Source organism: Pogonomyrmex barbatus, unplaced genomic scaffold, assembly GCF_055798465.1.
Source record: "Pogonomyrmex barbatus isolate J1 unplaced genomic scaffold, ASM5579846v1 scaffold16, whole genome shotgun sequence".
In the NCBI taxonomy this organism is placed as follows: Eukaryota; Metazoa; Arthropoda; class Insecta; order Hymenoptera; family Formicidae; genus Pogonomyrmex; species Pogonomyrmex barbatus.
This window is the reverse complement of record NW_028297112.1, coordinates 6,520,854-6,592,942: the sequence shown is the minus strand read 5'-3', so window position 1 is coordinate 6,592,942 and position 72,089 is coordinate 6,520,854. Positions and strand designations below refer to the sequence as shown.

The 72,089-nt window shown below is 39.8% G+C and overlaps 2 protein-coding genes across 2 annotated transcripts; both read right to left on the bottom strand.

Moving 5' to 3' along the window:
• Positions 1–48,730: 48,730 nt before the first annotated feature.
• Positions 48,731–50,217, bottom strand: LOC148937166 (uncharacterized). Its single transcript, XM_089073916.1, has one exon. It carries the CDS (start codon positions 49,886–49,888, stop codon positions 48,878–48,880), a length of 1,011 nt encoding a protein of 336 aa, XP_088930042.1. The 5' UTR covers positions 49,889–50,217; the 3' UTR covers positions 48,731–48,877.
• Positions 50,218–70,154: 19,937 nt separating this feature from the next.
• On the bottom strand, positions 70,155–70,625 carry LOC148937165 (uncharacterized). The gene has a single exon (XM_089074144.1). The coding sequence runs from the start codon at positions 70,623–70,625 to the stop codon at positions 70,155–70,157; it is 471 nt and encodes a 156-aa protein (XP_088930270.1).
• Positions 70,626–72,089: the final 1,464 nt, after the last annotated feature.

The window sequence follows — 72,089 nt, the reverse complement described above, 5'->3', positions numbered from 1 at the left end:
ATGTTTCGCTAGGGGTCATACAAGACACAGATGTCCTAGTGAATCGGACAGAACTGGCTACTGTTTTAACTGTGGAGATGCTTCGCACAAGCTTAACTCATGCAAAAATCGTCCAAGCTGTCCAGTCTGTAAAGAGAAAGGACTACCGTATAACCACAAGGCCGGAAATGAGATGTGTCCTCCAGTAGCTCCGAGTCCGCTTGTGAATCTAAAAGACAGATCACCCAGCGGAGCAGCTTCCCCTGAAAAAAGTAGCGCAAAAAGGTAATAGCTCTCAAGGAGACTCCATGAGCATGGAGATAGTACCTGCGGAAGAGCAATTATGAAGCTGATTCAAGTTAACCTCAATAATTGTTCGGTCGCGCAGGATTTATTTATTCACATGATGAAGGAGCACGGGGCTCATACGGCTATAATTTCGGAACCATTTTATACTTACCGTGACAACATTAGATGGCTTTTATCTAAGGACAATCCTCCTACGGCGGCCTTTTTTATAAATGACAGATTCCTGCATAATTGGAAATTACTTTATTCGGCTCCAGGTATAAGTCGCTATTAAGGCAAATAAAATAAGCGTCATCTGCATATATTTCTCACCCAACAGACCTATCAGAGAGTTTGAAAAATTCCTAGAGGAACTTTCTTGCCTTATATCTTCCTTTTCCGGATCTCAATTCTTATTGGCTGGTAACTTCAATGCCCGTTTTGAAGTCTGGGATAGAGTATCCAATCCTAGGGGAAAGATACTGCACGAATGGGCTTGCAGCCATAACTTGTGTTTAATCAACAGCCCAGGAGTGTTTACATGCAGAGGCCACAGGGGGACTCGGTGGTAGACTTAACTTGGTGTTCGCGAAACATGTTGGACACAGTTATGAATTGGAGAATCCTGGAAGAATACAATGCGTCAGATCACTTTACGATTGCCTTTGAGCTGCGTAGCGCTAGACAGAATTGCCACCTTACTTCTAGAGTCCTCTTTCCTACATGGAATCTTGGCAAGTTAAACAAAGAGGATTTTCTCGCGGCTCTACACGCGTGTTTCTGGCCTCTGTCGGATGAGAATAGGTTAAACCTAGATTGTACCATCAAGAAACTACACAGGATTGTCAAGGATGCCTGTGATTTTTCGATGCCGAGAATTGTTAATAAGGCAGATAAGAAAAAAGTATTGGTGGAACGAGGTTATTGCGGAACTTCGAACAAGATGCAAGACTCTGAGAAGGAGATATACAAGAGCCAGAGCACGCAAGAATGCGTTGGTGTGGCATCCGCTGTGGATGGACCTTAAGGCTGCGCGGAAGGAACTAAGGTCGGCCATAGCGAGGGCAAAGGATCGCGCTTGGAGCGAGTTATTACAATCAATAGACGATGATCTATGGGGGCGTCCATACAAGATGGTGATGGGTAAGCTGAGGCCGCCCTCGGCCCCAATCTGCGAATCCATGGAGCCTGAATTTGTGTCACGGGTAGTTCGTCACTTGTTCCCAACCGGTAGCCGGGCGCTGGCGCCGTGGGGGTCGTGCCCTAGGATGCCCATTATGGATACGCCTGAAGTTACGATCGCGGAGCTGGATGCAGCTATTGGAAGATTGAGGAACAATGGAAATACGATAAAGAGACATTTGTAAATTTATTCACTAGGTGTTTTCGGGAATCTTACTTCTCTGAGGATTGGAAGACTGCCAGATTAGTTTTGTTACCAAAACTGAACAAACCTCTGGACTCATTTTCATCGTGCCGTCTGTCTGTTGAATACCATTGGTAAATTAATGGAAAAGATCGTTTCTAATAGGCTCGCTTCCTTCCTTGAAAACGGAAACCTCTTGTCGGATTCTCAATTTGGATTTAGAACGGGCAGATCCACAATGGATATAATTAAGAAATTACTGGATATCATTGACGAATCCAACTCGTTAAATCAATTCACGCTGGTAATCGGTCTTGATATTAAAAATGCGTTCAACTCAATATTATGGAGCGAAATAATCCTTGCTCTGGAACACAAGAAAGTCCCTGGATATTTATGTATGTTAATCAGAGCATACTTAAGCGATCGCTCGGCAATCTATTACGATAAATATGGACTGTTAAGCAAATTTAGTGTGATGAGAGGCGTTCCGCAGGGCTCCGTGCTTGGTCCAGTATTGTGGATCGTCGCGTACGATCAGGTTTTACGGGAACATGACGTCATTGGATGCGAGACTTTATGTTACGCGGACGACACGCTACTAGTTATAACAGATAACAATTTTAATGATGCGATGCGCAGGACAGAGGCCTTCTCCGAGATCATTATAGAGAGAATTGAAAAATTAGGCCTTGAAATCTCAGCGGACAAAACAGTAGCGTGCGTTTTCTGCAGAAAAGGTTTAGATCCTCCTCTGCCTTTACCGAGTGTCAAAATTCGCGACAAATCAATAGACATTTCTACGAAAATTAAATATTTAGGTCTATTTATAGATATGCGTCTCTCGTTTAGAGACCATCTAATGTATGTGATCCCACGCGCTAGGAAAATGACGAGCCTTAGGATCATGCCTAATCTGGGGGGTCCTGGTCAGAAGAGGAGGAGGTTGTGTGCAAGCGTAGTGCAGTCGATGCTATATTACGGGGCTCCTGTTTGGGCTAGCCGACTAGCACGGAGTACAAGTACGGAGTACAAGTCCGGTGCGGTAAGGGAGGCCGAAGACCTCTTGAGGATATTCCACTAGGGCCACTAGGGTGATTCGGGGCTATCGATCGGTCTCGTATGTAGCTTCCACTCTCCTGGCTGGGATCTTCCCCTTCAGGATTAGAGCCGAGAGACTGGCGACCCTGTATTTCAGGGAAAGAGAGGATAGAGTCGGCGCTACCCCCCCTCTCGATTAGACGTAAGAAAGAGTTGAGGAAAGAGGCTGATCGCCGTCAGGGCGATCGAAGCCTGGGGATTATGCTGCGGGATCACAAACTTCCCAGTACAAGAATAAGGGAGGCACTAACCTCTCTTCTGGAGGCTTGGTTGAATCGAGAACATGGCTCTTTATCCTTTCGAATAACTTAACTTTTCACTGGCCATGGTTATTTCAATGACTTCTTGGCCCGAATAGATAGGGCCTCATCGCCTTCGTGTGCACACTGCACGGCAACGGTACATGATGACGCGGATCACACACTTCTCTCGTGTCGGGCGTGGTTCTGGCAGAGATACAGGTTATTCGATTCTCTTGGCTTCGAGCTGGGGGACATCGATCCACTCAACCTGCAAAGAATTTTGAAGGCCATACTCAGCAGTGAGGACCGGTGGACAGCTCTACATCGGTTCGCGGAAGAGGTAATGTCTGCCAAAGAAATGGCGGAGAGAAACAGGCAAGGAATTGGTTAGGAATTGGTGGCTCATCGTATTGGGTACTGCGACCGTTAAATCCGATCCATTATTAGCATTGGGGTACGCCTTCTTCCTTCTTTAAATTCTTAATGCTTGTTCCTATGCCCTGGGGAATTTATTCCCCTGTATCCTGGTCTGTTCGAATCTCACGCGTTAGTCTTGCATTATACGAACTGACCTGATTTGAGTGTGTTCGATTGTTACACCCGATCATGACTCTGGGCTCATTCACATGAACCTTATTCTACCCTCCTGATTGGATGGTTTATTTGGGGCGTGCAATCGACTGAAGGGACGAATGAATGAACGAGCGAAATGAATGAATGAATTTAAAGAGAACGTACAGCGAATGTATCGCTCCACCTTAATTTTAATTTTTACCTGTAACGTAATGTAGATTTAATTTATGGCATATTTCTTTGTTGAGAATTAAATCGCCCACTCACCTACCTGTATAATTATTTATTATGTATATTCTATCCACTCATTTTATTTATTTAATTTATTTATTTATTTATTTAGTTATTTACCCACGTATTTATGTATCTATCTACTATCTCGAAATTAATATGGTACGTTCTGCTAATGCATCTGTTGCCCACTATTGGGCCATGACTAAGGGGGAGGGTTCGTGATGAGTTGTTTCGTCAACGTTCCAGGATCCTCCCCTATTTACGGTCGTGATGGATATAGAGGAGGTTTAGCGGGTAAGCGAGACTGAGTGGTCTTTCGTTCGACGCGCCGCTCACTCGAATCCCACACTCCCCAGCTGTCTTCCGTTGGAGGTCTTTCGAAGATTCCTCCTCTCTAAAAAAAAAAAAGGTTAGGTTAGAGTTATAGGATTTTGCATTATTTTTCGGAAAAACTTTTATCGAAGTTAACGTTCATCTTCCGAGTGGTGATAGGGGGAGGTCCGAGGGTGACGACTGCCATATTGGTTTGGAGGGGAGGGGAGAAGTTTCGGTCCTCCTCCAAACGAGGTGGGGGAGCGGGGGTGGGAGATGCAGCTGGGTTCCCCTCGGCGAGATCTTAAATCCCCCACCCTCACCTCTCCACTCCTCCCCCTTTGTTTGCTACAGATTGGAGGGTTTCTCGTCGAAACATTGAGATGTCATATTTCCGGTGTTTATGAATTCTTAACGATGGGCGACGGTGAAAGGGCTCCTCCAGCGCTACAAATAAATCTTATAACTTTTTTCGATCCAACTAATAGTTTTTGAGATACGGATCCCCACTCCGGGGAGCTTTGACCCGTCGTAAGTCGGAAGGGGGTGGGTAATAGGAGGTCAGGTCACTGGACCAAAGTGGCAGGTCTCGTCGAACTCTACGAGATGGCACCACCCCCCGTCTCGGGGCGTGAAATTTTTTTTTACTTTTTTTACTGTAACTCGCCAACCAGCGGCTATTAAGACTCCTGTAGGGTCTCGTAGCGATCGACGGACCGCGTCGAACGAGCTCATCATTAAGAATTAATAAACAAAAAAATTATGGCCGGAAAAGTGGGGACTCTACTTTGAGGAACGGTAACTGGGAAGGGGGGAAGATAGGGGAGTGGGTCAGAGGACCAAAATGGTAGCTTCTGTCGAAATCTATCGCCCATCGTGAACCAAGTTTCGATTTTTTTGAAAATTTTTCAATCTCGTGGATATTTTTAGAGGGGCAGTTTAGAAAAATGGACCCAAATTCGTCTACACCAATCGACAGAGGAGATCGAGCGACATGTTTTGAACCGACAAGTTTAGGACCGATTTTTCTTTTTTTCAAAAATTTTTCCAAGTTCTTGATGTATTTCTTTGAAAAGTTTGAAAAAAGGATCTTGGATGGACTATATCAATCGATAGGGAATTTTCTGAAACGCGTTTTGGAACTGCAAATTTGGGAGATTTTTTTTAGCTTTTGGATCGCCGGCATTAGCGTTACCCGAGGTGTACCACGTGGAGGTTGCCGGTCGGATTTACATCTCTGTGTTAATAAGTGCGTGCGTGCGTGCGTGTGTGTGTGTGTGTGTGTGTGTGTGTGTGTGTGTGTGTGTGTGTGTGTGTGTGTGTGCGCACGCGTGCGTGCGTGTGTGTTACAACGCACAAAGTTCAAGCTCTGACAAAGTTTCAGTTTCGACAAAGTTTCAGTTAGCGTATCCTATAGATCTAGATCAATTTTTTGATGACAACTTATTCTCTTCGTAAAGAAAAGCTGTATGAAATATTGAGCCGTTTTTTTTTTAAACAATTTTTATTTAAAAGTTATAATTTGTAATTTGTAATTTAAATTTTTCATTTTATTAAAAAATTTTTATATATTTAGTGATAATTTTTGAATAAAATTAAGAAAAAAATGGCTTGATGTTTCATACAGCTTCTCTTTATGAAGAGAATAAGCTGTCACATCACAAGTGATCTGACACGGTCAGAACTGTGTATGCGTCAACCGTCGAAAAAGCCAAAATTTTGTCACAGTTTATTCGTACACATCACGCCTATGTTTACACAAAAAAGTATAATTCTTAAAAATACTTCTTAAAAAAGTATATTTCTTTGATATAGTATATGTACTAAGCGTCATTGATGTCATCGCACTTTAATTTTTTCCTCTAAAACGGTCTCGCTTTCCCGCGCGGAGAGCGGTCAGTCGGTTACCAGGAGGGGAAGCGAGGACGTCGGAGACAGAAAGTTGGTTATCGAGTTGTTAGGCGATAATTATAAGAAATAACAGTGCTTTATTCAACTAACAGTGGTGCGATGGAATGCACCGAATCTTCGCGTCAATGTTTGTGGCCGTAGACGGGCGAGACGGCGATCGGCGCGCGGATAGTGCTTGGATACAAAATGAGGTATCGCTCTGGCGGTCGGCGCAATACTGGTCGCGGCGCGCAGTTCGGTGGCGCGGGGCGCGCGCGGCGGCGGCGGTGTCGCACGTGTTCGTCGCGGACCTTTAAATCAGCGATGATTTAAAACGCGTGTCGCGGATGTTGTCGCGAGGGTAGATATTCGTGAGGTCGTCGGATCGTTTAGATCGGAAAACGGATGTGCCCATTCCCTGCCGAGAGGGCTCGGGATGCGCCCCTCGTCTATCTGAGTGAATGCCGAGTGAACTCGGCCAGCCGAGGAGGGCCCCAGTTGTGTGCGGAGAAGAAGGTGGCGGTACTCGGCCGACCATGGCGTACTTTGGTGCTCGGAGAGATGGTATCGGGGAGAACCCCAGCGGAGAAAGCTCGGAAACGGCGGAATCGGATCGAGCGAACTCGACGCGCTGGGAAGACCCCAGCAACTCTCGGCTTGCCGTGCGAGATACGGAGACGGCTTTCGGCCAGGCCAAGCGAACTTGGCGCGTTGGGAAGGTCCACAAAACTCAGGCTTGCTACCGGTTTCGGATGCTCGCTTCCTTGAGACGGGCTCTCGGAAAACGAACTAGGAACAGGAGTCAACGAGGAGTGATTTCCTGTGGAGAGCGATGCCTTTTTATACCCGAGATCGACCTCGGTATTTTCGGGCGGATCGGTCGGATTGATCGATCTCGGGGTTAGCATCCCTCTCCCCAGGAGCGGAAAAAAGGATCGTATAAACTATATTCTCACGAGATTTTAAGTAGTTAAGTAGTTAAGTTAGTAGTTAATTCAATGTAAGTTCATGTACCATAAGTTATTTAGCTGCTATATAGTGTCAATTAAATAACTTTTAATAAGATTACATTTATACATGGTGATACATAATTATTTCAGTATAGATAAAATTAAAGATAAATTTTAATATTACTTTGTATTAACAGAGACAAAGGGCAGCTATATGTCTGCAAATAGGAGCTCAAATTGTACATATTGTACATATTGGTTGTATTTCTGCTGAAAGTATACATTCATTAGAAAAACCGTTTACTTGTGATAATACGAAAAAACATAATAAAGAATGCAAACATAATGAATCATTAATGAGGTAAAATGCTGAAAAAATTTCTCTAAATTTTATAATATATATATAGTTATTTATAGAAGTTTCCAAATTTCCAAATATAGATTTTATAATAAAATAATGTTTAAAATAATGTAATCTTTATTAGCTATTAAAATATATACTACTGTGTAAGATCTTAATAAGATAAAGTTTTCTGAAATATTTTAATGAGACAATATATTCTATTTCCAAGAATTTGACATAGATTTTACATTTGGTATTAATGAATTCCTGCAATCATGTTTTCTACTTAAAAATATAGGGGAAAAGATAAATAGATTCTTAGATTTAGTTTATTATTATGAAAAAATGCAACTTTCCTAAAATAAAGTAATAACATTTAATAAGTCTTAGTAACTCAGATTAGTATTCTTGGTATGCTCAATAAAACAATGTAATTTCTTTTTCTCATTATATATAAATTAATACATTAAATGGAGAAAGAAAAATATATATGTATTTATAAAAAGAACAAATACACAGTACAATATAGCATTACATTTATATATATATATATATATATATATATATATATATATATCAGGAGACACGTGTCTCGGGTGTCAAGTCAAGATCAACCGAGAACACTGCCGTGTGACTTTACGCGAGTCGTCGAGGTTCGAACATCTGAAATTATCGGATCTCAATAACGGCTAAACCGATCAAGTTCTAAGTAGGCTTGATCGATAGCTTGAGTCCGACTTGCATAATAAAAGTATTTTTATTTTTCTGCTACGTGCCCTACAAACAGAGATATTGCTATGCAAAGTCCGATTTGGAAATTTTTACTTTAAGAAACGTCATCATCGTTGCCTTTGTACGGCTGCAACGTCTATCACTATTAATCTTATCCCCAGCGGAAGAGAATTGGGATACGTGTCTCTCGATACCTTCGAAAATCGTAAAAGTTATTAGGATAACATAATAAGATAGGAGATTATAAGAAAAAAAAATTGAAAAAAAAATTGCTATCTATTTTATTGATTGCCGCCGATAATATAATAACATTTTATTATCTGCATGGCGCCAAATTTAAGTTGTACCACTTCTTGTAACCTCCTACCTCATCATGTTATCCTCACGTGTCTCTCGAAAATCGTAAAAGTTATTAGGATAACATAAGATAGGAGATTATAAGGAAAAAAAAATTAAATAATTGAATAAAAAAATTGCTATTTATTTTATCGATTGTCGCCGGTAATATAATACTTCAAAATGTCTGATATTACTATAAAATTATCTTTTTTTTAAAAAAGGTAAAAAAAGGGTGTCAAGTATAGTGAAATACTTCAAAATATCTGATATCACTATAAAATTACCTTTTTTTAAAAAAAGGTAAAAAAGGGTGTCAAGTATATTGCCAACTCAAATGATTGTGTAAAATTTATATAAAAGATTTGATATCAATAATTGACGCCAAATTATAGTCTTACAAACATGGAGCTACAAGTCCATTTTAGTCAAATTATATATTTCAATCGTATAAAAGATTTGATAAATCACTTAAAAAAATAAAACTCAAGTAGTAGTTTCTTTAATTTAAAAATAATAAAAACCAAATTATATGTATATCTTTCTATCCATTAAAAACTTCTTTTTCTAATCCAAGTGGTAGTAATTATTTAGCTTTAAAATATTTTTATATCACAAAATTGCTTTACTCAATTTACGTTTTTATCACAAAGAATTATAAAGTAACAGTATAAAATAAATGATATAATTTTATTTAAATAAAAAAAATTTTTATGTAAAAACGCTTGGCGATTTTTTTCACGGATAATATAGTATTTAAAAATACATATATTTTACAACTTATACAAATTTTTTAATATAATATTAAAAAACACACGAATAACTGTCAGTTTAATATATTTTATCTGTATCAAAACAACTAGCGCCATCTATCATGCCACTTTGCTAACTCATGTTCTAAGCCAATAAAAATTATTCATTACAACGTCACGATATGTTTATTAGAAGTTATGGACTTCTCCCGATTTTGAGTGAAAATCAGTGTTAATAGTAAAGACTTTTGACTAAAAATGAGTGTTAACTACGTGCAGAATGTGCCTAAGGGCAGAGAAAATTATGATGAATGATGTTTTGCGGCAGAAAATCTGTTGGTGCTTGAAGGATTGTTGCACTACGTGAAATCGATAACCGGCATTGAGCTGAAACCAACAGAAGACGCTGAAAGATATCTATTAGATTCGGAAAAAATTAACGGAGACCGACTGGATTTGAACTCGGGATCCCTCGTCTACCAATCCGACACTTAGTCTGCACGACCACGACGGCTCCTCTCTGTTAGCTGTTTATATTCCGAATCTCTTTCATGACCGCTTACGGTCGTCTAATTCTTACAGTTCGGCCATTCTGCTATTACATTCGTCCCGAATGTACCGAGTCTTCCTCTATCGGATTTTTATCCGAAACTTGGAGCTTCTGCTCCCGACTTTCGATCACTTTCTTGAACGACCGACACGACTCCTTTGGAGTACTACTCCACGACTTTTTTCCCGTTCATTTCTCTTGAACGACCGACAACGACTTTGGAGTACTACCCCCGACTTTTTCCGTTCACTCCTGAACGATCGACTTGTCAGGTAACATAGGCTGAATCTTCTCTGAGGTAACATAGGCTGAATCCCACTTCTGAGATTGAAAGATATCTATTAGATTCGGAAAAAATTAACGGAGACCGACTGGATTTGAACTCGGGATCCCTCGTCTACCAATCTGACACTTAGTCTGCACGACCACGACGGCTCCTCTCTGTTAGTGTTTATATTCCGAATCTCTTTCATGACCGCTTACGGTCGTCTAATTCTTACAACGCACAAACAAAGGCAAAGCTAAATCTAACAATCGATCCATCGTTATATACGCATATTAAAACAACGAAAACAGCTGCAAAGTTGTGGCAGAAATTGAAAAATCTGTTTGATGACTCTGGTTTTTCAAGGAAGATAACTCTACTTCATTTAATTTCGATACTATAAGAGAGTTGCGATTCCATGACTACATACGTTACGCACAATCGATACGGCTCAAAAATTAAATGGCATAGGATTTGAAATTAGTGATGAATGGATCGGATCTTTACTTTTAGCAGGTTTGCTAGAAAAATTCTTCCCAATGATAATGGCGATCGAACATTATGGAATCAATATTTCAGCTGACGTCATAAAGGCAAAGTTGCTTGACATGGAAGAATCAATTGCCGACACTGAATCCGGTGGCGTTGCGTTCGCTGCTAAAAATCTACATCGGAAGAAAAATGGCGACAACACTCACAAGTATGGCAGCATTACAATGTCTGGAAAAAAGATAACCTTATAAATGCAAGCAGAACGGGCATTATAAAAACCAATGTCCAATGTTTAGTATAAAATAAGCAATCAAATGCATTTAGTGCGGTATTTCTAAACGGAAAAATACAATAAGAATGAGTGGTATTTAGATTCAGGAGCGAGTGCTCATATGACAGCAAATAAACACTGGGTGATAAACGCTAATTATTCACTAAGTTTGCCAGAAATAATAGTAGCTAATGAATCGAAAGTGCCTGTGCTATGTTTCGGAGACAGTGTTTGAGATTACAACAAACTATGAATACGACATAACAATGAAAAATGTGCTTTGTGTGATCAGTTTAACCACAAACTTGTTGTCAGTCAGTGAACTTATAAAAAATGGTAACAATGTGGTGTTTGAAGCAGAATGTTGTTACATCCGAAACCAGAGAAATGAGTTGGTTGCAACAGCAGATTTAACCGACGGGATTTATAAGTTAGACATTCAAGTTAGAGTTTGTTTACTTGCAGCTTCGGCAGTAACAAGTGAGTTGTGGCAGAGGCGACTTGCACACCTAAATATCAATGACATGAATAAAATGAGGAACGTGCTGGTTGAAGGATTGTCTTATTCTACAGATTTCGACATGAAAAAAGAATTGTGCGACCTGTTGTGAAGCTAAACAGGCCAGATTGCAATTTCCGCATGCGAGCAATAGGAATACAGATACACTACAGATTATACATGCAAATATATGTGGTGCTATAGAGACAAAGTCTATTGGAAGTGCTCGATATTTCCTTTTATTCATTGATGATCACAGTCGTATGACATTCATTTACTTCTTAAAACAAAAGAGTGAAGTCTTTAGTAAGTTTAAAGAGTTTAAAGCAATGGTTGAGAATCAAAAAGAAAAGAAACTTCATACTGATAACTGGCACAGAGTTCTGTAGCGATGACTTCGAGAATTATTTGAAAAGAGAAGGAATAATACATCAGAAAACTGCGACATATACCCCTGAACAGTTTGTGAAAGAGCCAATTTTTGATGCGAAGCTCGATAAGAAATTCTAGGCTGAAGCAGCAAACACAACGGTATACATCAAGAATAGATGTTACTTCAGCATTAGATAATAAAACCCCATACGAAGTGTGGCACGGAATAAAACCAGATTTAAGTCACATACGCCTGTTTGGTAGTCTAGTGATGACATATTCCCAAACAAAAGCGACTGAAATGGGACAAAAAGGCCAAGCAGTTAATTCTAGTTAGATTCTCAGAAACCGTTAAAGGCTATAGGGTTTATGACCCAAGTACAAATGCAATTACTATAAGCAGAGATGTCATTGTGATGGAAGATGAGAAAGGTATGAAAAATACAGACACAGAAAGTGTTATCTGGTTTCAGAGTGACATAACTGAAGCAAGCCAAGATTCAATGGAGGAATCTTCTGAGAATATCCCAATATCCGTGAACTTTGAAGACAAGGATTCGGTGGAGAAAATAACCAGTAAAAAATACTCCAGTTTCCCTAGACCCTGAATGCAGAGATTCAGTGGGGGAGTTGTCGGAGAATATTCCAGAATCTCTGAATTCATCCACACAGTCATCAGGTTCATCCACACAGTCAGTCAAGTTATGTAGATGAAGAAGAATTCTTAGAACAAGAATCTCCAGACAGAACTATCAAAGAAATAGAAGAAAGTGAATCAGATTCAAGTCCAAACATAAAAAGACTGAAACGATTGAGAAAACCTCCACAAAGATATGGAATCAACAACATGTGTTTCCAGTGCAATCCCGGAAACAGGTAACATCACACTCAAATACGCTATGAGTGGACTCGAAACTGAGCTGTGGAAGCAGGCAATGAAGGAAGAGTTGCAGGGATTCAAGGAGAATGATACGAAGATCGTCGATGTTTCTAATAGCGCTACATAGTGAAGTGTAAGTGGGTTTTTAATAAAAAGGTTGACATGAACAATAAAGTGAGATGAACAATATCGTGCACGGCTTGTGGCAAATGGCTTTACTCAAAGGCCCGGAATAGACTATGAGGATACTTTTTCATCAATTGTGAGACATTCAATATTAAGGTTATTGTTTGCAATAAGTGTACAAATAGATATGGATATTACACACTTAGATGTTACTACTGCTTTTCTTAATGGACACTTAAAAGAAAATATTTATATGTCAATATCTGAAGGTTATCAGAATGAATGTGTTGGAAAAGTGTTAAAACTCAACAGAGCCATTTATATTTTAAAACAATCATCATTAATATGGTATGAAGAAATAAAAGATTGTTTGTGTAATTTGGGATTTAAAAATAGCAAATATGAATCATGTTTGTTTGTTAAAATGAATAGTAAAGTTAAAATGATTATTACATTGTATGTTGATGATTTTTTGATATTTTCAGACAATATTCATGAGATAGAAAAATTAAAGCAAATTTTAAGTACAAAATTTAAAATAAAGGATTTAGGGCCTGTAAGATGTTATCTAGATATGAGAATTAATGTAAACAGAGAATGTAATTTTATCACAGTTGATCAAGAACAATATATAGAACAATTGTTATTAAAGTTTGATATGTTTGACTGTAGATACTCCCATTGAGTGTAAGTTAAACATTAAAAAATCTGTTAGTTGTATACCCAACATTCCTTATCAAAAACTAATAGGCTTGATGTACTTCTCTGTTTTGACTGATATTTCATATGCTATAAGTTATTTAAGCCAATTTAACAGTTGTTATAATGAACAACATTGGCATTATGCCAAGAGAGTATTAAAATATTTAAAGAAAACTAAAAATTACTGTTTAAAATATAGTAAAGAAAATATTAATTTAAAATTGGAAGGTTTTGTTGATGCCGACTGAGCAAGTAATTGTTTAGATAGAAAATCTTATACAGGTGTTTGTTTTATAATGTCTGGATCTGTAATTTCATGGCAAAATAGAAAACAGAAAACAGTTTCATTATCTAACATAGAGGCAGAGTATGTAGCCCTTTCTAAGGCGACAAGAGTTGTATACTTAAGAAAATTGATTGATGAGATTACAGGTATACTATGTATAGTTACTTTGCATTGTGATAACCAAAATGCATTAAAATTAGCAACAAGTCATCAGTCATATAATCGATCCAAAGATGTTCGTTTTCATTTTGTTCGAGATGTTGTTAAAAATAATATCATTGAAATAAAATATATATCAACCACGGATATGCCTGCTGACTTGTTAACTAAAGGTTTGTATCGTGTAAAACATTTTGAGTTTATGAGTAAGTTAGGAATTAATGATAAGTAGATTGTTATTTTGATAAATGGGGGTGTCAGTTTAGTATATTTTATCTGTATCAAAACAACTAGCATCATGCCACTTTGCTAACTCATGTTCTAATAAAAGTTATTCATTGACAACGTCACGGTGTGTTTTAGAATAACAGGCATTCTTGCGAAAGGTATTTTTTTAAAAAGTGCTTTGCGGTAAGTACAATTTCTCAAAACTGGATCATATGAAATCATTTTTCCACATCCTTTCGCAATATTATCGCACCTTTTCCGTAACCATTTCACATATTTTTGTGAGCACTCTGCAATTCTTTCGAAATTTTTCCGCACATCTCCGTAATCATTTCACAACTCTCCCATAATCTTTCCGTAACTCTTCCGCCACCTTTCCGCGTATCTTTGCATCTCTTCCGCAAATCAAGATTGTTGAATTTTTCTAAGGATTCATGATATAAAGTGATTTAACTATATAACTATGTAACTAATCAGAAATATACAATTAAAACGTAATTATTAATATTTAAAAAATATAAAATATCTCTAAAATTATTATAAAAATAAGAGGAATCTGTAAAGCATTCGAATGAACCAATTTCCGGATAATATATTAATAATACTACGTATTAATAATGTGCAATCTTTCGGCAATCATTTCGCTTCTTCCACAATTCTTGTGCATATCTTTGCACCTCGTCCGCAACATTTCGCAACTCTTCCGCAATCTTTCCGTAACCATTCCACAACCACTTCGAAATTTTTCCGCAATCTTTCCGTGTATCTTTTTATCTCTTCTACAATCATTCTATAACCATTCCGCAACTTTTCCGCAATCATTCGCAATCTTTCCGCATATCTTTACAGCTATTCCGCAACTCTCGCAACCTTTCCGCAACTTTTCCGCAACCATTCTGCAACTCTTCCACAATCTCTCCGCATATCATTGCACTCCTTCCGCAACTTTTTCGTAAGAATTCTGCAATTATTTTGCAATCATTCAGCAATTATTCCGCAACTCTTCCAAAATTTTTTTGCATTTCTTGCATCTTTTCCGCAACCATTCTGCAATTATTCCGCAATCATTCTGCAACTATTCTGCAACTCTCACAATCTTTCCGTACATTTTTGCATCTTTTCCGCACATCTCCACAACCATTCTGCACTTTCTTAGCAACTTTTCTGCAATTCTCACGCAACTTTTTCGCATATCTGCAACTAATTTGCAGTTTCTCATACAATATACAAAATATTTATATATACATATATGTATATATTTTATTAAATTTTAATTTTAAAATATATTTTAAATAATAGATCACAATTATCAATTTAAATTAAATGTTTTAAAAACGTTTTATTATTATAAGAATTTAATTAAAAATTGTATATGAGAAATAAACGTTTAACGAAACGTAATAGACGAAGCTAGCAAACCTAGTCCTGATTCTTTCGCTCTTTCTCATAAAGAGAATAAAGAGCGAACTGCTCGTTCGGCGATTCTGACTTTTGACCATCGAAACAATCGCGCTTTACGATATAAGCTACGTTCGCTTTAGCGCTTACAGATGTAAGCATTATATCAATAATATTGACATACAATGTTTGTTATATTAAAAAAAAAATGGAAGTTATATTTGTTATTAGAAAGAATTGTAATTAGAAAATAATGTCTGTAATTAGAAAATAATAAAGAATAGATATAATAGAAGAGAGAAAAATTAGAAAAATAAAAAATTTTGTTATTTTTTTATATTTTTGTATTTTTTTGTACTTTTTGTATTTTTTATATTTTTTAATTTTATTTTTTATTATATTTTTTACACATTTATCTTTGTAACAAGTGTAATATGTGCACATTAAAACAAGATAAAGTCTTGTGCAAATGCGATGTTCTTTATAAATATTGTATATTATTTATTTAACTTAATGTTTTAATACATTTGATGAAACACAAGCAATGTTATCCTTTTTGCATATTATTATTGCATATTAGACAAAGATGGACCAGCAATACCGTCTGCAGCATGTAGCTGAAAATTTTCTATTGCTTTAACGTAGAAGTAACATATAATTTATCTGTCGACATAAAAGATAAATGCTTTCCAGCTTTCGAGCTTCATGTTCAAAGCAATTTCGTTTCTTGCTTTTAATGCTGACTTCAATACACAAATGGCATTTACAATAGTCGATGATAATTTGTTTCGTTTTTCGTTTTAACATCTGTTAAGAGGGAAAATATTCTTTCTGGAGCTGCATTTGAATTTGGGAGTGCTCTAATAGAATTCAAGAGGGATCTTAAATTAGGATATTTGGTTTCATTATTTAAATATTGTCTTTGTAAAATCTCCTTCCACATATTAACAAAATTTAATTTTAACAAATCTTGTTTCTCTGTTACTGAAAAATCTGAATTTAAAGCAAACCATTCTTTCTTTAAATCGTTTTCGTCAAAATCACCCATTCTTGCAGCAATAAAAGAAAGATCATGAAATGATGTTTCACTATCAGTATTCAATAAAGCTGTATGTGATAAAAGAACTTGTAATTTTGATAAAAATGTATCACTTACTGGTAATCTTTTGAAAATTTCTTCGGCTGCAGTTATATAAAATCGCAAACAGTTCTCTCGAACCATGTTTGCGTGTCCATCCTCTATCAATTGATGAAGATATTCTTCGCATTCCGATCCTAAAAAAATATCATTTAAAGATTTATGATTTTCTGTCTTACAAAATGTTATATTTGGCAAATGTTTCAAAATTTCTGATTTTATAAAACTTGTACAAATTTCTTTTAAAAAATCAATTGATTTTGACTGTAACGGATGTATCTTCGCTTCCTCAGCTTGGAAAAATGCATTGAATACATTAAAAAAATGTAATGTATATTTTAAGAATAGCAAATATGCTTTTGTATCTACATTCTGCATGACACGCAACAAAATTTCTGCAGATGTACCTTTCTCGCTCACGATCATTTCATTCAAAAAATGTATCGTATTCCAAGATTGAAGAAATCTTGGATCGATACACGTATGGTGAGAAAACCATCGTGTATTACATAACTTTACAATTTTGTGAGTCCTTTCTTCAAAACATTTACTTAATTCGGTGAAAATAGACCATCGCTTGGGACTACAAGTTATATAGCTTGTAATTTTTTTCAAGAATTCCTCACAGCTTGGTTCGGTATCTTAGCACACGCGGCATGCAAAGCTAATGAAGCAGAATGGCATGGATATGATAATGTTACGTCCAACGAGGTAAATATATTTTTATATATTTTTTTTTTTTTTTTAATGGATGGGGCTTGGAAGGACGCTCCAAATACCCTCTCGCAGGTGGCCGCGTTGAGGCGTCCCTACGAGTCGGACACAGCAGAGCCACGAGTGCGAGTCAACGTCTTGAAAAAGACGCTATGACTTCGACTGCGTGACGTGCGTCCGTCGGTCCGTAATTTAGGCAAGAGAATTTAATCTCTTTTGCCAGGGACAGGACCATGCGCGAATCTTGGGATAACGAGGAATGAAAGAGGGAGAGAATAACTAAACGATAAATAATTTAAATTTTACATATAATTAATAATTTTAAAACGATACAAGGTTAGTTACGTTTCAAGATCGTATACAAGATCGTACATTAGCTACAAGATCGTATCATTATATTGTATCATTATATTTTATTTTTACGTTGGAATATATTCATTGACGATATATTTACAAAAATATAAAATAAGAAGGGTGTTACATACAGAAATTCGGGTGTTCCTAAAATTGACGGATGTATTGTTTGGTTTAGTATTTTTAATTTGTTATTAATCTATTTTAAATTGTATGTTGTTGACTGTGTGTGTGTGATTGTTCTGAGAGGAGGTCGGGTTTTCGCTAGTGAGGTCTAGGGGAGGAGGGGAAGGAGTCCGTAGTTCACAGAACTCGTCTAAGGATTTCTGGGTACGGAAATCTGAGTATGTCTGGAGGTCATGGCGCTCTGGGAAGAGTACACTGAAATCTGGGGGTGATCCAGATTCAGCTGGTTTGATCGGGGAATAGGATGGAGGAGAAATGTGTAAATAATGGGGTCTCCTGCTGGAACAACTCGTGGTTTCTTGATGTATTAAAACCTCGGATGTCCCAGGCAAAGGATAGCTTCCCGTCTGGCGAGCTCGCTTGTTCCGACGGTAACGGAGCCTCTTCAGGGCTCGCCTCCGTCTTTGAGCGTCGGAGAGTGTGGATGATGCAGCTTTCACTAAAAGGAATGGATTTGGAATATGAAGGAAATGTCATTAATCGCGAACCTTAAGGCTATCTCTGAAATATTTCAGGAAACCGAAAGATCCGAGAGGAGAGAAATTAAAAAGGAAAAAGAAAATTGTAAGAGGAGAGAAAAGGCAAAAGAATAGATTTCCCGAATTACTCGACAGCCATGAACCTGCTGAGTGCTCCGCAACGCATAGAGAGCCCGAGAGGTTCGATGGCTGAAGCCAACAGGGAAGAAGCAGATTTTTGCCAAACTATTCGGCAGCCATGAACCTGCTGAGTGCTCCGCAACGCATAGGGAGCCCGAGAGGTTCGACAGCTGAAGCAAAGAAAGAAAGAGAAAAGAAAAAGAAAAAGGGAGTAGATGTGTAAGGAGAACGGCAGAGGATAGAAAGGATGTAAGGGAGGAATGAGAAAGTATAAGGAGAAGAGACCCGAAAATTATTATTAGGGAATTTTTTATGTATAATTAAATTTACTTTTATTCTGTAGAGTTGAGATCTGCGAGATGAGAGCGGTAATAGTGTCGTCAGGAAACTTGATCACTTGTTCTTGTTGATTGTTTTCAACTGACACCGACTGAACTATTGACAACCTGATAAACTGAAATGTTCCGACCGTGTAAAAAAATGGGACGTAGCAGAGAGAGTGAGTTCCGTGCCTTTAAGGGCACTATATGTATATGATTTCGTTGAAGAAAACATCTGTACACGTATTGTTTTTCCGTGATTAGGATAATAGGGATTATCCGCTTAGCCAAATTCTTAGTAATCGACTCTCGGAAGAGATTAGTTGCGTAGCCGTCGCGATCATAACACAACATGTCATTCGTGTCATTCGTTTATCTGCTTAACTAAATTCTAATAACTGATATCCGAAAGAGAAGAGTCGCGCAGTCATCAAGATGTAACGTCGGTGTACTTCAGCGATTAAGATAATAGGATTATCCGCTTAGCCGAATTCTAGAAACCGACCTCCGGAAGAGATCAGTTGTGTAACCGTCGCGATCTAACAGAGTAACAGAACATGCATCACTCGTTTATCTGCTTAATTAAATTCTAATAACAGATACCCGAAAGAGAAGAATCGTGCAGTCGTCACGACGTAACAATAATATCAATACATTATTGCACATCTCTTTCAATTTTTTCTTGAAAGATCAATGTTTTCCGATCATAACGGATGCATTGTCGCATGACAAGGCAACAATATTTCAAAAAGGTATTTGTAGTTTCCACATTTCATATTTAAATGCATTAAACAATTTTTCCGCACTGCAATCTGTTGCATCGATATCAATTAATTTTACTAGTTGCGAATGAACTTCTAATGTTTCAATATGAACATATCGAACGTGAAATGTCATCCATTTTTCACTAGAAATATCTGTTGATTGATCTTGTTGATCATCTATAAAAATAAAAAATTTTGTATTTTAAATATTTTATTTGAATATCACACGATCCGTCTCAACTGGACATAAAACGTTCGTAATTATATTCGTACATTTTTATCGACTCATAGTCATGCTTTTCAAAACATTAGGATCTTTGCCTACGTCTTTAAAAAAATCGAGTATTATTTTTGCATTTTCGTGTGAAATATTTTTTTCAGCGATTAAAGCAGCAAATCGAATCTCGGCGAATTTTTTCCATTCCTCAAAGGACGAAAAATTTTCGCTAATTTCTATGTTACAGTCTTCATTCGATTTGCTTGTTATTTCATCAAATTTTCGTAATTATTTTTATGTATTTTAGATTCGACGTGACGGTTTGCGATAAACCGCCAGCAATAGTTTTTTCACAAATCGTACATGATGCAAATGAATTTGCATCACATTGCACTTCGCGTAGCCAAACGCTGGCTTAAATTGCTCGATCTCTAACCATTGCTTAAATACATTCGGATGCAATGGTTTTTGTTCAAAAGTTACGTTATCATTATTAGATGATGATACATCTTTGTCAATATTTCTTTTATGTTGCGCAGATTCTGCATGTCTTATAATATTCGATATTGGACCACACGAAAAATTTTTAGCGCATACGATATAATGAAAAAGATTATCATCATTAGATAGTTTTCGTATCCAATATTTATCGCTCATCATTAAGCTAAACTTCTGAGAAGCTTCGTTTTATTTTCTTTTTCAATGCATCGCATGATTCCATATCAAAGTGGAAATACAGCAAAACCAAAAATGTAAAACTTACCGATTAAATAGAGATAGCCAATAAACAGAGATAGCCAATTGCACTGATTAACTACACTGACTAACTACACTGAACTATTCTAAAGCTAAACTTATTACAACTATTACTTTTATTGACAATCCATCTCTCACAATCCGTCTACTCACTACGTAGACGACTTTTTTTCTATTCCGTCCGCTCTAATCAACAGCGTAACTTGGAATAATGTTATAACACGAGTCTTCATTGTTAAATAATCCGTCATGAGGTGGCTTATGGGAGTGACCACCTGATGTTGAGGGAGGGAGGAGCAGGATGAGAAAAGTACAAAAAGTTTCGATACTCAGTATTAATAATTACTCCAGACTCTATTTTAATGAATACTGCGACTCTGATCTTGAATGTAAGATTGACTAGTCGCAAATGTGTAACGCGGTCACCTCGCTCGACGCTTGGCTCGGCTCGTCGGTGTCAGGGTTCGAGAGGAAGGGAGACTCAAGCGTACGCGAACACAAGTGGCGGCGTGAAAAGATAGTTTATTTAGCGAAAGAGAGATACAGCGTGCAGGGCCAGGAGATGTCGCAGTGTCGCTGGTAGCAAAGCGGAGACGCAACCGATTGGCGCAAGGCGATGAGATGCGCAGGACAGGTGCGGTGTGCGGTCGGCAACGGTCGATTTACACGGCGTGGTTACCACTAGGAATCTTAGGATTACTGACTTATAACTAGCGGCCTTAATCTCTATCGCATGCACTTACGAGCTAATGTCAGGCGGGACGGTTAGGTATTGCGGGCAGGGTCGAGTGCCACGTTGAGCCCTGCCTTCGCAACGGAAACCGGTGACACCCGGTGGAGCTGAGTGAAACCTCAGCCCGAGGAGCGGTGGCAGGAGTCGGAGAAACCCGACAGAGCTGAGTGAAACCTCAGCCCGTGGAGCGGTGACAGGAGTCGGTGAAACCCGACAGAGCTGAGTGAAACCTCAGCCCGTGGAGCGGTGACAGGAGTCGGTGAAACCCGACAGAGCTGAGTGAAACCTCAGCCCGTGGAGCGGTGACAGGAGTCGGTGAAACCCGACAGAGCTGAATGAAACCTCAGCCCGTAGGTAGAGAAAGCCGGTGAAACCCGGCAGAGCCAAGCGAAACCTTGGCCCCGAGAGGTAGTAGGTACTGGTTAGGTATCAGGAGACGGATCGCAGGATGGGATCTCGTCCCGATGTCTCGGCCGGCCGGGCTTATATACCCGGCCGACGTTCCCCACTACGCGCCGTCCGGTGGCGGGGAGTCGGTATCGCGTGGGGACATCGCGAGCGAGATAGCGTGAGCGAGACGGCGCGTGCGCCCTGCAGGCAAGCGAATGCGATAGCGCGAGTGGTGTACGTGCAAGCGGGATGGATAGTGCAGGATAGTAAGCCAAGCGTTTCTCTGTATGTATATATGTATGTGTATATTTACGTATGTGTATGTGTATATATATATATATATGTACATTCGTAACGGCCCTGCCATTACAAATGTAAGAAATAAAAGTAAATATATGTGAAAAGTCTGTTGCGTAAAATATATTTTTGTTTGCTAGCATATTTGACATGTAATATATTAGGTGCACAAAAAAGTTCTGAGCTTTAGATTTCATACAACCGAAATAACAATTTAAATTTTATATATCTTCCCGCCTTTTTGTGGTTTTAAAGCGTTGATATTTGGCCTTCTAAAATACCATAAGGTTTGCCGTTTGATGTACATAACTTCAAAAATCAGTAGTGTTCACGATGGCAATAACAAAAGAGCATATTCGATTTTCCATTCACTTCGCGTTTCATCTGAAGAAAAATGCTGCTGAAGCCACTGCAATGATTTGTGCTGCATATGGAGAGAACGCTGTAAGTCATACTACATGTAAAAGATGGTATCAAAAATTTCGCCAAGGAGATTTCAGTCTTGAAGATGAACCGCGTGCTGGACCCTCAAAAGATTGAAACGGACAAATTGCAAGCACTGCTTGATATAAACTCTGCGTAAATTGAAAAGAAGCTTGCAGAACAGCTTGGCGTTACGCAGCAAATCATTTCCGTACGTTTACATACGATGGGAAAGGTTCAGAAGGAAGGCAGATGGGTTCCGCATGAATTGTCCGAAGACAACAAAAATCGTCGGCGTGACACTGCACTCACTTTGCTTTCAAAGTTCCGGAAAAAAGATTTTCTGCACAAAATTATTACAGGCGATGAAAAGTGGATTCTTTATGATAACCCTAAACATAGAAAATCATGGGTTGACCCTGGTCAACCTTCGACATCGACGCTAAAGCCCAATATCCACGCCAAGAAGGTTTTGCTCTGTATCTGATGGGATTGGAAAGGTGTGTTGTATTACGAGTTGTTACAACCGGGTGAAACAATCATGGCAGACTGCTATCAACAACAATTGACTAATTTGAGCGATGCATTAGAAGAAAAGAGGCCATTTACTGGCCAAGGAAGGTAAAGTGATCTTGCTTCATGACAATGCTCGACCACATGTTGCGAAAGCGACTCAGGACCATATCTTTGCATTAGGCTGGGAACTTCTCCCGCACGCGACGTATAGCCCAGACATGACGCCTTCCGATTACTACCTATTCCGGTCGCTGCAGCATCATTTGGCTGATACACATTTCGTGAGATTTAAAGAGATACGAAAATGCATTGATGACTTTATCGCTTCGAAGCCGGTAGCCGAAGCTTCTATCATTAAGGAATTCGCAAGCTACGAAAGATGGCAAAAGATCGTTGATGCAAACGGGGAATATTTTGCTGATTAATATTTTTTTGTTTGTTTTTGAATAAAGATTGAATTTTACAAAAAAAAAGCTCAGAACTTTTTTGTACATCTAATAATAAATCATGATAAAGTACAATTGAATGTAAGGTACAATGAGAACTGGTACCGTGGTCAGAAAGGTTCCATATTTTTATATTTACATTTCATTATCATGATTTATTAAGAATGCAAACATTAAGAATGCAAATTATAAAATTTATTTATCATATAATCTTGTTTTATATTCTTATATATGCATGAGGAGGTACCGATATTTTCAAATATTAAATTTTCTTTTTCTGTTCTTTTAAGACACATTCAAAAATATATTTTACGCAATAGGCTTTTCACATATATTTACTTTTTTTTTATATTTGCGACAAGTATGACAATCTTACATTCAATCAGAATTGCAGTATTTATTAATATAGAGTCTGGAGTAATTATTAATATTGAGTATCGGAACCTTTTTGTACTTTTCTCACCCTCCTCCTCCTTCCCTTCTTCAGCATCAGGTGACGTGGTCACTCCCATAAGCCATGACGGATTATTTAACAATGAAGACTCGTGTTATAACATTATTCCAAATTACTCTGTTGATCAGAGCGAACGGAATGGAAAAAGAGTCGTCTACATAGTGAGTATGGATTGTCAATAAAAGGAATAGTTGTAATAACTTTAGCTTTAGAAAAATTCAGTGTAACTAGTCAGCATAGTTAATCAGTGCAATTGTACCTACCTCTGTTTATTGGCTACTTCTATTTAATCGGTAAGTTTTACATTTTTGGTTTTTTCTATATTTCCACTTTGATATGGAATCATGCAATGCATTGAAAGAGAAAATAAACGAAGCTTCTCAAAAGCTTAGCTTAATGATGAGCGATTTAAATTTTGAATATGAAAACTATCTTTTGATGATAATCTTTTTCATCGTATCGTATGCGCTAAAAATGTTTCGTGTGGTCCAATATCGAATATTATAAGACATGCAGAATCTGCGCAACATAAAAAAAATATTGACAAAGATGTATCATCATCTAATAATGATGTAACTTTTGAACAAAAACCATTGCATCCGAATGTATTTAAGCAATGGTTAGAGATCGAGCAATTTAAGCCAGCGTTTGGCTACGCGAAGTGCAATGTGATGCAAATTCATTTGCATCATGTACGATTTGTGAAAAAACTATTGCTGGCGGTTTATCGCAAACCGTCACGTCGAATCTAAAATACATAAAAATAATTACGAAAATTTGATGAAATAACAAGCAAATCGAATGAAGACTGTAACATAGAAATTAGCGAAAATTTTTCGTCCTTTGAGGAGTGGAAAAAATTCGCCGAGATTCGATTTGCTGCTTTAATCGCTGAAAAAAATATTTCACACGAAAATGCAAAAATAATACTCAATTTTTTTAAAGACGTAGGCAAAGATCCTAATGTTTTGAAAAGCATGACTATGAGTCGATAAAAATGTACGAATATAATTACGAACGTTTTATGTCCAGTTGAGACGGATCGTGTGATATTCAAATGAAATATTTAAAATACAAAATTTTTTATTTTTATAGATGATCAACAAGATCAATCAACAGATATTTCTAGTGAAAAATGGATGACATTTCACGTTCGATATGTTCATATTGAAACATTAGAAGTTCATTCGCAACTAGTAAAATTAATTGATATCGATGCAACAGATTGCAGTGCGGAAAAATTGTTTAATGCATTTAAATATGAAATGTGGAAACTACAAATACCTTTTTGAAATATTGTTGCCTTGTCATGCGACAATGCATCCGTTATGGTCGGAAAACATTGATCTTTCAAGAAAAAATTGAAAGAGATGTGCAATAATGTATTGATATTATCATGTCCATGCCATTCTGCTTCATTAGCTTTGCATGCCGCGTGTGCTAAGATACCGAACCAAGCTGTGAGGAATTCTTGAAAAAAATTACAAGCTATATAACTTGTAGTCCCAAGCGATGGTCTATTTTCACCGAATTAAGTAAATGTTTTGAAGAAAGGACTCACAAAATTGTAAAGTTATGTAATACACGATGGTTTTCTCACCATACGTGTATCGATCCAAGATTTCTTCAATCTTGGAATACGATACATTTTTTGAATGAAATGATCGTGAGCGAGAAAGGTACATCTGCAGAAATTTTGTTGCGTGTCATGCAGAATGTAGATACAAAAGCATATTTGCTATTCTTAAAATATACATTACATTTTTTTAATGTATTCAATGCATTTTTCCAAGCTGAGGAAGCGAAGATACATCCGTTACAGTCAAAATCAATTGATTTTTTAAAAGAAATTTGTACAAGTTTTATAAAATCAGAAATTTTGAAACATTTGCCAAATATAACATTTTGTAAGACAGAAAATCATAAATCTTTAAATGATATTTTTTTAGGATCGGAATGCGAAGAATATCTTCATCAATTGATAGAGGATGGACACGCAAACATGGTTCGAGAGAACTGTTTGCGATTTTATATAACTGCAGCCGAAGAAATTTTCAAAAGATTACCAGTAAGTGATACATTTTTATCAAAATTACAAGTTCTTTTATCACATACAGCTTTATTGAATACTGATAGTGAAACATCATTTCATGATCTTTCTTTTATTGCTGCAAGAATGGGTGATTTTGACGAAAACGATTTAAAGAAAGAATGGTTTGCTTTAAATTCAGATTTTTCAGTAACAGAGAAACAAGATTTGTTAAAATTAAATTTTGTTAATATGTGGAAGGAGATTTTACAAAGACAATATTTAAATAATGAAACCAAATATCCCAATTTAAGATCCCTCTTGAATTCTATTAGACTCCCAAATTCAAATGCAGCTCCGGAAAGAATATTTTTCCTCTTAACAGATGTTAAAACAAAAAAACGAAACAGATTATCGTCGATTATTGTAAATGCCGTTTGTGTATTGAAGTCAGCATTAAAAGCAAGAAACGAAACTGCTTTAAACATGAAGCTCGATGAAAAGCATTTATTTTTTATGTCGACAGATAAATTATATGTTATTTCTTCGGTAACGCAAAAGAAAAATCTTCAGCTACATGCTGCAGACGGTATTGCTGGTCCATCTTCATCTAATATGCAACAATAATATGTAAAAAGAATACTGCTTGTGTTTCATCAAATGCATTAAAGCATTAAGTTAAATATAATGTACAAAGTTAAATATAATATACAATATCTATAAAGAACATCTGCACAAGATTTTATCTTGTTTTAATGTGCACATATTACACTTGTCACAAAGATAAATGTGTAAAAAATATTATAAAAAATAATATTAAAAAATACAAAAAAGTACAAAAAAATACAAAAATACAAAAAAATATAATAAAATTTTTTATTTTTCTAATTTTTCTATCTTTTATTCTTTATTATTTTCTAATTACAGATATAACTCTTTCTAATAACAGATATAACTTCCATTTTTTTTTAATATAACGAACATTGTATGTCAATGTTATTGATATAATGCTTACACCTGTAAGCGCTAAAGCGAACGTAGTCTATATCGTAAAGCGCGATGATCGGAAGTCAGAATCGCCGAACGAGCAGGCAAGTTGTGAGAATAAAGAGCGAAAGAGTCAGGACTAAGTTCACTAGCCTCGTCTATTACCCGACGCTGGCCGAACTTCCAAACTCTAACGGACATGCTTTCTCCTTTGTGCGGCATCCTCACTCCCTAACTCTCTCGTGACTCTCGTCTTGAAATTTTACTTTATGAATCAACCAATCAAAAAATGTTTCTAAGTATTTGTAACATCAAATGAACCACATACACTATTATAATTGTAAAAGATTTTTTCTTAATAATATAACAAAACAAAAAAATAATCATTTAACAAATCTTTTAATAGCACAAAATTTTAGATTAAGTTAGATTAGATTGGATTTATTATTACATAAATGATTCCCTCATAATTATCAATAGATTTCTATTATAAGAAATGGAAAAATAAAAAAAATATTTATATTTAGTAGTAAAACGTCTCTATCTCCGCGTCGATCGGTTTTGTCAGGATTCGGTACGAGAAATAAAATATCGTGTCTTTTGGTATGTCTAGGTTTATATTTACAATGCCGACTGGCTGTTTTTATATGTACAGTATTTACAGGTATTTCGCCGTTGGTACGGCGAAAAGACGCGCGATTTCTACGTATTATGTACAATCGTTTGCTCGCGGTCGGTTCTCTGAATTTCGTCGCGTTCCTCGATAGGCGCGGCGCGGGCGCGACGGTGCGCGGGGATCTCGGCCGTTTTGTTTGGACGGATCAGCTGTGTGTGTTGATATGACGGATCAGCTGTGTGTAAGGCTATGACGGCTCGAATGCAGGAAGCTCCCTGCTTCTCGATCGTCAGAGGAATATGTGCACAAGGGCTTTCTTTGTGGAGCCCAGGTTGAGAAGCTCCTCAACCTGTGAATACTTGTGCGCTGGTGGATTTTAGAGGAGCGATCGGCCAGAAGCTCCTGGCACGATAGGTAGCACCCTAGATCGCTTTTTCTGGAGAGGATTCGGAATATCGAGAGCAGTGTCGGACTGGTTACTGTCTCGCCAGAGATAGGTCTCGTTTATCTCCCGGACTCGCTTAATATACCCGAGCCGGCCATCGGTCGGGAGTCGTCGGGAACGGGTCGGTCGGACTCGGGTCGGGGTAGTTCCGGGGGATGTCTTTGTCGGAATCCCCGCGATAATTCGCCGAACGCGCTCGGGAATTCCGCGAGGATGTTCGGTGGCGCGATCGGTAGCGGGGCCGGCGGTGGTGGCCTTACCGTGTGTCTATTGTTTCAAGCGGCGCGCACGTGAAGCCGCGTGATCACCGGTTTGCCGCGTTCGTTGTTCGACGGGCTTTTCGCGACGGTGAGATCGCGGAAGGATCGCCGTGTCGGCGCCCCGACGGTTGATCGGTCGAGGACATCTAACATTATTAATAATTGTTAGTAATTGAGGGGGGTGAGTCGGGTGTCGTTATATCAGTATGAAAAAGTTTGTTATTATATAAATCAATTACTTAGTCAATTACTACTATTATTAAATCTTGTTTAATTCCATAAATATAATTTTCCAAATATTAAACAAAAATAAATGATCGCTTCATCATATTACTTCTATTGTAGATGTCTTTTAAGACCGTTTTAAAATAAAAACTCACTGTGAATATCGGACTAAAAAGAATTAATAATCATATTTGAGCAATTTGGCTATTTATTCAATGCAAGAGTCAATTTTTTCTTTTTTTAAAATCTCGAAGTGATTTTCAGTATTATGGATGTAAGGCACTATAAATATCTCTTTGAGCAATATTTATCGTTTTCAGATTTTGTATAAATTTACTTAAGACAATTTTAAATATAAGAACAGATTATGAATATCGATCTTTATCTAATTTTTTCTGCACGACGTCATAAATTTATTCTTTTCAGTTGAACTGATTCAGTTTATCTGTCTTCTTTTCCTGTCTCTCTCTCTACATCGGAAAAAAAAGAGAAAAGATAAACTTCAGCAAGAAAATTCAGCTAAAAAAAAGATTTGATGTGTTACTCACAAAAAGAAAAAGTGCGATTTATCACTCAGAAATCTGAATAGCATCTTAAAAAATGATTGCTTATCATATAAGTTACTGGTTCAGAATACACAATGAATTGAGTGAATATTCAATAATTATTGTCTGCATCAACATTTATAATAGATTGACCATTAGACGAACGAGTGCCCGTTATAGACTGAAAAGAATAACAAGCATCTCATTGATGTAACTTACTGTTAAATGGACAAAATCATTAATGAGATGCTAGCAAAAGAGAGAAACACAGAGCCAATCAGAAACAGAGAGTCAATCCCTCTCATTGTATATCGAATATTATAAGGACCACTCAATCTAGTCAATCTAGTCTATTTGCAAATTAAAAAAATTTAATAAAACCTCCCATATGAATGTTTTATTAAATATATAGAGATATTAAATAGAAAAATTTTTAAAACACTTTTCTTTTATTAAATATCCTTGTATATTTAATAAAAAATGGTATTTTTTCATATTTAATAAAAAAAAGATTTAGAAGATTTTATCAAATTCTATATTTGCAAATTGTAAATTAGATTGAGTGATCCTTGTATATACAAAAATTAAAAAGGCCTTATAATATATTTTCCATATAATATTGGTCACTATAATGTACGATAAGCTATAAAAAAATTATGAGGACTGGTACAAAATATACGTTGCGTATAAATTATTATGAGGATTGTCCTCATAATAACGTTTGGTCTACATAATGTACAGTTATTCAATGAAAGTGTTCTCACAATATACGTTCCGCATATATATATATATATATATATATATATATATTGTATATTGTACGAGAAGCTGCAAGTTGGTTGTAGATATACGGAAAAGTTACGTGAGAATTGCAGAAAAGTTGTTAAAAAAATGCGGAATGATTGTGGAGATGTGCGGAAAAATTGCAGAATGGTTGTGGAAAAGTTACGAAAGGCTTGCGGAAAAGATGCAAGAAATGCAAAAAAATTTTGGAAGAGTTGCGGAATGGTTGCAAAATAATTGCAGAATTCTTACGAAAGAGTTGCGGAAGAAATGCGATAATATGTGGAAAGATTGTGGAAGAGTTGCGGAATAGTTGCGGAAAGGTTGCGGAAGCGTTGCGGAATGATTGCGGAAAGATTGCAGAAGAGTTGCAGAAGAGATGCAAAGATATACGGAAAGATTGTGGAAAAATTTCGGAGTGATTGTGGAATGGTTACGGACAGATTGCGGAAGAGTTGCGAAATGTTGCAGAAATGTTGCGAAAGAAATGCAAAGATACGCTGAAAGGTTGTGAAAAAGTTGCGGAATTGTTGCGGAAAGATTATGGAAGAATTGCGGAATGGTTGCAGAAAGATTGTGGAAGAGTTGCGGAATTGTAAAAGAGGTGCAGAGATATGCAGAAAAGTTGTGGAAGAGATGCAAAGATATGCACAAAGATAGTGGAAAAGGCGGAATGATTCCGAAATGGTTGCCAAAAGATTGTGGAAGATATGCAGAAGAGATGCAAAGATACGCGGAAAGGTTGCGGAAGAGTTACGGAAAGATTATGAGAGAGTTGTGAAATTGTTACGGAGATGTGCGGAAAAATGGCGAAAGAGGTTCGGATTGCAGAGTGCTCGCAAAAATATGTGAAATGGTTACGGAAGAATTACGAAAAAGGTACGATAATATGCGGAAAAATTGTGGAAGAATTGCGGAATGATTGCGAAGTGATTGCGGAAAGATTGCGAGAGTTACGAAAAAGGTGCTATAATATGCGAAAGGATTGTGGAAGAGTTGCGGAATAGTTGCGGAATAGCTGTAAAGATATACGAAAAGATTGCGAAAGAATTGCGAAATGGTTGCAGAGATATGCGGAAAGATTGCGGCGATATGCAAAAAAATTACGGGAGGGTTGCGGAATAACTGTATGCGGAAAAGTTGCGAATGCGAAGATATCCGGAGAGGTTGCAGAAAAAGAGATAATGAAATTATATAACATTCATATTTGGCGCTGAGGACTTCATCGCCACCGCCGCCGCGTAGTAACGAAAATTGCAACCATAGCCCATACGAGGGCGACGACAATAATAATGACGTTTTTTAAAGATAAATTTCTAGGTATCGAACTTTGGATCGTAATATCTCCGCTCATACGACACAGAGAAGAAAACTAAAAACACTGTCGCGAGCGCCGAGAATGCAATCACGCCCATCGCTGACAAAGCGGATTGCGGCAAGCGATACTTTATCCGACGAATTATTATTTTACCAAGCGATAACGATTACCAACGCTACCGTGCTAATCGCGCAAATATTGTGTAATCGTTCCACGTGAAGCAACTGTTAACCGGGTTGCGCGGCCCTTACGCGGAAAACCGCCGCGCGACCCAGAAATATACCGCGAACGCTGACGAACATGTTGATGACACGGCAAGGACCGGCCGCCTGGAACAGGATAAAAACGGAAGACCGATACTAGGAGAGGACTCGTCGAGATCCGCCGTGCCGTCACGTCTGTCGCGGTCCGAATTAAAAAGGACAATCTGTATCAAGTGTTAATAAAATTTATTGGTATTAAAACAAAGTGGTGAGTGCCTCCTCCCCGCCGACTCCTTGACTGATCCACCGAAACGACCCGCACAACATTTCTGGTGGCAGCGGTGGGATCGTTTCGCAGCTACACCCAGTCATCTAGAAGGAACAAACGATCGGAATTCAAGGAAAAGGCCGGAAAAGAAGTCGACATCCCTGCAGTGAGAAAGAGCCGGTAGAGCCACAACGCAGAGCATATCAGTGACACTGGAGAAGCCACGACCTACCGCAACAGCCAGTGCCACGTCACAAACATGCGAATTGCGAGCGTAATGTAAGTCATAGAAAATTAAGGCAAGCGCATTAGATAGCGAGAGAAGCGTGTAGGTAGATGTCGAACGAGGGAGTTAACCAAACTCCTGCCCAAAGAAACACGTCGTGGCTACATAGTGCGTCAGCCAGCCGAGCGCTCAGCCCGAGTTCTCCGAGCCTTGAGCAGACGGAAAATTCACGCGATCCGCGCGATAACGTACGCCGCGATTTAAGTAATTATTATTCCGACGATAGTCTGACGAGTCAACCGGAATTACATCCGAACATTGTAATTGAACGCGTGTTTTCGCTTAGTGACATAGATAATAGCCTACTACCGAGTAGTGAGAGACGCGACGACGCTCTATTACAACCAATAGACGCAAGATCTGACCATAGCGACGGCACGAACGCAAGTAACCCTAGCCGCGGAGAATTCTCATTGACATCTTACGATAGTAGCGTGTTCGATCCAACCGAATTTTACACCGCTTCACGAAACATAAATCCAGCGGAAATGGCAAATCAACCCTCGGGCACACCGTTAAAATCGATCGCGGAAGAACAACAAGTAGTAAACAAAGAATTGGATGACGAAGTAAAAAGGATGAGAGCCACTTTAAGCCAGGCACACTGGAAATCTGACCCGGCGGAATCTTCGCACGACGCGCGAGATGCAATGTTGGTCGAATTGATAGAAGGCATGCGAGCACTACAGGGCCGCATAAGCCAACTAGAAGTCGTTAATTACGATCGGAGTGCAAAAAATGACGAACCGATAGAAATGACATACGGGCGTACACGGGACGATGTCCGAAATTCGCGAGATCCCGCACATACGTTTATGAAACTGAAAGAAGCCCGCGATATGATTCCGGAAATGGACGGATCATCGCGGAACCAAGTTCAAAAATTTTTAAATGCAAGCACGTACGCGATGAGCGAAATAAATCCTGCCGACGAAAAATCATTATTAAAAGCGATCTTGTGCACGAAACTAACAGGGAAAGCCATGCACGATTTCCAAACAAGAGATATACGCACGTTCATGCAACTGAAGCGCGAGATCGAGATGTGCTATTTGGCAAAGCGTAGCACTACGCACATTCAGCGAGAGTTTAATATAACCCGTCAAAAACTCGGGGAAAGCGCGCGAGAATACGGACTCCGCGTTGACAAACTAGCAATGGAACTCTATCAATCTATGGTAGAAGGACGCGAGCACACCGCGGAGCAACGAAAGGCAATCCTAGATACGATACAAGAATTAGCCCTAGAAAATTTCCAACTAGGATTACGTGACGAGATACAAACAATAGTACGATCCAGGAACTATACGAATTTAACAGCCGCGATGCTAGGCGCGACAGCCGAAGAAAAATTAAAAGGTAGCCAACCTATAAAAATGTAAATAACGAGAAAGCTAGAAGCAACCAAGAACAGTATAAAAACCGCAATCAAAAACTGGAGTACCACAAATGCGGTAGGCTAGGACATTTGGCGCGCGACTGTCGTTCAAGCCGATACACAAATAAATATCCGCTACCGCGAGCCGAACGACCGGCGAACGTAAATAATATCGAGAAATACTGCTCGTACTGCAAAAAGGCAGGTCATAAGCGCGACGAATGCTGGTCACTGAACGGCCGCCCGAGAAAGGGGCAGCCGAGACGCACGAGACAGGATAATGAAAAAGGGCGACAAATAAATACCGCTGTAATAATGAGAAAGAATAAGCAGCAAAGGGGGAGCGATGACCTATCGTTCACAAGCAGTGGCGACGACGAAGAAGAAGAGAAACCGAGAACAAAGATAACGCGAACCGTACGCAAGCATCAAGTGACACAGGTGAATACGCCTCACACAAACGCCACGACTTGATTACCCTGCCGATGCGAGAGACAAAAAAGGGAAAAACAAGTTTCCTCCTCGATACAGGCGCCACTTTGACATTAATAAAAGTAGGAAATCTAAAGGGAAACACACTAATGCGCGAAGAGCGTTTAGCCCTTACCAGAGTTACGGGCCACAAGATACACACACTCGGAAAGATAAGAGCAACGATAACGCTAGGAGACCGAGAGATACGGCACACTATGTATGTGGTAAGAGATGACTTCCCAATAAATTATGAAGGGATACTGGGACTAGACTTTTTGAATAAACAGCAAGCGAAATGCGATCATGGGAAAAAACAAGTCCGTATTGGCAACACAACTTTCAAACTCTACCCGTATAAGAAAACCATGCTAACACCTCGCAGTGAAACCATAATTCAGGCAGTAACCGATCGGAATAGCATTGGAATAGTAAATGCAGTCGAAACCAAACCCGGAGTTTTCATAGGAAATTGTTTGGTCATACCAGAAGAAAACGTATGTCCAATAAGTGTGATAAATACCACGGGAGAATCTGTGGAGATAACAACGCCGCTAGTCACGGTGGACGAGATAAAGACAAAAGACGCCGCACACATGTATACCATGGAGGTGTCAAGTAACGAAACAAGCGACGAGCCCATTCAAGCTCGTAAAGAAAAATTGCACAGACAAATGCGAACCGAGCATTTAAATAAAGAGGAAAAGGAAACCTTGCACCAGATTTGCGAAGATTTCTGTGATATCTTCCACTTAGAAAACGACCGCCTATCGTACACTAACGCAGTACATGAAATAAATACGCGAGCAGATAACGCGCCGGTGAATGTCCGACCATATAGATTACCAGAGAAGCACAAGGCAGAAGTAAATAAATAGATAGCGAAAATGCTGGACGACGAGATAATCCGTCCCAGCACGAGTCAGTGGAACGCACCCTTACTAGTAGTACCAAAGAAATTAGACGCATCTGGAGAGCGAAAACTACGAATAGTTGTGGACTTTCGGAAATTGAATGACTTAACAATTGGCGATTCTTTCCCGCTCCCGAATATCACTGACATATTAGACCAACTAGGAAACGCGAAATACTTTACAACATTGGATTTAGCATCGGGATACCATCAAATCCCCATGCATGAGGAACACAAACAAAAAACAGCATTCTCCACACCTTACGGGCACTACGAATTTAATAGAATGCCTTTTGGACTAAAAAATGCGCCCGCAACATTCCAGAGACTTATGAATTCCGTATTAACCGGATTACAAGGCCTCAAATGCCTAGTCTATCTAGATGATATCGTAATATATGGACCAAATTTGAAAGAGCATAACAAAAGACTAATTGAAGTGTTCAAAAAACTGAGAAACTACAATCTGAAACTACAACCGAATAAATGTGAATTCTTAAGAAAGGAAGTGACATACTTAGGACACATTATCTCCGAAAACCGGATCCTGCGAAAATAACGGCCGTAGCAAACTTTCCAATACCAAAACGGGTAAAAGATGTGCAATCCTTCATAGGATTAGCCGGATATTATAGAAGATTCATCGAGAATTTTTCGAAGATAGCAAAACCACTGACAAAACTAACAAAAAAGAATGAGAAGTTCGCTTGGACAGCGGAACAACAGAACGCATTCGAAACATTAAAAGAAAAGTTAACGACCACACCAGTTCTAGCTTGCCCGGACTTTACTAAACAATTTATAGTAACGACAGACGCATCCGGATATGCCATCGGAGCAGTATTGTCGCAAGGGCCAGTAGGCCAAGATCGACCAATTGCATACGCAAGCAGAATTCTGAATAAAGCGGAACAAAAATATAATACAACGGAGAAAGAATTGCTAGCCATAGTATGGGCCGTCAAACATTTTCGACCATACCTCTATGGAACAAAATTTCAAATAATTACAGATCACAAACCATTGATCTGGCTATTTAGTATAACAGACCCTGGTTCACGATTAATCAGATGGAGGCTCAAATTAGAAGAGTACGACTATGAGGTGATACACAAGGCAGGTAAAGGCAATACAAATGCTGACGCGCTCAGCAGAAACCTGATCGCGCCTGACACACAGATAAACAGCATCGAGCGCGACAAGGAAGAACGCGAATATAACAAAGAAGACAAGGAGCAAATAATGTACGAATATCATAATGCCCCCCTCGGAGGACATCAAGGCGTAACACGTACCGTAAACCGAATACGACTAATGCACAATTGGCACGGACTAATACGAGATGTGGAAGAATACATCGCCAAATGTGAATACTGCCAGAAAAACAAACTAAGCAAGAAAACCAAAATGCCTCTAGTACTGACACGGCAGAAAGACCGTTTCAAAAATGCGCCCTGGACATCGTAGGACCACTCACGGTCACCATGAAAGGAAATAAATACCTACTAACATTTCAAGACGACTTAACAAAATTTAGTAAGGCAATACCGATATCAGACCAGGAAGCAAACACGATTGCCAAAGAGTTCACCACAAAAATAATATGCGAATTCGGAATACCGGAGACAGTACTGACAGATCAAGGAACGAACTTCGTCAGTGAAATGTTCAAGGATGTATGCACCCTCCTAAAAATAACGAAAATTCAAACAACCGCGTACCATCCTGAAAGCAACGGAGCCCTGGAGAGATCGCACAGGACTCTGATCGAATACTTAAGGCATTATATAAACGAGGATCAAACCAATTGGGATGAATGGATCCCATACGCGATGTTCATGTACAATACGACACCGCATACAGCAACGGGCTATACACCGTTCGAATTTATGTACGGGCACCAAGCAACATTACCTACGGCCCTGGCAGCGCCGCCGAAACCATATTATACATACGATAACTACGCGCAAGAACTAAGAGAACGACTCAGAGCCACACAGAAAGTAGCAAAAGAACATATTCGCGAAGCAAAACAAAAAGCAAAAAACTATGCAGATAAAAATACGAATACTAAAACCTTCAAAGTAGGAGATAAGGTCCTCCTGTATGACGAAGCAGTGCGCAGAGGACGATCGAAGAAATTGGAAGCACCATGGATAGGTCCATATCAAATAATCGAGAAAACCTCTGATGTTAATTACAAAATTAAACAGAAACGAAAAATTACGACGGTGCACGCGAACCGACTCAAACTATTCATCGAAGATTAGTAAACAACGCATACGAATAATTACCCGCAAAAAGCAAAAAGCAAAAGCAGTAAAATAAAGACATTAATAATGATGACAGCATAAATTAGAGTTAGTAAAAAGAAAAAAATACAGGACTCACCAGTCACGCAGGACAGCGACGAACCGCTGCCCGGTGGCAACGTAAACCCGCACCCGCAACGAGTCGCGGGGGTAGAGCTCCTCGCAGACGGGCGGAGGGGGCACAGGAGACCTCTCTACGCAGATCGCTTGAACACGGGGACGATACTCCCCCGTCCAGACGACCGTGGACGGCCACTTGGACGACATCCTTAAGGCTACCCGTTGGACCGCCAGGCGGTATGACCGCCGCACGCATTCACCACACATGATGGGAACATGTTCCCGACCACACCTAATGCACTGCATGATGGAAAATAAACTAAGAAATAAACAAAAATCTGTCCACGACGCGCGATAGACCACGGTCGACGGCAGACTGGACAAAATAATTTATAATGTTAAACGTAGCACACAAAATGCACGACGAGGATTCACGGAAAAGTAACCTGAACCCTAAACTTGCAGGATGCTCCTTATGTGGAGAAGAGCAGGACAAGCGACATCTAAATCTCGGCATAATCTTGACTGGGAATTGTTCTCACACCAGCCAGGAATCTACTACGAGGATATCGGTCAGCTGAGACAGGCTGAATCGGCATGGAAATTAGTGATAAAACTGAGCGCAAAAGAATTGGAGATCAGACATCAGCAATTGCAAGACTATATGGAGGAAACTGCAATACAGTGCCGAAAAGTAATAGGCAACGCCCAGTTAGGTTGCCGGAACATTATGAGGATAATAGAAAGAAAAAACACCAAACTGATCACGCTATTGACACAAGTAGAAACGCTATACAAAACGACTGACAAACGACGAGGACTGCTAGATGCGGTCGGGTCGGTCAGCAAAATATTATTCGGAACGATGCCGACGATCAGAAACTAATAGACGAGCAACTGCAAACGTTACGAACAAACGGCAAGGTACTGCAGCACGCAGTAGCAAATCAAATAAAAGTAATCAACGTCACAATAGCGCACTTGGACGAACTAGAAAATACTCTAAATTATAATGAAAATCTGATAATAAGTGCGACAAAACGACTAGAACAACGATTGACCGAGTCAACACTACAGGCAGACGAACACTTACTAATCCTGACAACGATAATGAACGATTTAACAAAGGACACGGAAACACGGAATGTAATAGACTACTTGACATACCGGAAAAACGGAATGATACCGACACGACTACTACCCATCAAACATATAATAACAGCCCTCAAAGAAGCGGCTACACAATTAACCATGGGATTACACTTTCCTTTTAAAATCCAGATTGAGTACTGGCAGACCATACACACATACATCACTTTTAGCGCATATTCAGATGGTCCATACATATACACAATCTTGCGATTTCCGGTAGTAGCATACCCTACATTTAAACTAGTTAAAGCAATACCGTTACCAGTACACGATCATGCAAATGTATTCGCCTACATAAAAATAAACCATCCCTTGCTAGCTATAGATAAAGAGAATCACCACTACAAATTACTAGAGAAAGTAGAGTTAGAACGCTGCATACGAAAAACAAACACATACACATGCGAACAGAACTTCGCGACATATTATGCGGAAACAACAGCACCATGCGAGGTGCAAATATATACACATACACCGGGACAGCTCAATTACTGCGAAAAGAATCATATGATATCTCAACACACCGTTGTGGATAGCATTGACGGAGGAGCAAGCGTGGCTCTACTCCACGGCACACAAGCAAGAAATTAGCATTAAGTGCGAAAAGCAAATAGAAGAGAAAATTATATTAGAAGAAACCGAAAAAATAAAACTAAAAGATAATTGCAAACTAAACACACCAAACGTAATATTAAAAGCACGAAAAATTGAGGGAATAAAATATATCCAAAACTACCTCCCCGAATACAATATAACACTAGAAATAAAAAATAAAGACATCGATAAGAATAAGCTAGCGAAAACCGACACGTTACGACAAATAATTAAGAACCCCGTAGATTTAACTAAGTTAAGCATAAGTCTAGAAGAAATAAGAGAAACTCTAGAAGATAGCGATTATAACTTACTCAAAAATAAATACACTGTATACTCTATGGGAACAGGCACCTGCGTAGTAAATTATTACTTATAGTTATTACTTATAGTTATTACTTATAGTTATTAAACTATAATAGGATTAATAACATGGCGCACAAACAAAAATAAAAATAAAAAGCAAAAGAAAAGCGAGACCGCACAGAGGCGCCGCGACGATGCTATGTTATATTAGTCATAAGCACACGATTATATTACAGTTACGCGACAACATATGTAAACTAACAAGTAAGATCACCTTCCATCGAAGGGAGGGAGGGATGCCGCGAGCGCCAAGTAAGGGACACATGGAAGTCGAACCCCCATGGTTCCCTTCCATCAAAGGGGGAGGGATGTCGCGAGCGCCGAGAATGCAATCACGCCCACCGCTGACAAAGCGGATTGCGGCAAGCGTTACTTTATCCGACGAATTATTATTTTACCAAGCGATAACGATTACCAACGCTACCGTGCTAATCGCGCAAATATTGTGTAATCGTTCCACGTGAAGCAACTGTTAACCGGGTTGCGCGGCCCTTACGCGGAAAACCGCCGCGCGACCCAGAAATATACCGCGAATGCTGACGAACATGTTGATGACACGGCAAGGACCGGCCGTCTGGAACAGGATAAAAATGGAAGATACTAGGAGAGGACTCGTCGAGATCCGCCGTGCCGTCACGTCTGTCGCGGTCCGAATTAAAAAGGACAATCTGTATCAAGTGTTAATAAAATTTATTGGTATTAAAACAAAGTGGTGAATGCCTCCTCCCCGCCGACTCTTTGACCGATCCACCGAAACGACCCGCACAACAACACTTTCGTTATATAATTCGAACCTAAGCTATCGATTGCGCCTATTCAGAAATTGATCGGTTCAGCCGTTACTAAGATCCGATAATTTTGATGATCAGCAACTCGTCGGCTCGCATAAAGATACACGACCGATCTCGCGCTCATGAAGCGCTGGCGCTCACACTTGGCGACGAACCACGACCGTGTCTCTCAATACTGAAAGATATTTATTAGATTCAAGAAAATAAACGGAGACCAATTGAATTTGAATTCGGGATCCTTCACTTACTACCAAGACACTTAATCTGCTCGACCGCGACGACTCCTCTATTGTTAGCTGTTTATAATCCCAATATCCTTTATGACGCTTACGGTCATCTATTTCTTATGATACAAGTTACAATATACAATATACAGAGCCAAGACACCGACGCGAGAATTAGGTATACAGCTTGCGCTGATCGAATGGTCGCAAATTTCATATGGTATTGCTTTCGCTATTCGTTCTATAACAGTGGTGGGAGGAGGGGCTTCGCGTCTCCCAGACCCCCTACCAGGAGAGCTTCGCCCCCTGGACCCCTCATCAAGTAGGGAGGAGGACTTCGCCCCCTGGATCCCCACCGTGCCTTTTATTGCTACTCGGGAGGCGAACCCCCTCCCCTTCAGGTGCCCTCAACGAAGGCGTATACATTCTCTGTGTAATGTCCATACTTCCGATTTTTTCATCACCCTCGCTTTGGAGCACTTTTTGGGAGATTTAAAAAAGTTTAACAAAAAAAATTTTTTTCTCAAGTTTGTGGGTCCAAAATGCGTTTCAGACAATTCTCTGTCGATTGATAGTCGATCCGAGACTCATTTTTGTCAATTTTTTAAAAAAATTTCCTTGGGACTTACAAAATAAAAAACAACGGTTCGAAATTTGTGAGTCTAAAATGCGTTTCAGATGATTCTTTCTCGATTGGTATGATAGACCCAAGACCCATTTTTCATTATTATCTTTACGGGTGGAATTTTTAATCCGAACCGATCACGTTTCGTTTAAATGGCTATTGTCCTTCAAGAATTTGGAGGGATAATTGACACGCACGCACGCACACACGTATGCACTACGTACGCATGCACGCGCGCAATCACAGTAGTTTTATCGCTTATATAAAATACGAATTAATAAATTATTAAAAAAATCTTAATAAACCTTTTATTTATGAAAGCCTTATATGAAAGCCTACCTTATATGAAAGCAATTTAAGTTTTTTATGTGAGAATACTCATTTACTCATTACGAATATAATTGTATTGTATTAGTCTGTATAGATTTTCAGTACTAGCAATTAGTAACGGAACACAGCTATAATATTCTCACAAGAAGCTGTTTAGTGCCATTAAATGTATATAATCTGTGTAGATTTTTTTATATTTTTCTCTTTTGAAGTTCTCTTATTTTTACTTTTAATGCAATCCTTTGAGATTAGATGTAGATCATATCTTACGCACGCTCTGTATATTTGCTGCATATATTAGCTACATATATCTCATATTTATCTTAGCTACACATATCGCATGAGTTCACTATTGTAAGTGATTGAAGTTAAATTACGTTAAGCAGTATTTACAAGATGAAGTGAAATTGTTGTTCGATTTATTATTAATTATTATAGGCTGTCTTTTTAATATTCAATACACACTAAAAATTTATATATATATATATATTATTCGAAAAATTTTTCAAAAAATCATTGATTCGCGAGATAATCGACCATATCACTTAAAATGAAACACCCTGTGTATGTGTATGTGTGTGGTGTGTGTGTGTGTGTGTGTGTGGTGTGTGTGTGTGGTGTGTGTGTGTGGTGTGTGTGTGTGGTGTGTGTGTGTGTGTGTGTGTGTGTGTGTGTGTGTGTGTGTGTGTGTGTGTGTGTGTGTTGATTTCATTTGTGAAATCGTTGATATTATTCTTGTGTTTAGTGAAGCTGGACGCAATTATTGTAGAGCAGAAAAATTGTATCGTAATAGAGATCCGTTTAGACGACATCCAAATGCAATGCAGATAAGAATTTTATTACGAGAGCGTAAAAGAGTCCGTAAGAGAAATCGCAAGTAAATAATGCTGAAGATGACGTTAATAATCCGTGTGTATTAGCAGTGACAGCTAGCAATGATAAACTTGAATTTTTATATTTCGACTAGAGAACTGCAATGTAATTTAGGAATTCCTTATGTCACTGTGCGGATGATTTTACAAAGACATAAATTCCATCCCTACCATATCACTTTAACCTAAGATGTAAGTGATCGGTCTTGCTTTAGTTGACCGGATCAGTGATCGATCTTACCATAGTTGGTCGGATCAGTGATCGGTTTTGTCTTATAATTTAACAAGTACTTAATGAAAAATAACTTTATTACAGTGTTTCGGAAAGCTCTCGAGATAAGCTACAAGAGTATATAATAAAAAATAGAAGTTTCCATTTAAAAAAACATTAATGACCTTGATCTGATTTTGACAAGGTCACTCAAGATCAGGTCCATATTTCCATCATGTGTCCTCCTTCAAGCCATGCAACTTTCATTCGAAAAATTTTTCAATAAAATCATCGATTCGCGAAATAATCGATCATATCACTTAAAATGAAACACCCTGTATATATAAAATGGACATATTTCATATATACTTATATATATTTATATATTTATCTAAATTTACATATATATTTATATGTCATTGCATAAAAAATTTTTTACCGGCTATTCAATTAAAATATAATAAAAGGAATAATTTTTTCTTATTAAAATTTGAGAAAATTCAAACGAATTTGGTATTAAAAAGAAAGAATAATTAAAGATATATAAAGAAGCATTATACAGCTTAGAGTTTATGAAATAGGAAATCCACTCTTGGCCAGAAACATGGACAAAATTTTAAAAATATTAAAATAAAATATTAAAATAAATTTTAAAAATATTAAATATTCTTATTCATTAATAATATTATTTTAAAAGAACATTATTATACATGTATGAAAAAAATAATAAATGTCTAAAAGTTGTAATATAGTATAATTTATAAAAATTTAATATTAAAAAATATTTAAACACAACAAACATGTCTATATTTCTGCTCGACGGAAATCGCGGGAAAGTGATTCCATTAGGAAGAAATGTAAAAAAAATTGTTGAATAAGTTATTTATGAATATAACTATTTGACAATTTTCTACATTTCCAAAGGAATAGAGGAATGAAAGGAGAAATGAAGAAATAAACATTTCACAAAAAACAATTTCATGATATATTAAAAAAAAGGGTGCAAACAAAAAATAAAATGCGATATATAAAATATTTAAATTAATATTCATGTATACGTGCACGAAAGAGTTAGAATTGCTATTATAGTACTATAGACTTACTATTATAGTATTACTATTATAGTATTATAGATTTAGCATGCAAAGCATAAGTCAACTAATATATACACATAATAAAAACTATATTTAATCACAATATTTACAATTGCAATAATGCATGCATTTGCAAATTGTCTTTATGAAAAGTTTTTTATACAATAGAAAGCGAGATTATTCATATAGATCTCTCTTCTCTGCCAAAATGACACGTACGTATGGGATGCGTAAATAATAAAGAAATCTAAAACTGTATATAAAATCGGAGCACAATTCTTTATAGACAAATTTCGGTAAGTACATATACAGGATATTTTAAAGAGTTTGTCGAGACGACGTTGTTCTACATCATTCAGTTCAGCTCTCTAATGCAACTTCTGCAATGCTAATGCTTATGTTTCGATGGAAAACATATCCTGCAATCGAAAGTTTCTTCAGAATATGTGCGGTTTCTCATTAAAACTGTGTACGTCCAACAATTAATATTTTTCATTTATGCAAAATTTGTTCATTTTTCAAAACCACGCCTCGCAATGCTGCAAAAAATATCACTCTTTCAAAAAAATCACCATTTGAAACCACTCTTTTGAAATTTCATATTGATTATATTTGAGCTGCGTTCCAATAATTACTGCCAGTACTGAAAGTCTATAATATATGTGACATGAACTATGTAACTTTTGCTCGGATGAAATATTATGTACCCAATCTATTATTATTATTATCATTTTATTTGAACGTAACTTCCAATTAATTTTTACTTTGATTATTTGTAAAATTAAATTATGTTATATTCTATTTGTTTAGTCTGTTTAATTAAAACTCAATGTTAAAATTAAAATTCGTATTCCTTATTTAAAATAAAACCTCCTAAAAAATAAGACCATTCCCGCGCTCTAAGGGTTGCACGAGGTCCTATCCCAGATTAAAGAGATTCGTTCTCTGACCAAAAAAAACGGACCACCGACCACGCTAGCGCAGGCGAGTTATAGCGTCATCGACCCGTTATTCTGTGTTCAAAGGGTGCGTTCGATTCGCAGATCGTTGCCTCAGCGACGATCTGAGAGAATAAAAGCAGTTCCGTGCATCTACCGAGCTCTCTCTCTTAAACAAATCGACCTTTCCTTTCCTCCGAAGCTCGGATGTAACACTCGCTTCGCATTGAAATGCTTGGAGACAGTATGTTTTATCTCCCCCCCTTCTACGGGGAGCTCCACTACTAAAAGATCTAATCTAATCCAATTCGTATTACAATGGTGGATTAAATATCATGTATCATATCATCATTATGAAAAATTATAAAGCCATGTAGAACTTCGCTTCGCATTGAAGTGTATGCTTGGAAACAGTATGTTCCGCCTCACCTCCCCCCTACGGGGATCTTCACTACCGAAAGATCTAATCTAACCCAACTCGTATCACAGTGGTGATTAAATATCATTATGTATTATATCATCATTATAAAAAACTATAAACCCACATAGAATCTCGCTTTACATTGAAATATATGCTTGAAGACAGTTTGTTCCGTCCTTCCTAAGAGGGGGGGGGCTTCACTACTAAAAGATCTAACCTAACCCAGTCCGTATCACAGATCAATTAAATAATTTAGCAATTTATCTTTATCATCGATAACGCTGAGAAGATTCGTGAAAACGCAAACGACGCACGACTAATACCTAATAAATAAACTGAAAGCTCATCAAAAATACTATTTTATATAAATACTACCTTATATAAATACCTTATATAATACTACTTTGAAATAACATATTGTCGCGTTCGCGGCGTTAATTCCCGTGATCGCGATACTCGGCGGAGCGCTCTCGGAAAGGAAGAACACTGTTTTAAGAAAGACTCGCTCTTTATTAAACCAACGGTACAGAAACGCGTCCGGCCACCGCAGAATCCGGCCGTCAAATCTGAAAAACAGTCGGAGAACGACGCGTTGCCAAGGGCCGATCCTCTATTCGAACTCTTATCGATTGATATTGATTATTTCTTAGCAGCGCCGAACGGAATACCGCACGGCCGCAACACTGCCCCCCTCTTCATAAAATTGTCGTCCCGACAATTCTTCCTCTTTCAAGAACTTCTTCTTAGGAAAAGACTTCTGGGCTCCTGCGACTTCCTGCCCTACCCTGGGCTGCTGCCTCAGGTTACCGGGCGCCGCTACTTCCAATCCCAATCTTCTCTACTCTTCAGAAGAATCTTGTTCTTGAAATTCTCGCGCGTTTCACTCTTGACTCTTCGTCTTGAGCTTTGCGCACTTCTCTCTTCTATTTTTCGGGCAAAGTGGGGGTAATCGTCGTGGACCCTTTCGTCTTTCTAAAAGACACACTAAGCCCCTGCCTCGGCATTCGCCCATCGTCCCCCGGAAAAACCACGACTCGGAAAACCGGGGGCGAAGCAGACTTCTTTTCAGTTTGAAGCACGAGCCTGAAGATCTTGCTTGGTGGTCAGGCTCGAGGATCTCCCCACGACGCTTCTCACGACGGAAGGAAGCTTAAAGAAAAATAAAACAGAACACAGTAACTCAAAACAATTAACAAGAAATAAAAGTAATGTCGAAATTGGAAAACCGGGCCCCGAAAATCTCTACTTAAAATTCTTCCCTTTCCCTATACGGAGCTAACCTGTCAGCATGCACAACCTTGCTTTTCCGACCACCTGAACGAGAAATACAGAAAACTACATCACTAATTTTCTTAATTATCTCAAAAGGCCCCTCCCAATCGTTCTGTAGTTTGGGAGACCTACCCTTCTTACGATGAGGATTAAATAACCAAACCTTCTGTCCTTCCTCAAAAACGGGATGCCTAGCCTTTCGATCATAGCGGCACTTGATCTTCAAAGACCTTGATTCTAATCTCTCTCTTACTCTCTGATGAATTTCATCCAGCTTCTGCCGCAAATTTCGAACGTACTCCTCCGCTGACTCGGAAAAACCATAACTGGGAGGAGTACCTCTTAGCAAATCCATCGGCAAGGTAAGATCTCTTCCGCAAAATAATTCTGAAGGAGTTACGCCTGTAGCCTCATGTTTAGAGGTCCTATAGGCAAGAAGAAACATGGGAATCCAACGATCCCAATCCTTTTGATTCTCTTCAATAAACTTTGACAAATACTGTAAAATCGTCTGATGTTGTCTTTCAACTTGACCATCAGACTGAGGATGAAGAGCGGTCGTCCTCGTTTTCCTAATTCCCAAAATTCTCATCAATTCTTGAAAGAGCTGTGATTCAAAATTCCTTCCCTGATCAGTATGAAGTTCCAACGGGACCCCATATCTAGAAACAACCTGATTAACAAAAATTTCTGCTACCGTAGTAGCTCTCATATTTTTCAAAGGAAAAGCTTCTACCCATTTAGTGAAACAATCAACAACAACTAGGAGATACTTGTTGCCTGAAGAAGAAACAGGTAACGGGCCTAAAATATCCATCTGAATCCTCTCAAAAGGAGCTCCCGAATTAAAGATCTGCAAAGGAGATTTCCCCTTATCTGCAGCACCCCTCTTCGCAATACAAATCTTACAGGTTCTGCACCATTCCTCAACATCCTTCTTACAGGTTGCCCAATAAAAACGTTTCCGGATCTTTTCCAGCGTTTTATTGATCCCGAAATGCCCTCCAGAAGGAGTATCATGAGCTTCTTCTAAAATCTGCTTCACTTTGCTTCGCGGGACCATCAACTGAAGAAAACTGTTTTTCAAATTAGGAGCCTCCCATCTCTTATGCAAAATCCCATTTTGGACTTCCAAGGCATGCCATTGTTGCCAATAGATCTTGGCTGACAATCCTTTCGAAGAAACTTCCTCCCAAGAAGGTCGCAAATCATTTTCTTTCGCAAGTAAAAACATTGCCAGTTCCTGATCCTCTATTTGAGCCCTTCGCCAATCCTCAGAAGAATCCTCACGCAAAACAATACGAGCAACTACTTTATCCTCCAAAAGCCCTCTCTGAACTTCCACTTTAGAACAGAATCTACATTTTTCTTCTACACAAGGGCGTCTCGAAAGACCATCGGCATTACCATGTATAATCCCCTTTCGATGAGCAACATCAAAATCGTATTGTTGTAACCTTTCCATCCAACGAGCCAATTGTCCCTCCAAGTCTTTGAAGGACATCAACCATCTCAAAGAAGCATGATCAGTTCGAATAGAGAAACTCTTTCCGTACAAATAATGATGAAAATGTTTCATCGAATCTACCAAAGCTAATAACTCTCTTCTTGTTGTGCAATAATTCCGCTCAGGTTTGTTCAAAACTCGACTATAATAAGCAATGACCCTCTCACAGCCGTCCTGAACTTGTGAAAGTACCGCCCCTATTCCAAAACCTGAAGCATCCGTATCCAAAATCATCTTTCCTTCCCCCTTCGGAAAGGAAAGAAGAGGTGCAGACGTTAATGCCTGTTTTAACCTCAAAAATGCTTCTTGACATTGCTCAGTCCATTCAAATTTAGTCAAATTCTCAGTTAATTTAAATAGAGGCTTCGCAATTGAAGAAAATCCTTTAACAAACTTCCGATAATAAGAGCAAAATCCAAGAAAACTCCGGACCTGTTTCTTATTCTGAGGAACTGGCCACTCAGTGACCGCTTCAGTCTTCTCAGGATCCGTAGTGATCCCGGCAGAAGAAACAATATGACCCAAATATTTTACCTGTCTCTTAAATAAATCACATTTCTTTGGGTTAACACTAAGTTTCGCAGCACGAAATCTCAGAAGAACCTCTCTTAAATTCTCTTTCATTTTCTCAAAGGTTTTGCCAAAAACTATCACATCATCTAAATAAACCAGGCAAATTTTCGAAAGTAAACCCCGTAACACCCGTTCCATAAGACGTTCAAAGGTAGCTGGGGCATTACACAGACCAAAAGGCATCGCAACAAATTGCTAAAGTCCATTCCCCACAGAAAAAGCAGTCTTTTCCCTATCTTCGGGACGAATTTTCAGTTGCCAATAACCACTCTTCAAATCTAGAGTAGAAAACCAGGCATTTCCCGATAACTGATCAAGAAGATCGTCAACCCTTGGTAGCGGATAAGAATCTTTTTTCGTAACCGCATTCAATTTCCGAAAATCAATGCAAAATCTAAGAGATCCATCTTTCTTCTTTACCAAAACTGCTGGAGAAACCCAAGGGCTTGAAGATTCTTCAATTACCCCTTGTTCTTTCATGTCCTCCATAATTTTTTCAACTTCTGAACGCATATGAATTGGAATTCTCCTAGGAGCCTGTTTGATAGGACAAGAATCCATTAATTCAATTTTATGTTGAAGAACTTCACACTTTCCTGCAACAGCTTGCTCCGAAAACACGTCACGAAATTCTCGCAACAATGTAGCGAAAACTAATCTCTGATCTTCCTCCAACTCTCGGGAATTATTATTAAAGAATTCTTCCAACTCCGCGGGCACAGCTTCGTCCTCTTGCTTAATTCGACGACAAAAATCTTCCCTATGACCTCCACGGAGAAAAGATTCTATAACAGTTTGCATCCCTATTCGTGAAAAGAAATCCGCGCCCAAAATACAATCCTCTCCAATATCGGCAACGAAAATCGGTAACTCTAAATCAAATCTCCCTAACTTTATCTTAGCAAATATTTTAAAACTAATCGGGACTCTTTCCCCCGTAGGATATCTCAAATTTTCTTCCTTAGCTGAAAAACGCTTCCCTTTTCTCCCTATAAATTTACTACTCACTAAGGTCACATCGGAGCCCGTATCCAATTTAAAAAAACAATCTTTCCCATTAAGAGAGCCTTGAAAAACAAAATTTCTTGATTTTTCACACGCTCTCTCAAAACGCCTACAAACACCCGGGGCATTTCTTCCATTTGTCGAGCCCGCCCCTGTAAGTTCGACAAAACCTATTTTCCCTGCTGTGAAATAGAAAGTGATGGACACTCGGAACGGAAGTGCCCTTGTTTTCCGCACTGCCAACATTCCTGTTTCTTTTGAATTTTAAAATTCTTCTTTTTCATAAAATTTAATCCCCTCGTTCCACGAGATTCTACTTTGAACCCGTTCAAATCAGGATTGCTCTTATAATTCGAGCAATCTTTAACCTCCTTAAAATTAAAATTTCTCCGCTCTTTTAAACAATTCTCCCTAATAATTTTAATAGCCAAAGCTCTTTCTACCGCAGCCCTCAAAGACGTTAACCCTTCTAGCTGCAATGTCTGTTTAACATTCACATCAGACAATGCAACTACAAATTGAGAACAAGCAATTTTGTCACGAACTCCAGGAGAACATTCAGGATAAGCTAATCGAGATAAACGCTCGATATCCGAGCCTAATGCAGCTAAATCTTCTCCGAATCTCTGTTTTCGATTCGTAAATTGATAATAATAATTTTGCGAGGATAAATTTTCTCCAAAACGTAGTTCTAAACGCGCGACTAAATTTTCAAATTGAGAGTTCTCAAAATCCGTGCCCCCTTCCAAAATCGCACGCGCTTTTCCTCGGAGACATGACGCTAATACGACAGCCTTTTCCGCGTTTCCCAAATTATTCGCCCGCGCAATTAAATTAAATTGCGTAAGATATTCGCGCAACGGAACACTACCATCATAAATATCGGGCTTAAGTTTCAAGTCGGAATTAAAATTTGAAAAAGGAAATGACTGGCCTGATATCGGACGTTGCGAAATCTCTTCCTGCGGACCGGGCATAGAAAATGTTTCTGTCTCTCGACGAGCGCGCTCCTCCCTCAGAGAGCGAAGCTCCTCCAGCGTTAAGCGAAGAATCTCCTCCAAATTCGGAGACGCCTCCGGTCCTTCCGCTCGAGTGCAGGCCCTTTTCCTCGCAGAGATCACTCTCCGACTTTTCGCCTCTTCCTGTCCAGTCCCCGTCTCTTCTGTTTGTCGCTCCGCCATTATCTCTCTCACACACACACACACGAATCGAAAAATTCGATCCCGGACGAGCCCCCAAAATTGTCGCGTTCGCGGCGTTAATTCCCGTGATCGCGATACTCGGCGGAGCGCTCTCGGAAAGGAAGAACACTGTTTTAAGAAAGACTCGCTCTTTATTAAACCAACGGTACAGAAACGCGTCCGGCCACCGCAGAATCCGGCCGTCAAATCTGAAAAACAGTCGGAGAACGACGCGTTGCCAAGGGCCGATCCTCTATTCGAACTCTTATCGATTGATATTGATTATTTCTTAGCAGCGCCGAACGGAATACCGCACGGCCGCAACAATATGTATATATATGTATGTATGTACTATCCATCATATACAAAATGTCATATAAATAATATTTCAAAATTAAGCTTTATGTAAGTATATCTCAAAAACGAGACCGCCGATTAATTTAAAAGGAAAAGTTGATCAGTCTCATCTCTATAACATATATCAAGCTCAAAATGAAGAAATATCATTTCCATTTTTTGCCACATAATATATTATAACATGATGATATATCTTGTACATACAACTAAAAATAAAAAGTTCTTGCAAAGATATGAATCTTGAGTTTTATTTTTATTTTTTTAAGAAGATATAGTTTGCGTTAGTAATTGAAAACTTTTTTTCCATCAAAAAATAATACTTTTATATAATAATTTTTCACATACACACTTGGCGATTTTTTTACTTTTTTATAAAAAGTAAGTTTGTTGTGATATTATTATCTTTACTATTTACAGTTTCTTATCCACTTCGATCAGTTACACATATACTTTACATATTTAAAATATTATAGATAAAATATTATATAGACTTTTAAAATTTAAGAAAGATCAAATGATAAACTTTTTCATAGTAATTTTAATTATTTTAAGAATTAGAGTGGATGCTCTTAAATATTTTTTCTTAATATTAATATAATATTCTTATAATATTGTTATGACCGAGCGGTGTTCCGCTCAACGCTACTCTCATACATTTCCAGCCTGAAGAAGTAATTGCTTATTTTAGTAGGGTTTTGAGTAAAACCGAAAGAAATTATTGTGTAACTCGAAGAGAGTTGTTAGCAATAGTTGATTCTTTGAAAAGTTTTCATCACTATTTATATGGACGAAAATTCTTAATAAGAACTGATCATGTTTCTCTCCGTTGGTTAATGTCTTTTAGGGAACTGGAAGTTAGCCCGCTGGTTGGAACGTCTTCAGCAATATAATTTTGAAATTTCTTATCGAGCAGGGAAATCGCATGGGAACACTGATGGATTATCAAGACACTCCTGTGCGGAAGGTTACTTCTTCAGGTTGGAAATGTATGAGAGTAGCGTCGAGCGGAACATCGCTCGGTCATAACAATATTATAAGAATATTATATTAATATTAAAAAAAAATATTTAAGATCATCCACTCTAATTCTTAAAATAATTAAAATTACTATGAAAAAGTTTATTATTTGATCTTTCTTAATTATTGCGCCAGAGTAGAAAGAAAAGAGGAGAAAAACAAAGTAGAATATTTAAGAAGGATAGTTTGAGAGGGTAGGGAATCGAAAGATTGGCGGTCAGCGCAATTAGAAGATCCTTCGATTGTTGAAATTCTTCGGAGTAAGGAAATAGGTAGACGCCCTCTTCGACATGAGATTATTTCCGGGAATGCTTCTTCGAAAATTTATTGGTCTCAATGGGATTCTTTGGTAATTAAAGATGGAGTTCTTTATAGGGAGTCTCCTGATTTAAAAATTATTATTCTTCAAATTGTTGTTCATAAAATGATGCAACAGGTTTTGGAGGGGGCTCATGATTCTCCTACAGAGGGACATTTTGGAGTAAATAAAACTCTTGAAAAGATTCGGGAGCGTTTCTTTTGGGCGACATGCAACAAGATGTAGAACATTGGATCAGGATCTGTAAAGTTTATGTAGCTAAAAAGATTCTGCTGGAAAGGGAAAATCTGCTTTTCAAATTTATAATGTAGGTGCTCCCTTTGAGAGGGTGCAAATGAATGTATTAGGCCCCTTACCGGTTTCTTCTTCCGGGAATAAATATTTATTAGTAGTCACTGATTGTTTCTCAAAATGGATAGAAGCTTTTCCGTTGAGAAATATCAAAGCTTGTACGGAAGTCTTTATAAGTCAGATGATATCTAGGCATGGAGTGCCATTGGAAATACATACGGATCAAGAATTTCGAATCGCGAATGTTTCAGGAGTTATGTCGAATTAGAAATTTTAGGAATAAAGAAAACTCGCACTATTCCTCTTCATTCACAATTTAACGGTCAGGTGGAACGACAACATCAGACTTTGTTAAATTATTTGTCTAAATTTGTTTCAGAAAATCAGAGAGATTGGGATCGTTGAGTCTCTTTAGGATTATTAGCTTACAGATCTTCTAAGCATGAGGTTACCGGTTTTACTGCAGAGTTGAATTTGGGTGAGAGAATTAAGATTGCCGTTAGATCTTCTTCGTGGTTGTCCTCCTGAAACCAATAATGTTTCCCAAGAAGGAGGATATTCATTTAAATTGAGGGAGAGAATGATTCATAATGTTGCGGGTCAACATATGAATTTAAGGTCGCAAAGGATAAAAATGAATACGATCGGAAGGATAGGCAACTAAATTTTATGCCTGGCCAGAAAGTTTGATTTTATAAGAATGCGAGGAAGGGCAACTCCCAAGTTGCAAAGTAATTGGGAAGGACCTTGACGACCGCGTCGGCAAAGAACTTCAGATTGGAAATGTATGAGAGTAGCATCGAGCGGAACACCGCTCGGTCGTAACACCCTCCTTCTCTTTGAAATTGTCGTCCCGACAATCCAGGGAACTCCCTCGCAGAAAAGTCGGCTTCTTCTTCCAAGGTGAAGCTCTCAGGGAATCTGTCGGCTTCCTGCTCTACCCCTGCTGTTTTTTTTAACAATTTTAACAAATTTAAAAAAAAGTAGTTTTTATTAATTATAAAATTCTTTTAATGTCTATAAATTATTTAAAGTTTACTTATGAATCTATGAACCAATTAATCAAATGGAGTTAAATATTTATAATTCTATAAAAAGTGATTAAAATTTTTAATTAAAATGGCGTAGAGAGAACTATAAAAATTTTATACTTTAAAATTTATGTTTTTAGTTGTTTATAATTTTATAATTATTTTAAAGTTACTATATCAAACTTACAGATACAAATTTAAAGCATAATATAAAATAATTGAAGATATTAAAAAATATAATTGAAGATATTAAAAAAATTATATAATCTTTAAATAAAATATGAACAAATATATAAATGTACTAATAATATTATTAATAGATTAATTTTATATATTTCTTACATCTCTTAAATTTTTTATATCTCAGAATTATTAATAATAATTTATTTCTAATTTGATTTTAGTTAAGCTAAATTAATTTCTAAATATTTGTAAGTTAAGAATTTAAGTCAAAATTAAATAGTAATTTTTTACTTTAAATGTATGTAATTAATAATAAGTATTAAATAATTAATAATGATAAATGTAATTAATAATAAGTATTAAATAATTTAATTGCTCTATAAATGTACTGAGTTTCAGTAAAATCGAAAAATTACAGCTCATATAGCTCCGAATTTTATATTACTTTGGTTTTCGACAAAATCTTGTTCATATTTGTAAAATATTTTAAATTCTACGTGATGTTAAATAATTTTCTATTCGATTAATGAAATGTTTTTTATATCTTTATATTTATAAACTTCAATGTCACTTTTGTAGAACCATAGATCATGAATAAAAATAAAATTTTTTAAATAACGGACAAAAAATTTAAAATTATATACAAAATTGCGTTATTTATAATTCCTTTACGCGTTATTTATATTTTCTCCCTACGTTTATAGACTGTTATGTCCAGACCCCAGAATTATTATTTAAGGGTTGAAGGGATGACACAAGGAAAGACGTATCAAATATCCTCTCGCAGATGATCGCTCTGGAGCGTGCCTGCGAGTCGAACGCACCGTACAGATCAACCGATACGGGTCAACGTCTTGAAAAAGACACTATGACTCCGATTGCGTGATGTACGTCCGTCGGTTCGTTAATTTAGGCAAGAGAATTTAATCTCTTTTGCCTGGGATAGGACCATATGCGATTCCCGAGAGCGGGCGGGAACGAACGTAACGAGAGGATTAAATTACGAATAAATAAATTTATAACGACACCCGACTCATCCCCCCTCAAATACTAACATTTACTAACAATGTTAAATGTCCCCGACCGATCAACCGTCGGGGCGCCGACACGGCGATCCTTCCGCGATCCCACCGTCGCGAAAAGTCCGTCGAACAGCGGACGCGGCAAGCCGGTGATCACGCGGCTTCACGTGCGCGCCGCGTGAAACAATAGACACACGGTAAGGCCACCACCGCCGGCCCCGCTACCGACCGCGCCGAACATCCTCGCGGAATTCCCGAGCGCGTTCGGCGAATTATCGCGGGGATTCCGACAAAGACATCCCCCGGAACTACCCCGACCCGAGTCCGGCCGACCCGTTCCCGACGACTCCCGACCGATGGCCGGCTCGGGTATATTAAGCGAGTCCGGGAGATGAACGAGACCTATCTCCGGCGAGACAGTAACCAGTCCGACACTGCTCTCGATATTCCGAATCCTCTCCAGAAAAAGCGATCTAGGGTGCTACCTATCGTGCCAGGAGCTTTTGGCCGATCGCTCCTCTAAAATCCACCAGCGCACAAGTATTCACAGGTTGAGGAGCTTCTCAACCTGGGCACCACAAAGAAAGCCCTTGTGCACATATTTCTCTGACGATCGAGAAGCAGGGAGCTTCCTGCATTCGAGCCGTCATAACCTTACACACAGCTGATCCGTCATATCAACACACACAGCTGATCTGTCAAAACAAAACGGCCGAGATCCCCGCGCACCGTCGCGCCCGCGCCGCGCCTATCGAGGAACGCGACGAAATTCGGAGAACCGACCGCGAGCAAACGATTGTATATAATACGTAGAAACTGCGCGTCTTTTCGCCGTACCAACGGCGAAATACCTGTAAATACTGTACATATAAAAACAGCCAGTCGGCATTGTAAATATAAACCTAGACATACCAAAAGACACGACATTTTATTTTTCGTACCGAATCCTGACAAAACCGATCGACGCTATCTTGCAAAACCGACGCGGAGATAGAGACGTTTTAAATTAATTTATTGTTAAAGTAAACATTTAATTAATTAATGTGAAACGAAAACAACGAACAAAATACAAAATTAAAACACAAAATACTTAACGTAAAGGAGAAATGGTACGCATAGTACTTACTCGGTAGATAATGGTAACGGTTAATATTCTTTCGAATAGAGGCATGAGAGTGGAAAAGAATAAAATTGCATGTAAGTGCAGCACGGGTGTTACAAAAGTGCGGAGGTCGTCGGGCATGGCGATTCGGGGTAAGACTCTACATTAAAATGTTTAGAGCTATGCCCGGTTTTTACAATATAAGTGAATTAAAAATAATAAAATAATTTAAATAAACATTTATGTAAGTGTAAAAATGTTAAACCTTCAGCACGGTAGGCTCAGAAAGGTAAGCAGGGGGGAGGGGAGCAAGAGGAAACAATTGGTATTTAACTGGTGATGGATAGATTACAAATCATGTTAATTCATACGACTTACTACTGCGATGATTATAAAAAAAATGTCGTTGCATCGATCGTTGGATCGATTAAAAAACAAAACAGGAGTCAAGACCAACGGCCAACGGTTGGTTCTCTGCAGGGTACTCCTGGGGTTCCGCAGGGAAGTAGAAGAAGCAAGGGCGCACAAAAGAAGAAACACTCCCGTTTTGAATACAAATAAATGATAATAAAGGGAAGTTATAAATTTACTTTAATTCACTCGTCCCTATATTAAAACATTAATAATTAAATCTGTGGTTACTTTGGCGAGAAACTACAAAGATTAAATCGCGAGTTAAGGAGCGAATACGAACCCGAACGAACGTGAATGCACACGTATGTCCGTAAAAAGGTTTAAGATTGCTCGTAAACTGACGGATCAGAACGCGTGAAGACTGCCGGTCAAAAGATAGTAACCAAGTGCGTTTTCTCCGGGAAGGATCTTAGTAAAAAGCTGTCGCGAGGGTGGGGCTTCGATTCGAAATTAAGAGTATCTCCCGGGTCTTTAACGAATAAAAATTAGCGAGGGATCATTGAGGATATGGGGGAGTTAGCTTATCGTAGTTCTGAATTTTGAAAAAAGAGTTTGATTGGTACGGGGAGAATTTTTAGGGAGGATAGTTAGGTAGTGGATCTGAGCCTCTATTAACATATGGCATTAATCTAAATATATATATTTTAATCTAAATATTTGTGGCTGAATGGGTGGTCGGCGGATTAAATAACTGAAGCCATGAAGGCGGCTATTCGAGCACGCAGCTTGCTATGAGAGAAAACAGATACCTACTTTGACAATTTATAATTTTCCGTCGTCACCAGTGCACTAAGGATTTCTTTGCGTTCGACATATGACTGTCAAGTGTTATTTTAGTTTAGTTACAATTCAATCGGGTTTTATAGTTTATTTGTTAGTTCGAAAAGCGAGCCCTCAACAGTCTGAGGTCCATTATTATTGTTATTCTTTCGTCTTTCCTATGCCTTTATATATATATTAGGTATACAAAAAAGTTCTGAGCTTTAGATTTCATATAACCGAAATAACAATTAAATTTAAATTTTATATATCTTCCCGCCCTTTTGCGGTTTTAAAGTGTTGACATTTGGCCTTCTAAAATGCCATACGGTTTGGCGTTTGATGCACATAACTTCAAAAATCAGTAGTGTTCACGATAGCAATAACAAAAGAGCATATTCGATTTTCTATCCACTTCGCGTTTCATCTGAAGAAAAATGCTGCTGAAACTACTGCAATGATTTGTGTTGCTTATGGAAAGAACGCTGTAAGTCATACTACATGTAAAAGATGGTATCAAAAATTTCGCCAAGGAGATTTCAGTCTTGAAGATGAACCGCGTGCTGGACATCTTCAAAAGATTGAAACGGACGAATTGCAAGCACTGCTGGATATAAACTCTGCGCAAAAAAGAAATAAAAAAGAGCTTGCAGAACAGCTTGGCGTTACGCAGCAAACCATTTCCGTACGTTTACATACGATGGGAAAGGAAGGCAGATGGGTTCCGCATGAATTGTCCGAAGACAACAAAAATCGTCGGCGTGACACTGCACTCACTTTGCTTTCAAAGTTCCGGAAAAAAGATTTTCTGCACAAAATCATTACAGGCGATGAAAAGTGGATTCTTTATGACCCTTAACCCTAAACATAGAAAATCATGGGTTGATCCTGGTCAACCTTCGACATCGACGCCAAAGCCCAATATCCACGCCAAGAAGGTTTTGCTTTGTATCTGGTGGGATTGGAAAGGTGTGTTGTATTACGAGTTGTTACAACCGAGTAAAACAATTACGGCAGACTGCTACCAACAACAATTGACCAATTTGAGCGATGCATTAGAAGAAAAGAGCCATTTACTGGCCAAGGACGTCGTAAAATGATCTTGCTTCATGACAATGCTCGACCACATGCGAAAGCGACTCAGGACCATATCTTTGCGTTAGGCTGGGAACTTCTTCCGCACGTGGCATATAACCCAGACATGGCGCCTTCCGATTACTTATTCCGGTCGCTGCAGCATCATTTGGCTGATATACATTTCGTGAGATTTGAAGAGATACGAAAATGCATTGATGACTTTATCGCTTTGAAGCCGGTTATCGTCAAGGAATTCGCAAGCTACCCGAAAGATGGCAAAAGGTTGTTGATGCAAATGGGGAATATTTCGCTGATTAATAATTTTTTGTTTGTTTTTGAATAAAGATCGAATTTTACAAAAAAAAGCTCAGAATTTTTTTGTACACCTAATATATATTTATATATATGTATTTTTCCGCTGAGGTCTGTTCCTAAAACTGAATCAATACATATATACATACATACATTAATAATTACATGGAAAGAGAAAAAAAATGCAGTAAATGTGCTACAATTAAAATTCACAAATATATATTAATATTCACAGTCTATAAAAAGAGAGAGAAAATAAAAATATTTTTTTCTTTTTGTACTAATCTTTCAAATCTTGTTTTACTATATTGTTTAAAGAAAAGCAAATATGCTGCGCGAATTTCGGACAACTTAGTATTATTAAAACTTAATCTCTATGTTAGTCACACAAATAATGGCAAATGTATATATATATATATATATATAAGAGTGTATAATAATAAGTATATGTATAAGAATATATAATAGTGTAAATGTATAATATGTAACTTATATATTTTGATTATTGACTACACGGAAGTTAGTCCAAATAAGAAGGGAGGGTGTGCGTCACGGCGGAGCCCGACCACGAACCAGTCGTGAAAACTCATAATTATTTTGCGAAAAAATACCACCTCAGTTAGGAATCGAACCTAAATCTCCTGCTTACCGGGCAGGCATCTTATCCTTTCGACTACCGAGGCATGTGATGATATTTATCGCAATAACGTGTTTAGAACAACAAGTCAACAATACAATGACATACACACATATACATATATTACAGTATACAAATATATATGTATATTTTCTCGAATCTCCACGACCGATACTCCAGAGCGATGTTGGTCTCTCGTATTTCCGATCAGATATTGCTCGAAGCGAGCATGTCCGGCTTGGATCAGCGCTCGACGCAGGTTTACAAATCCATTTCCTGCCTTATGTTTAACGATCATTGAGAGCTGCGCCGTCGGAGAGGGGGTGGATAATTTGAATCTATCCTTCCCATCCTTCCGCCAAGATTCGACATAAGGTCTTCGTGTCCTGCGGCCACAGATCACAAGGAATGAGGGGAGCCAGATGAGCTAGCCCGCAGGTAAGAGCTTGCCACGATAGCTTGCGGAATACATTCTCCAGGAAATATCTGAGTACCTCGTGTAAACAACCCCAGTCACGAAGGGCGATCTTAGCTGTTTGTGTGTTGAGAAAAACCGCGGTTACGAGGCCTTTCCGTCATGCGTTTCTCTCTTTAACGGCTATTAACGGCTATCGTCTTGTTTCACATTACTCAGGTAGCGCAGCTGGTCCTCTTTTATAATCATCCTCTGATGTAACTCCTAGTGGAGCTTTTCCAATGCAGCTTCGTCGTTTTTTAGCTGGACCCAAAAGAGTAGCGGCGATTCTACTCGCAGAATCTTCATTTCCAAACATCCGCATGTTAAGAAATTAGTGTCATGTGATTCGATTTCCATTTTTATTGTTCTAGAAGAAAGATTTGGTTATAGCAAACAATAATATATATATATATATATATATATATATATGTGTGTAAGGAAATATTGTTAGGTAAGGAAAAGGTGGTTTTTTTTTATAATATCGATATTATTTCTAGTCTGCAGTTCGTGTAAGTAGAAGTGCAAGTGTGGAGGATTTTTTTTAGTAAGGAGGGGAGGTTATATAGGTTGCAGATCTTGTTAATTTGATTGTTCGATTGTATCTGGTTTTTTGCTTATCTCGGCTGGAGCCGTGGGTTCGGGATTTTCAGGCTTATTTCTCTTCTTTTCTAAGTGTAATAGAAGTTGAGTTAATGAGTCCCATATAGCTCCTATCAAGTATATTAAGCATACACGAGAATATTTAGTATTAATTTTATTATTCTCTCTACTAGGTATATTCCAATAACTCCGGCGCTGATGTTTCCAAAGGTTAAAAATTTACTCCAAAATTTCTGCCATGCAAATTCAGTTATTTTTGTTATAGTTGCTTCATCCATTAAATTTGAGAACGACCCTCCGTTCAAAGACGCCGGTCGTCCCATCATTCCTTTGATCATGAGTGCGTATTACGGCGAATGAAACCGGCAGAGAAGGAAGACGCGTCGTACACATATCAGCAGCATGAAGTATTTAGCATCGGATACTACGTGCGATGCTCGTATGACGACGCGTTATCGGTATATCGATTTCGTCGCGGCGAAGACTGCGTTGCATGGTTCGTTCGGCAACTCGAAGACTTGGCGCATCAAGTAAAAAAGTTATCCGCGAATGTCCTTATGGAAATGTTGTCGAGAGAACAATGGGAAGCATATCGTAGCGCGACGTATTGTCATATTTGTGTTGTGAAAAACCATTTACTTCGGACGACACGCGATCATTGCCACCAGTCGTTATCGTGATCCCGCGCATTCAAATTGTAATCTAAATTATAAAGATTCATATTGCATTCCCATAATATTTCACAACTTATCCGGTTATGACGCGCACTTTGTCATGGAAATAGCTACGGCGTTCGAAGGCAGAATCGACATGCGATAACAAAAGAAAAATACATCTCGTTTACAAAACACATTAAAGATACTGCCGAGAGATTAGATTCACGAAATTGCATATGACTGCGATCATTCGTACAAATTTTTAAATATCAATCTCAATAAATTGGCATCTTTTCTAACAAAAGAGAAATTGAAAATTTTACGTTCCGAATTTTCCACGTTATCGTAAACGAAGATTTTGACTTGTTGACGCGCAAAGGTGTCTTTCCCTACGAATACGCGGACAAGTTGCAAAATACGCGCCTACCATTGCGCGAATCATTCTATAGCTCGTTGATCAGTGATACGGTGTCGGAGAACGATTACGCGCACGCTGCGAATGTCTGGCAGCGGTTCTCCATTGAAATCCTAGGTGAATACAGCGATCTGTATTTAAAAATCGATGTCTTGTTATTGGCCGTTTTTGAAAATTTGCATCGAAAATTGCATCAAAAATTACAGCTCGATCCTGCTCATTACTACATATTGCCAGGTTTCACGTGGGATGCCATCGAGAAAATAGGACCATCATCTCTCTGGAGTACCGGTCGTGGATTCGAAAGAATACATGTATATATATATATATTGTAATATACGTATATATATGTATCATTGTATTGTTGATGTTCTAAATACGTTATTTGCGATAAATATCATCATGCCTCGGTAGTCGAAGGGATGCCTGCCCGGTAAGCAGGAGATCCAGGTTCGATTCCTGGCTAAGGTGGTATTTTTTCGCAAAATAATTACGAGTTTTCACGACTGGTTCGGGCCCCGCCGTGACGCACATCCTCCCTTCTTCTTATTCTTATCTGAAATATACGCGCGTAAAATTTGAGTTGCTTACCGACGTCGATATGGTTATCGAGCGCGATATACGCGGTGGCCTCAGTCAATGTTCCGGCAGATACGGGCAGGCTAATAACAAGTACATGCGTTCGTATGACCCGTCGAAACCATCATCGTATTTAATGTACTACGACGTGAACAATCTGTACGGATAGGCGATGTGTCAATCGCTATGCCGAATTTCAATGGGGGTTGAAGACGTTGCGAACTTTGACGCGAGCGCGATCATTCCGAATTCGCCTACAGATTATATTCTTGAGGTCGATCTCGAGTATCCATATTATCTGCACGACTTATTGACACACTGATCTATCTGACGCGCGATAAACCACCCGGCATGGGGTAGAATAAACTTCTCACGATGTTACATGATAAGAAGCGACGTCACTATCGCAATCTGCAGCAATGTACGCGCCACGGTCTTCGTATCGCAAAGATACACCGCGTAGTACAATTTGTTCAATCCACCTAGCTCGCGATTACATCGAATTCAATACACACTTTAAAACTTGCGCGAAAAACGTGATTTTGAGAAAAATTTGTACAAATTAATGAACAACGCGGTATTCGGTAAAATGATGGAAAATGTTCGGAATCACGTGGATGTAAAATTGATAACAAAATGGAATGGACGCCGAGGCAATGATCGCGAAACCAAATTTCCACAGCCACAGCGTCTTTGCGGAAAACTTAATCGCCGTCGAACTGCGTAAACTCGAGGTGAAATTCGACAAGCCGATTTATGTGGGTATGTGTATACTCAACATATCGAAAATCTGCTTGTACGAATTTCACCAGTATATGTCACCGCTATATCGCGACAAATGTAAGATTATATACGAGCGATTATCCGCCGGACAACGCGTACGGGATGCCTCTCATGAATAAAAAAGTACCCGGTCTAATGAAGAATGAAAATAACGGTGCGATAATGACGGAATTCGTCGGACTCAGATCGAAGATGTACGCGGTGAAGGTTGATGATAAAAAGGATACCAAAAAGGCGAAAAATATAAAAAATAACGTCGTAGCGCGAACAATAACGTTCGATGATTACACGCGGTGCTTGAATGAAGAGATCGAAACTCGTCGCCAGTCATGTATAAGGTCCAAGTTACACCAAGTATATACGGTGTCCGAGTCGAAAATCGCTCTGAGTCCGTACGATGACAAACGATACATCGTACCGGATTCGACATTACCGTGAGGATATTGGCGGATACCTTTGTAATATACACGTAAAAATATATACATGTACATATTTTTTATATATAGTTTTATACATATATATTGTCGCGTTCGCGGCGTTACTTCCCGTGATCGCGATACTCGGCGGAGCGCTCTCGGAAAGGAAGAACACTGTTTTAGGAAAGACTCGCTCTTTATTAAACCAACGGTACAGAAACGCGTCCGGCCACCGTGGAATCTGGCCGTCAAATCTGTAAAACAGTCGGAGAACGACGCGTTGCCAAGGGCCGATCCTCTATTCAAACTCTTATCGATTGATATTGATTATCTTTTAGCAGCGCCGAACGGAATACCGCATGACTGCAACAATATGTATGTATTTCTTGTAGTTTATACGTATATATGTATGTACATATATATATATATATATGTATGTACGTATATATATATATATATATATATATATATATATATATATGTATGTACGTATGTATGTATGTACATATGTATGTATGTATGTATGTATGTATATATGTACATATGTATGTATATATGTATGTATGTATGTATATATTATATGTACGTATGTACGTATATATGTACGTACGTATGCTGTACGTATGTACATATATATGTACGTATATATGTATGTATGTATGTCTATATGTATGTATGTATGTGTATGTACATATGTATGTATGTGTATGTACATATGTATGTATGTACGTATGTATATACATATATATGTATTTCTTGTAATTTATATGTATTTGTAATTTATATGTACATATGTACGTATTTCCCGTAGTTTTATACATTTTATATATTATCTTAAGTTTCATCGTTGTTACCATTATGTACAGTTTCTTTACGATGTAATGGTACGTCCCTGCGCGCTCTGTTTCTTCCACGGTACGGACGCGGGGACGTGCGCTTGGTTGTTGCTCGTCGAATGCCGGGTTCGGGGGAAGCTTGCGGCCGCTGGGTTTTAATTACTTTACAATAATTTATGACGTCTCTCGCTGCGTGGTCGTTCGTTGTCATTTTTCCGCCGGTCGCTTTGCGATACTCGTAACGCGATTCGCTTGCGGATATGACGGATGTCGAGGGTCGTATCGGTAACGCGTTGCCAGGCAACCGGGTTCGCGCGTGTGCGTTGCTAAGCAACCGTCGACGCTGGCCGTGACACGTGGGGCGAATGTCGCGGGAAAGTCCGAGAACACTCCGACTTTCGGGATGAGATGGAGCGACAATGCTGAGAACGCTCGGTATTGTCGTGAGGAGAAAAATCCGAAAACACTCCGATTTTTTCCCGAGAAGGGAGGAACAAGAATATAGAGAACGCTCAGTATTCTTGTGGAGCGAAAAATCTGAGAACACTCCGATTTTTCGAGAAGGAATAGAACAAGAATACGGAGAACGCTCGGTATTCTTTGAGAGAATCTTCTCTCGCGGTTCTGGTCGGAACGGTTGTTTGGAACGGACAGGTCGGAAGAACGGATAGAACTGTGTCCTTTTCACAAAATTCGTCGGGTATTATACCCGTCTCCGCGCCACGTGTCAACGTTTAGTTGGTTAAGCGTTTGTTAAGTAAAATAGCTGATCACGTCGTCGATGCGTGACAACTCACCGGCGCGCGTGTGTCGGTCGGTCGCGATCGGGAGTGTTCGGGTGGCCCCAGATGGTGCGGGCCGCATTAGCGCGCGCTAGCAACGGAGCATCTTTCAGATCGCAGCGCGGGACTACTGCTCCATCTTTCAGATGCTCCGTTACATCTCTCCCCTTGTTAAGCGAAGTGTCCCTATTTCGGATATCACACCTCCCGCTTATAATGGCACTCACCTTTGCCGTTGAATCGGAGTACAAATTTTCGCGCTCCTACTCGTGCCTTGTATAAGCGGGAGATGTGAGCCGCAAATAGGGCACTTTTACACATATCCCGTCGGCTATGTTCACCTCGACCGGCGGCGGTCCTGCCGATCCGAACGAGGGCATCGTCGGTCAGTCGATGGGCGGTGATGATACCTCGGCAGAGACGGATGGAACGCCGTCGTTCTCGGTGGCCGCGGGATCTCGGCCGGATGTGGACAGAATAACTGGCCGGTATGGTATGGCGGTCCCGCATGGCGGCCGTGGCGTGGGATACGGCCGGTGTCGAGCGGGCGATGGATCGGTAGTCCTGCGTTGCGACCGTGACGATGGATACGATCGGTGTTGAGCGGGTTGTGGAGCGGTAGTCCCGCGCTGCGACCGTGGCGATGGATCGGTGTTGAGCGGGCAGTGGTCTCGACCGCTGGCCGAGCTGAAGGAAATTCGCTTTCCTCGTCGGACAAGTCCGACAGGTTGCCGAAGAGTTCGGCTAATCTTGTCGCACATTGGCTGGCCGGAGAGACGGTATATATCTTACCTCCTCTGGGCGGTGGCGGTGGCGGTGTCTGGAGCAGGCCTTTCTTTCGTTGCTCGCTTGGATCGCTGCACCCTCATACCCACAGCCGGAACCACTCGGATCAGGTGGCGGAGACGGGTTTGATCGTCATGGTGGCGGGTCGGTAGCGAGGCCCGGACTCCTCGGCGGTGGTCGCGAGCCGTTCCCACAGGACCTCGAACTCGGGATCGTAGCGGGTTGAAACGTGCTTCTTCTCTTCCATGGTTGATATGGATTTTTCCCCGGATCGGAAATCTCGCGTATTTATACTCCACTGAAGGTATAAAAACTTTATCTCGCTCGGGGCCGGAGTGATTCGTGGCTCCGCATGATTCGTCATATTTTCAATTTGTCTGGTAAACTTGCTTTGTTTAAAACGGTCTTAGTTGTTGTCGGTCTCGTCGGTTTCGTTGGTTTTGTTTATGTCGTTGTCCGGTGCCGACTTTAAATCGTATGTGTCGATTAAATGTGTATATGTCGATGCCACTTTCCCCGGTCGTCGCGCAAGTCGAAAATTACTGGAGATATTATTTTTCGTATGGTTAATGGTCCGGTGTACGTAGGCGCTAATTTTGCCGCGACGGCCTCGTTTTTATTTGACAGGATGTGCACGCGCCTCTACACCTTGTCTCCGACGACAGGTTTCCAAGCGCGGTGTCGCATGTTGTAATGTTTCGCTTGTTTCTGAAATGCCTGCGCGAGGTTGGCGTGGACGACCTCATATGCTTCCCGGAGGATACGGCAATTTGTTTCGGCGATACGGTGATGTCGCGTTGATCCGCGGGGAGGAGGCTGTTTAATTCTCGCCTATAATTTAAGAACGCCGGGCTATACCCGGTGGCTTCATGCCACGCGGTGTTATAGGCGAACTGCAACGCCTCAAGGCTGCGGTCCCAGCGACGATGATCGCGATCCATATTGACGGATCATCGTTTTGACGATTTTGTTCGTTCGTTCCACCGGATTGCATTGGGGCGTGTACGCGGGGAAGTGCGGTGCGCAATATTAAAAGTTTCTAAAATCTTTTTAAATTGGCCGGAGATGAATTGTCGCCCGTTGTCAGAGACGAGGGTGCGTGGACATGTCGGTATATGATGCGACGGCTTGCGCGATATATGATGCGATTTCGACGGCTTACGCGACGGCGGCGGCGGTGGCACGGCGGAATGGTTGTAATTCCACCCACTTTGTAAAACGGTCCTGCATCACTAGCAGCCAGGAATGCCCATTTGCCGAGCGGAGTAACGGTCCTATCAGGTCGATCGTAATTTGTTCCCACGGATATGACAAAGGGGAAAAAGCCGTGTAAAAAGCCGGCAGGTCGTTTTGCAGGGATTTATGCGCGAGGCAATTTTGGAAATTTCGAACGTACCGGGCGGTGTCAGAAAACATGCCAGACCAGTAGTATAGTCGCGCAGCACGAGCGATCGTTTTGGCGATACCAAGGTGGCCGGCTGTCGGTTCATCATGCAACCGCCGCAGTATTTCGGTACGTTTTTCTCGCGGCACGCATTCCTTCCACTGTTCGTCGGCCGGGACCTCGCGAAAGTCGGTCGAATGTAGGAAATGGCGACATAGCTTCCCGTTCTCCCGATATTCATCCGATATTCGGGGAAATCGGCAGATCTTCCCTTCACCCGTTGGAACTGCCGCTTATACCAAGGGCATTGGATTCCCTGGCGAGTGAAATGCACGGGTATTTGTCGGGAAAGCGCGTCAGTCACATGGTTCAGCTGCCCCCTCCGATATTTGATATCGAACGTGTATTGCTGGAGCTCGAGTGCCCAGCGGCCTAATCGTCCCGTCGGGGACTCTAGGCGTTGCAGCCATTGGAGAGCCTGGTGATCGGTTATCACTGTAAACTCATAGCCCTCCAGATAGCCGCGCAGATGCCGGATTCCTCACATGACCGCTAAACATTCGAGCTCGGTCGCGCTGTAATTCCGCTCGTTGAGCGTTCGACTAGCGTATGCGACTACGCGTTCGCCCTCCTCCAGGTGTTACGTCAAGACCGCCCCGAGTCCGTGAGTACTTGCATCGGTCTGTAGTATGTCGGTGTGTAGTATGAACCGACGAGTAAAATCCGGCAAGGACCGGGGCGGTAGTGAGTGCCTTTTTCAGTTCGTGGAATGATTTTTCTTCCTCCGATCCCCATTGCCATCTGACGCCCTTTTTAGTTAATTTGGTCAGTGGGGCGGCAGTAGTGGAAAAGTTCGGTATGAACTTTCGAATACCAGGAGGCCACTCCCACGAATTGTCAAATCTGTTTGACATTGGTGGGTGCGCACCATTGGGCGATGGCTTTAACTTTGTCGGGATCGGTCTGGATGCCACGGCGATTAATTATATGACCGAGGTATTTAAGCTCGGTAAGGCAGAAATGGCACTTTTCGGGATTTAACTGGTGGCGGGCGTCGCGCAGTCGGCGGAAAACTTCTGCGAGATGTGTTAGATGTGATTTGAAAGACGGGCTGGCGACGACGATGTCGTCCAGATATACAAAAACGTGCGGTTCGAGTTCATCAAGTATGCTATCGAGGAGGTGTTGAAACGTGGCCGGTGCAGAATGTAGCCCGAACGGTATAACTCTAAATTGCATCAGCCCTCGTCCGGGTACTGTGAACGCGGTTACCGGTCGGCTTTCGGGGGCGATGAGTACCTACCAATATCCCTGCTTTAGATCGAGGGTAGACAAATAGCGCGCGCCGCGGAGTTTGTCTAGTGTAGCGGCGATGTGCGGCAGCGGATACGCGTCTCGTTCGGTCATGTCGTTTACCTTGCGGAAATCGATGCAAAATCGTCGTTTGCCGTCTTTTTTCGGGACGATCACGACGGGAGAACTCCACGCGCTAGAGGAGGGCTCGATGATTCGTCCTCCATCTGTTGCACTTCTTCGTCTATAATCTTTTGCATCGCGGGATTTCGGGGGCGATACCACTGTTTGATCGGTACGGGGGTTTTTACTCGGATGACATGTTAATGCGGTTGGTAGGCCCTTTCACGCCATCGAATTTGGCCGGTTCGACATTCAGGAAGGTCGTTAATTCGCGTTCTTCTCGGGGCGTACGACGCATTAAGCCGGCGGTGACGGCATAAGAGGAGTGACATTGTTCGGTGGTTGTTGATGGAGCAGTGTCAAGCGGAGGCGGGCTCATAAGTCTATGCCGATCAGGATCGTACTGTCTAGGGTCGATAGGATCTGGAAGGTGTGGCTGACATCTTTGTAGTGGGTGATTAAAGGCAGAGTGATCTTCCCGCTAATATTGGCGAGTGCCCCATCGGCTAAATGGATCTGGCTTTCGACGGAGGTAACTTCGTAACCGATTTCTTGGGCATAGCGCGCGGTCTCAGAATTTATCATCAAGATTTCCTGTGTCTAGGAGTGCGGAGAAGTTGCGAGTGCCGATTCGGACGCGGATGTGTGTACGAGGTGTATATTCTACGTCAGCGAGTTTTCCAGCCGGGGTATGTTGTTGGCGGCCCCGGCCGTTGGGGCGTTTCCCGACGGGGGTGGCATCCTTTTGTCAGCACCCCGTCTTTGCCGCATTGCGAGCAAAATTTCTGGAGGTCGTTTGCAGAGAGAACCGATCGTGACCTCGTTGCTTGCACCTCCAGCACGTATTCTGGCGATCATATGGGATCGGTTGCGACGGAACGGCCGTATTCGCATCGACATTCTCGTCCTTTTTTATTCTCTATTTCGCGAGTTTTTTGTATTTCTTCGCATTCGGCTTGGTAAGATCATGCAACGTGATCCTTTTAATCCGGACGAACATTTTATACTCGGCTCTCATGTTCTCGTAGAGTCGGTCTATTTTCTCTGGTATCGAATGATTTCCCGCGTAGTGCATTAACTTGAGCATATGCGTGACGTACTGCGAGAAGGTTTCGCCGGGGTGTTGCCTCCGATCGCGAATTTTTTGTGCTCTTGTGCTTTATCTGATAACGACGCGGTAGGAAGTAACGGTGGAAATCGGTTAAGAAGTCCTCCCAGCCCGACCATTCGTTCTCGTTGTTGCGATACCATGACATTGCCTTTAAGCAATTCGGACAGTCCTTCCAACATAGTTTCGTTGGAATATCGATATTGTCTCTGCAATTCGGTAAGTCTTTCCAGAAAGGAGAGAGGATCGCGGCCGTCAAAGTGGCATCTCTATTTTCGGATTTGATTCATAGTCTTTGCGTGACCCAGTTCTGTCGAGGATAAGCCGGGAAGCGGTGGGGTGACCGTGGATGGTTCGATGTCGATGAATGTTCCGGTTTTTACGGTAGGCATCATGTGCGGATGAGTGTTAGCGTACGTTCGTAATCGGCGGCGGAGGTCTTCGAGAGTCGCGGTTGTATCGAGATTGAATGACTGTGCTACACGAAGGGCATCTTGTTTTGAAAGAGTTTGTACCCAGACTGGCATCTGCCATCCCCTTTTTATTTATTTCTTAAAACGGTCCCTGTTTGGGCGCCATTTAACGGTACATCTCTACGCTCTCGGTTTCTTCTACAGTACGGACGCGGGGACGTGCACTCGGTTGTTGCTCGTCGGATGCCGAGTTCGGGGGAAGCTTGCGGCCGCCGGGTTTTAATTACTTTACAATAATTTATGACGTCTCTCGCTGCGCGATCGTTCGTTGTCGTTTTTCCGCCGGTCGCTTTGCGATGCCCGTAACGCGATTCGATTGCTGATGTTGACGGATGCCGGTGGTCGGTATCGGTATCGGTAACGCATTGCCAGGCAACCGGGCTCGCGCGTGTGCGTTGCTAAGCAACCGTCGACGCTGGCCGTGACACGTGGGGCGGATGTCGCGGGAAAGTCCGAGAACACTCCGACTTTCGGGATGAGATGGAGCGACAATACTGAGAACGCTCGGTATTGTCGCGGGGAGAAAAATCCGAGAACACTCCGATTTTTTTCCTGAGAAGGGAAGAACAAGAATACAGAGAACGCTCGGTATTCTTTGAGAGAATCTTCTCTCACTGTTCTGGTCGGAACGATTGTTTGTAACGGACAGGTCGGAGAAGCGGATAGGACTGTCTCTTTTTCACAAAATTCATCGGGTATTTATACCCGTCTCCGCGCCACGTGTCAACGTTTAGTTGGTTAAGCGTTTGTTAAGTAAAATAGCTGATCACGTCGTCGATGCGTGACAGCTCGCCGGCGCGCGTGTGTCGGTCGGTCGCCCGGCCGGAGTGTTCGGGCGGCCCCGGATGGTGCGAGTCGCATTAGCGCGCGCTAGCAACGGAGCATCTTTCGGATGCTCCGTTACAACGAAAATGTAATGGAAGAAAAAATAAGACTTATTGTATATATTTTTTATATAAATATTTTTTATTTATTTTTACAATAAATGAATTTAAAATTTTTTGTATACATTTATATAAATATTTTTATATTTGTTTACAATAAATGAATTAAATCACATTATTTTTGTGTACCCAAGAATTATGTGACTCATCGAATCCCAGCCACTTGACGTAAATCTGGTCTCCTTTCCTACAGTACTTTCTCCACGAGATACGTCCGGATGAATCGCGTGATGCAACTCGTGTTCGTAGAATGCTCCAGCGACGAATTCTTCGCAATAGTTTTCGAATAGATAGATTACGGGATTAGTACGCTGTACTTTAGTGATCTTAAACATCTCGGTAGACCAATTTGGCGTATAACCTTTTTCGAAAGCTGTCTTATACTTGCTCACGCGTACCGAATCACCTACTTTAAATTTTGCCGGACCTGCGATTTTTATCGCGCTGTACACCGTGCCCAAAAGTTTTTTAGCGATCGCGGGAGTTACGTCAATGGGTCGCATGCCAATAGTGTGATGTTTGCGCGCATTGTAATCTGACACGAGACGCGGTAGCAAGAGGTCGTACGAACTGCAAGCCATAAATGAATTTTTGAAACGTGAGATTTTACGGAAATGTCCGCGACGCGACATGTCCGATGGTAATGCCGATGACACCGCGCGCGGCGATAACGAGGTTGGGGAATACCCGACAGTGCTCCGCGCAAATTATAACACGATGAGGTGTGAGGTCAAATGTGATTACAGAATAAATTTTAACAAGCCCAATAACATTGAATCGCTGCTTGGTTTCTTGTCGAAGCGTATATTGCAACCGCGAAGGTTGCATAAATCGGACATGTCAATCTATATAATGAAAGTAAACATTATCCGTGTAGAGTGCAACGTGACCGCGGGTGCATATAGCAACGACAAAAGTGTACACACGATACACGAATTTTCGCCGAACGTGCCGCCAGGATATAAGATATCGGAAAGGCCAATGCAGATCATTTACCTGCCAGTCATCGTATGGAGCATTACGGAGCTAACGATACGCATTGTTGATCAGAACGGACGATTGCTCGATTTCAGAGGAGAAGAGATCACCGTCAGTTTGCACGTACGGCAACAGCAATAATGCGAGCGTGACATTTGAGATGCTCGTGTTGAACGAAGCGAAGCATACACAGAGAGATAACGCATCTTTTACAAGAAAACATCGATCGACAATATTCGCTCATCCTGCATCAAGAAGAGGAAGAAACTCAACGCATCGAATGTTAAATTTTTACAAGCTTTAGGATTCGCGGTGCGCAACTTGTGAGATGACTGATATCTTAAACATCGAAGACGAGCCAATCTTCGACGCCTCAAGATTGAGATACTTATGCATACAATTCGTTCGCCAACGTTCGAGTATAGCGATGATAAGAATACTCATACAGCAACAGGATCTGTACACATTACCGTAGGAAAGCTTTCTATATGTCGAGGGACAACTAACGAAGAACAGAGTTGTCGAAGGATCAGATGTGGTGTTGGGAAATAATTTTGTTGCGTTTATATTATATTCGATGAGATTCGATACGAGCTTGATGGTGTGGAGATTGATCGTAACAGAAACGTGGGCATAACTAGCACGTTCAAACACTACGTAACAATATCATCCGACAAATCATGATTCTGAGGAATGCCGGCTGGGATGCGCGTACTAACTCGGATAGATATTTTAACTTTTGCGTACCTCTCTACGCACTGTTGAGAGATTGATTCTGCGAGGATTACAGACGCATGGTAATCAACGCTCGTCACGAATTGATCTTGATACGATCGCGTAACGTCAACAATTGCCTGAATGGGAAATTCGGCGTTGGATCCCGTGGTCGACTTATTCAAGATACAATTGCGAATGCCGCACGTGTTATTGAGCGAAATAAAAAAACTGTCGATGCTGCGCACTTTGGAGAGCAGATGATATTTGAGCATGGTTTTTCGCACGTGGGATCTGTACGAATTTCCACTGTTACAGCGTACAACCAAGCATTCGTAGGGCATCAAGACCGC

Bases quoted from the DNA above. Each gene is read 5' to 3' on its own strand.
- LOC148937165 (XM_089074144.1), bottom strand. From the start codon at position 70,625: ATGGCTTGCAGTTCGTACGACCTCTTGCTACCGCGTCTCGTGTCAGAT.
- LOC148937166 (XM_089073916.1), bottom strand. From the start codon at position 49,888: ATGGCGGAGCGACAAACAGAAGAGACGGGGACTGGACAGGAAGAGGCG.